The sequence below is a fragment of the Moschus berezovskii genome, chromosome 2 (genome assembly GCF_049115385.1).
Source record: "Moschus berezovskii isolate FMDL1 chromosome 2, NW_MosBer_1.0, whole genome shotgun sequence".
Taxonomy (NCBI): domain Eukaryota; kingdom Metazoa; phylum Chordata; class Mammalia; order Artiodactyla; family Moschidae; genus Moschus; species Moschus berezovskii.
This window is the reverse complement of record NC_142461.1, coordinates 118,449,889-118,521,609: the sequence shown is the minus strand read 5'-3', so window position 1 is coordinate 118,521,609 and position 71,721 is coordinate 118,449,889. Positions and strand designations below refer to the sequence as shown.

The 71,721-nt window shown below is 43.4% G+C and overlaps 2 protein-coding genes and 1 long non-coding RNA gene across 4 annotated transcripts; 1 reads left to right on the top strand and 2 right to left on the bottom strand.

Annotated features, from left to right (window-relative positions):
• Positions 1-47,783: 47,783 nt before the first annotated feature.
• HOXD1 (homeobox D1) lies at positions 47,784-50,166 on the bottom strand. The gene is made up of 2 exons (XM_055396991.2): positions 49,426-50,166; positions 47,784-49,064 (listed from the first exon to the last, which is right to left on the bottom strand). Exons 1-2 carry the CDS (start codon positions 50,057-50,059, stop codon positions 48,730-48,732), a joined length of 969 nt encoding a protein of 322 aa, XP_055252966.1. The 5' UTR covers positions 50,060-50,166; the 3' UTR covers positions 47,784-48,729.
• An 8,848-nt stretch (positions 50,167-59,014) lies between these two features.
• On the top strand, positions 59,015-62,382 carry LOC129537544 (uncharacterized). 2 transcript variants are annotated; one of them, XR_008682046.2, is made up of 3 exons: positions 59,015-59,147; positions 59,793-60,202; positions 60,688-62,382. It is a non-coding gene; the product is annotated as an uncharacterized LOC129537544 (long non-coding RNA). The 2 variants fall into 2 exon arrangements; XR_008682045.2 differs by lacking the exon at positions 59,015-59,147 and adding an exon at positions 59,202-59,442.
• Positions 62,383-63,220: 838 nt separating this feature from the next.
• Positions 63,221-68,611, bottom strand: HOXD3 (homeobox D3). Its single transcript, XM_088830245.1, has 2 exons — positions 68,030-68,611; positions 63,221-65,926 (listed from the first exon to the last, which is right to left on the bottom strand). The coding sequence occupies exons 1-2, from the start codon at positions 68,574-68,576 to the stop codon at positions 65,169-65,171; spliced, it is 1,305 nt and encodes a 434-aa protein (XP_088686371.1). The 5' UTR covers positions 68,577-68,611; the 3' UTR covers positions 63,221-65,168.
• Positions 68,612-71,721: the final 3,110 nt, after the last annotated feature.

Genomic DNA, 71,721 nt, shown 5'->3' with positions numbered 1-71,721 from the left:
ATGCAGAGTACATCATGAGGAATGCTGGGCTGGAAGAAGCACAAGCTGGAATCAAGATTGCCGGGAGAAATATCAATAACCTCAGATATGCAGATGACACCACCCTTAGGGCAGAAAGTGTAAAGGAACTAAAAAGCCTCTTGATGAAAGTGAAAGAGGAGAGTGAAAAGGTTGGCTTGAAGCTCAACATTCAGAAAACAAAGATCATGGCATCTGGTCCCATCACTTCATGGGAAATAGATGGGGAAACAGTGGAAACAGTGTCAGACTTTATTTTTTTGGGCTCCAAAATCACTGAAGATGCTGATTGCAGCCACGAAATTAAAAGACGCTTACTCCTTGGAAGGAAAGTTATGACCAATCTAGATAGTATATTAAAAAGCAAAGACATTACTTTGCCAACCAAGGTCCGTCTAGTCAAGGCTATGGTTTTTCCCGTGGTCATGTATGGATGTGAGAGTTGGACTGTGAAGAAAGCTGATCGCCGAAGAATTGATGCTTTTGAACTGTGGTACTGGAGAAGACTCTTGAGAGTCCCTTGGACTGCAAGGAGATCCAGCCAGTCCACTCTAGAGGAGATCAATCCTGGGTGTTCATTGGAAGGACTGATGCTAAAGCTGAAACTCCAGTACTTTGGCCACCTCATGCAACGAGTTGACTCATTGGAAAAGACTCTGATGCTGGGAGGGATTGGGGGCTGGAGGAGAAGGGGACGACAGAGAATGAGATGGCTGGATGGCATCACCGACTCGATGGACATGAGTTTGAGTGAACTCCGGGAGTTGGTGATGGATAGGGAGGCCTGGCGTGCTGTGATTCATGGGGTCGCAAAGAGTCAGACACGACTGAGCGACTGAACTGAACTGAACTGAGGTATCTCATATAAGTGGAATCATACAGCATTTGTCATTTTTCTTCTATTCTTATAGCTTATCTACAGTTTAGGACTTTATTATTGATTTCTTGGTCTTGGCATTAAATTATTAAGTTACCATGGCCACGTGTATACTATATTTAAGGTGTTAGGATCCAAGCCAGTGTACCTATATGTATATGTATCCCTACTATTCTTCTGATAGGACATTAGAGTACTTAATGATGATGGTTGGAGTAGGAAATGGCAACCCAGTCCAGTTTTTTGCCTGGAGAATCCCACAGACAGAGGAGCCTGGCGGCTCCGCCTAGGTCGCAGAGTCGGACACGACTGAGTGACTAACCCAATGATGATGGTAATGGTGATGACATAACCTCCCAGTTGTCTCCCATATCTTCTCTTTTGTGCCTTCTGGAACAGTAATTCTGCCATTAGCAAATTCCTCTCATCCTCAGTCTCCTCACAAAACCTGACTCATCTCTTGCCTGGGGAGAATCTCAGAACTTGCTGTGCCCCAGCAACCATCTGCAGACTCTGGAGTGGGGGCTGCTCATTTTCCATCCCCACAGTCAATGGGCACAGAGGCTTTGCATTCTCCAAGTATTTCTGTTTTGAAAAGTAATACTCCTTCAGTATCATGTTTGTGACTGGCTTCAATGCCCAAAATGTTTTATCTTAAATTCGTTGTATTTGCATTGCTTACCTGACTCAAAGTAGTCATACTGATCTGTGAGGTTAAGTCACCTTTTAATATGATACTCATAAATAGTTGCAGATGTTTTACTATAAAGAAAACCTAAGGAAAATTGTTTTTTTTAAGTGAATCAGAACAAATCACTCTATTAAAAAGTAATCCATAAGAATAGTTGTAGCAAGATCAGACTGCTAACAAGAGTGTTTGTAACTATTGATTTGCTGGCTAAAAGTGTTCCGGGAAATCATAGTAAGCTCAAAACATATAAGTAGGAGCATTTTTTAAATGTCCAAATAATTATATATATAAGACAGTAATGATCAAACTATGGGTGGCTTTGGGAAAATTACATGAAGCTCAAATGTTAGAACTGAGTTTGGAAAATATATTTGGTTTTCATAAAAAAAAGTATTACTTTTCAATCTTTATGCAAAAACTCTTCACATTTGGATAAATTGAGATAATTAACAAGACTCACTGAGGTATTAGATATAATGTGTGAGAAAAAGAGAAATGCCAATGGTGATGCCAAAGTTTTAGCTTTGGACAAATGGAGCTGCTATTAATTAAAATAGAGAGGACTTAAAAAGCATGTGGTGGCAGAAAGAAATATCTGGAGCCATGTTTTGACATTTTAAGTTGGGATGCTCAGATGCTCACTAGACACCCAATGAGAGATGATAGATAGGTGATCTGGAGTCCAGGGGAGAGGTTCCTGGAACCTAAGATTCATCAACCTATAGATGGTATTTAAAATCATGAAGTTGAATAAGATCAAGCACAAGCTGGAATCAAGATTGCCGGGAGAAATATCAATAACCTCAGATATGCAGATGACACCACCCTTAGGGCAGAAAGTGAAAAGGAACTAAAAAGCCTCTTGATGAAAGTGAAAGAGGAGAGTGAAAAGGTTGGCTTGAAGCTCAACATTCAGAAAACAAAGATCATGGCATCTGGTCCCATCACTTCATGGGAAATAGATGGGGAAACAGTGGAAACAGTGTCAGACTTTATTTTTCTGGGCTCCAAAATCACTGAAGATGCTGATTGCAGCCAAGAAATTAAAAGACGCTTACTCCTTGGAAGGAAAGTTATGACCAATCTAGATAGTATATTAAAAAGCAAAGACATTACTTTGCCAACCAAGGTCCGTCTAGTCAAGTCTATGGTTTTTCCCGTGGTCATGTATGGATGTGAGAGTTGGACTGTGAAGAAAGCTGATCGCCGAAGAATTGATGCTTTTGAACTGTGGTACTGGAGAAGACTCTTGAGAGTCCCTTGGACTGCAAGGAGATCCAGCCAGTCCACTCTAGAGGAGATCAATCCTGGGTGTTCATCGGAAGGACTGATGCTAAAGCTGAAACTCCAGTACTTTGGCCACCTCATGCAACAAGTTGACTCATTGGAAAAGACTCTGATGCTGGGAGGGATTGGGGGCTGGAGGAGAAGGGGACAACAGAGAATGAGATGGCTGGATGGCATCACCGACTCGATGGACATGAGTTTGAGTATACTCCGGGAGTTGGTGATGGACAGGGAGGCCTGGCGTGCTGTGATTCATGGGGTCGCAAAGAGTCAGACACGACTGAGCAACTGAACTGACTGAAATGAACTGAAAGAATAAGTAGAGACAGGATAAAGGAGAAGTCCAAGGACTGGGTATTCAAACACTACCAAAGGAAACTGAAATTGAAAGGCCAGGAAAAACAAGCTAGAATGGTTTCCTGGAAGACTGTAGAAAGTGTTCCAAGGAACAGAATCATCAGCTGTCAAATGATGCTAATTGGTCAAGGAAGGTGAGGACTGAGAAATGACTACTGGTTTGGAAATGTGAATGCCATTGGTGATGTTAAAAAAGGAGCAATTTTCACACAGTGCTGGGGTGAAAATCTGCCTAAAGTGGGTCCAAGAGAGAATTAGGGAAAAAAATTGGAGAGGGTTGATATAAACATCTAATTTAAGGAGTTTTGCAAGAAAGGGACAGAGAGGTAAGTGTGTAGCTGGACAGGAAGGGAGAGGCAAGGGAGGTTTTCTAAATAGCAACAATACTAGTGTGACTGTATGCCGAAGGGAATGATGTGCTGAGAGGGGGAGGCCCGAACATGGTGCAGAAGAGAGGAAGAGAGTTGCCAGAGCAGCATCTCTGAGTTGAGAAAGTATGACTTTAGGTGTGGGTGGGAAGATTGGCCTTTCCTAGCAACATGGCAGTTCATCCTCAGTAACACGAGAAAGCACAGTGCATATGGACACAGATACAGGAAGATAACCAGATGTGATGGTGAGAGTTTGGAAATTCCCTTCTGATTGCTTCAAGTGTCCTGGTGAATAAAAGTCATCAGTTGAGAGTTTAAAAAGGCAAGGAGGTGCAGGCAGTTTGAGGAGAGAAGGTACAAAATAATCTAGACACTTACAGTGAAAGTGAAGTCGCTCAGTCATGTCTGACTCTTTGCGACCCCATGAACTGTAGCCTATCAGGATGCTCCGTCCATGGGATTTTCCAGGCAAGAGTACTGGAGAGGGTTGCCATAGTAGCGCTACTCAAAGTATAGTAAGAGACCAGTGCTTTCTTGCAAACTCTCTGTTACCTGTCCATGAAAGGATATGTACAGAAATTAATAGTGAGCATTTAGAATCTTAGCAATTTGACAGAGTAATTTTTAGATTTAAATTTAATAATAAAAATTTGGGACTTGCATTTTGCATGTTTTTGTTTTAATTTTTCTTGCAACTCATTTTAGTTATACTTTATAAAGTCATGTCCAACTCTTTGTCACCCTGTGGACTGTAGCCTGCCAGGCTCTTCTGTCCATGAAATTCTCCAGGCCAGAATACTGGAGTAGGTATCCATTCCCTTCTCCAGGGAATCATCCCAACACAGGTCTCCCACATTGCAGGTGGGTTCTTTACCATCTAAGCCACCAGGGAAGCCTATATTTTATAAAAGTAACATTCTAAGATAAATTTTAAATGATAAGAAACTGGCCCCTCACCACAATTTGAATAACCCTTGTTTAAAATATGGGAGAGACTAAGTAAACAGTATAACTACTAGGAAGCATGAAGTATCCAGTTGATGTTAGTAATCGTGGATTTAAAATACACACAGTCAAAATAGTTTCTTCTCTCCCGTCTCATTCAACAGTAAGCTTTTATTGGCTGGAGAGTTGGATTTAAGTGGAGTTTTGGTTTCTCCAGCTGAGTATAATAAAGAGAGAGGGAAAAGAGAATTGGGGTATAGCAAGGGATCAATTATAGAGTGACTATTTAGTCTGTCAAAACTCAACAAATGTAAGTTGAGATTTGGGCATTCCCTTATATGTAGATTTCACATCAAAAGAAGAAAACTGCAAACAAATGTTGAACTCAACTTAATGATATGCAAGCAGAAGAACTTAGAAAGCAGGGATGTCTAATTTACTTTGAAATGCACGTTTAAAAGGATAAATTGAGAGATGACTAGAGGGATGACCAAGTGGGTAAATATGGATAAAACTTAAAGGTAGAATTCAAGTGAAAGAGATATGGCTGGTCACTGTAAAATTCTCTCCTTTTCACTATAAGTGTTGGAAAAATATGTCTTGAATTTTTTGTGATCATTTTCTCTTTCTAGCCAGATTATTGGTTCCCAAAGGAGAGAGGAAATTATATAAAGTTTAGTGGGCCCACGCTTTTTTTTCCATAGATGGAGAAACTGAGTCCTAAAGATGCTGAATGACTTCATCAAAATCTGATGGCAAGTTAGAAGTATATCTGACTTCTACTTAGTTTCTTTCCAGTACACTGGAAGTAACTGAAATCCATAACTCATCCCAAGAGGACCCATGAAAGGGCTTCTGGAAAGCCCACGTTCTTGTTGTCGTTCAGTTGCTAAGTCGTGTCCAACTCTTTGTGACCCCAACTCTGTGAACTGCAGCACGCTAGGCTTCTCTGTCCATCACTGTCTCCCTGAGTTTGTTCAAACTCGTGTCCATTGAGTCAGTGATGCCATCCAACCATCTCATCCTCTGTCTCCCCCTTCTCCTCTTGCCCTCAATTTTTCCAGCATCAGGATCTCTTCCATTGAGTCAGCTCTTCACATCAGGTGGCAAAAGTACTGGAGCTTCAGCTTCAGCATCAGTCCTTCCAATGAATATTCAAGGTTGGTTTCCTTTAGGATTGACTGGTTTGATCTCCTTGCAGTCCAAGGGTCTCTCAAGAGTCTTCTCCAGCACCACAGTTTGAAAGCGTCAGTTCTTCATCCCTCAGCTTTCTTTACAGTCTAACTTGCACATCTGTACAAAACTACTGGAAAAACCATAGCTTTGACTAGATGGACCTTTGTTGGCAAAGTGATGTCTCTGCTTTTTAATACGCTGTCTAGGTTTGTTATAGCTATTCTTCCAAGGAGCAAGCATCTTTTAATTTCGTGGCTGCAGTCACTGTCTGCGTTGATTTTGGAGCCCAAGAAAATGAAATCTGACACTGTTTTCACATTTTCCCTATCTATTTGCCATGAAGTGACAGGACTGGATGCCATGATCTTCGTTTTTCAAATGTTGAGTTTTAAGCCAGCTTTTTCACTCTCCTCTTTCATCTTCATCAAGAGGCTCCTTAGTTCCTCTTCACTTTCTAGAAAGCCCATAAAGCCCCCTAAAACAATGTAAAATTTGAAGTGTATATTCAGATGTGCAATTTCCTGAGGAGAAAATGCATAGCTTCCAAATGATCCTTAAGAGAGAGTACTGTCTCTTTAAAAAGTTACAAGGGCAAAATTCATCCGCCTTCCTCAGAAATACTGAACACAGTGTTAAGTCATTCAAGAAATATTTTTAAACCAATAGTGTTTTATTGATGATCAGTGTTAAACTGATACTATTTTAAACTGATTGGTGATAATGATATTCAAGAAGGCTTTTTGTAGTTCCCAGATTGCAAGTATGCTTATAATGTAAGATACTCAAGCTTTTTATTGTTTTAAATTAGTGTTGAGCTTGTCCCTTAGAGACCCACATGAGGCTGGCTAAGCTCTGAAAAAAGAATTGCTTTTCTTTTTCTTTTCTACTTATCTGGCATTCACAGATCACTGTGTTTTGCAAAATCCATCCAAAGATTTCGGTTCTTAATTTTCAGCAAAATACTTGATTATGTAACATCCTTCAAGTTCTGGCTGTAAGTTATCTTGTCTTTGTATATGGGGTGAGTATGGGATTGCCTGTCAACATACAACTGGATTTGTATGCTCTCATCTCTCCCATCTTCCTGAGCTTTAGGATTTTTTTTTATCTTTTGCCTATGAATTAATACTTCCTGAAGTAGGATACAATGTCTTGTCACTATTAAGTGAATTATTACTTGTAAAATAGTTTGAAGAACATGAAACAACAAATAAGATATTACATTTGGTCAAACCACTGGAGGAAAAGATATAAATATAGAGATAGAGATATAGTTTGTATACTTTAAGAGACCCAAGAAATTGTAAATTATTGAAGAAATGAATGATTTGGCAGAGCTGCTTCTATTTTGTGGAGGGGTGATGGGGGGAAATATTCCTCATCTCATATAAGTGACGCTTGTCTAACTGAGCCTGTTTGCCATTCCACTATTTTTCTTATTTGTCAACTCAGTCTATGCCTATCTTGATCTCCTAAAGGCCACACTTGTTAAGTAAATATCACAAAAGCTCATAAATGCTAACTACAACAGATTTCTCCTGAGTCTCCCAAGGATAAACTGAATAGATAGGCCAGCATAGCTAAAACTGTAAATCTGCTTGGGCTGTCAAAAGAAAGAGAAGAATTGTGCAGGAAGTAAAAGAGTCAATGAGACAAATTAAAGGAAATAAAGAATTCTAGTGTGGAGTGAACTGACAAGCTCAGGAATAAAATGATAAAGACCTTTAATCATGCCGGAAAGTCTGTAAAACTATGTAAGTACAAGAACTAGAAAACATTAATAATAAACCTTGTCCTGTTACATAAGAGACAAAATGAAACTGCCAAAACTTGAGAAAGGTCAACTCTATCAGATAGTATATCTGTACTGAATGCTCATATTGAAAACTAATTGGAAGCCTGGTGAAGAATTTGCTAAGAAAGACTGATCTTTTTAGTGAGTCGGATCGTATCAAACACAGGAAGCTCTTGGACCATCCCACTGGAGGCCATCCTATGTCAGACAGCTGATTGACCAACTGGTGTGAGAGCCCTAGATGAGCCCAGAAAAATCAGCCAGCCAAAGCCCAGCTGAGATCAGTAGAATAACCCAGCCAACCCCTGACGCAGTCCCCCTGGAAAATACTCTTTGTGGGATGGGAGCAAGGGCAGAGTGTGGACACCTACTGCAGTGCACTTTGCTGACAGCCCCTCAACTGCCAATCAAGGCTAACCTCACACAGAGACAACCAGGCATTGCACACCTTCTGAGGTGATGCAGCAGTCAATATACAACATTACTTATGAAGTAGTCTTCCCCAACAGTGGGAGCTGCTCTGACCAAGCATCCAGATCTAACTACCAATTTATAAGACATGCAGGGGACAGAAAACATGCTAAACAATAATAGGGGCAGGCAATCAGCAACATTCAGACTTTGAAAAACTCAATGGGACAAAGTACCTGGTTTCTTCCACAAATAACGGGTGAGAAAAAATTAGAGATACAAGTCAACTGGAAAAAAATACACTTATGAGACAAACAGGGAAAATTTAAGAATAACTGGATATTTAACAATTATAAGGAATTCCTGAGAATTTTTTAGATGTGATAATACACTGTGGTTACTTTTTTAAAAAGTCCTTGTAGGACTACATACTGAAATATTGATGGATGAAAAGATAGTATATTTGGCTTTGCTCCAAAATAATTCAGCTGGGAGAGGGGGTTATAAACAAAACAAGATTCTACATAAGTTGATCATTGCTGAAGTTGGGTGATGGATACATGGGGCCTCATTTCTCTCTACCTTTGTATATATCTGAATTTTTCTTTTTAAAAATATGTTTTAATAGTATAAGAGCATATCATTTACATACAACATATGACAAGAAAAGGTTCATGGATACTGCCCGTCCTTAAAAGAAGCCTTTCTATTGTAAAAACTTTCTCTCATTTGCAGATGCTTGTTCTTCTGGGGACCCCAATGACATTATTAATACAAAGATTCCCCCCAGGCTAGAGACTGACTGGAGCCAACCTAAAGGCATGAAGGCATACATGTAGAAACTTATGCATTCCTTGTGTGCCTGTCAACTGTATTTTAGTGTATACACACTGAAAGACTACTTCTGTTAATTAACCAGCTTTTAAATTACTAAAATAAAATCAAGTTTATGACAAAAACTCAAATAGCATAAAAGCTGGGGTAAAGATAAAAAGTAAAACTCTTTCTCTCAATATCCAATCTCACTCCCAGAGGTGTGGAACCACATAATTACATATTCTTGAATGTCCTTCCATAAATATTCAATCCATAGTCATGTGTGTGTGTGTGTGTGTGTGTGTGTGTGTGTGTTTAGAAAAGTTATTTTTAAGGGATATTTGATGAAGCAAAAGAATAATCTGACTTTTGGTTAATTTTATTATAAAAATTATTAGTGAGTATATAATACATCTTTATTTTGCAGCAACACTTTAATATTCATAAAGCTGTATATCATACAACTTAATCATTGCCCTCTTGTCACAAATGATTTCCCATATCAGAAAATATAGTTATTTATATTTTATAGATCATTTGAAAATAAAGCTGAATTCTTCATCCTAATATAAAACGAGATACATTAAAATGAAAACAAATTAATGGCTTATTTATCATTGTTTTTTTAAACCCTTCAAGTTGAAAATGTTAGATGGATTTTCCTTTGGGGCTATTATGGTGCTGACTCTCATCAATAAAGTTACACAAAATTTTAGTGCATGAAAAGAACAAGATTGCTTACTCTTAAATCACCTTGCTGAATTAGAAGTAAAAATGGTTGTTATAGAGATATGCAATGAATTTTTCAAAATATATTAAAATTGTGAGTATCTCGTTAATACTACCACTTTATAATTTAAAACATTAGTTCCTAAAAGTTGGAAGATTGCAGCAATAAACAAAATTGTTTCAGACTTTAAAATTTTTTAATCCACTAATTTTCCACATAACTATGTAACTATTGCCTTATGTTCTCATTTTGTGGTGTACTCATTTTGTTTTGTGCCCTAGTGGATCAGATGGTAAAGGATTTGCCTGCAATACAGGAGACCCGGGCTCGACCCCTGGGTCAGGAAGATCCCCTGGAGAAGAGAATGGCTTCCTCGGCGAGCTACAGTCCAGGGAGTCTCAAAAAGTCAGACACAACTGAGTGACTAACACTTATGATTACTCGTTTTTCAAATTATTGAAAAAGGGGGAGTAACTTTTACTTTGGTTACACGCAGGGCTGGCTTCATGGCATGTACAGCCCATGGCATGTACCTGGGCAGTCACACAAGGCCCCATATTCAGAAGGGCCCCACACTTAGTTTAATGCTCTACTGTCATTATGCTGGAATTCATATTAATTTTAAATTTGAACTTGTGTTTTGCGAGTCAAGTCCAAGGGCACATCGTAGCTCAGCATGAATAGATGTGCACAATATGTGCACATCGTAGTTCCTGGCCAACTTGTCTGCATATAGTACTCCTGGCACTGCAGAGACAGAATTCCAGTGGACCAAGCGTGGAAGTTGAGCAGGACTCAGCAAATGCAAGGTAAGCATGTTACAGAAGCCATTGGCTTCTGTGGAATGTTGATAGAGTGTGCATGTATCGAGAAGTGAAATAAAACACAGTTCAAGTTATTTTTTCCAGCATTTCCAGTATTCTAGTAAGAACAAAATACATATGCATGTAATAGCAACAAAATACATATGCATGTAATAGCTACAAAATACAAATTGTGTAATTTCAGTGATTCCACATGCAAGTTAAATGTTCTCATATTTGTGTTTAAAACTGGAGTTCTACAATAAAAAGATGAATGATAAAAATCATGCCAGTGATTTAAAATGTCTAATTCTTCTTTACTTATAATAAAATTAAGTAACAATGAAAAGCAATATAACAAGTCAAGAGAGGTGGTGGAAGAAAGGAAAAGGTTTTATATTTTAGTACCTTTAATGCCATTTTTTTCCTGACTTTTCGACAAAGTCGCCCCCATATTTTCCTTTTGCACCCGGCCTCACAAACTCTGCAGCCAGTTCTGGTTACATGTTCTTTGTCTACCCCAGGAATCCTCCTGCAGGAAGCATCTGTCTTCCATTCTGAAGTCATTAGTTCACTCTCACAGCTGAGGTTTGGCTGGAAAAAGGACATCTTTATTTTGGCAAATGGGCAGAACTGGCAAACAGAAGTAGCAAAAGGAATAATCACGTGTCCTAAAATCTAGTATGGTAAAATGCTTAAGCTCTTATAGATTAGGTTTTCTTTGCTTCATTGTAGTTTACAGCTGTGGATTTTTCACACTGAAGAGCAGTTGTCAAATATTTTTCCTTCATCACTTCTTTACAAAAGCTCAAGACTTCCCAGGGCTGACTTGCTGTGAATTTTGTTTTATTTTGGAAGTACTAAAAATGACCAAAGACTAATCAAGAGTTGTGTTGTTAAATTTTATTGTGTGCTTTTCTGTCAGTATCTCTGATGAAGCATCTTCAGACTATTTCAACAAATGTTTACAGAGAGCTAGGTTTGTGAGAGCCACTGTGCTAGGCACTTGGTATAGCAAGTGAAAGATTCCCCAGCCCCAAGAGAGTCTGAACTAAAAGTTCTCCAGAGGAAACAAGGAAGGCCAGATGTGATGGTGAGTGATCTGCTGATTCATAGGGAACATTCTTTTGGGTTTCCTACACACACACACAAACTAGTGAACTCAGTTTTTCGGGGTACATTAATCATTCCCTCATAACAGATTAAGTACATAAAGTTAATTTGAAGTACCCGGGATAAAGGGCTTCCCAGGTGGTGCTAGTGGTAAAGAACCCACCTGACAATTCAGGAGACATAAGAGATTCGGGTTCAATCCCTAGGTCAGAAAGATCCCTTGGAGGAGGGCATGGCAACCCACGCCTGTATTCTTGCCTGGAGAATCCCCATGGACAGAAGAGCCTGGTGGGCTATAGTCCATAGAGTCTCAATTCCATTAGGTCTCAGAGACAGACATGACTGAAGCAACTTAACACACCCAAACCCTGGATAAATATATTATTGCTTAGGGAAATAACAAGAAAGGACTGAAATTGACCCATTTCAGAGGAAAAGTGCTCCTTTGGGAAAAAAAAAGAAAACTGGTATCCTTTGGAGTTGAGTTCTGATTTGAAAATCTAAGTACTAAACTGCTGCCTGGGAAAATCTGACCCAAGTAAAACTCTCCAACTCCCAAATCTGTGACTTAGAGGTACTCCTACGACTATGATCAAAATCATTCCTCACATTGTGACAGGCTGCTGTTAAACTGCAGGAGTCTCTTCATCCAATAGTCTCTGAGGTCTTAGTTTTCAACAGTCACTCACTCTTCTTCATTCTCAACACCGACATTAAGAGCTGTAACTTGTGATGTGCTTCTGCAAATGCTCTTGAGAGAGAGCTGTACTGTAGTTCCATATTAAAGTGTTTCTGAAAATGATTTAACGTCTATTTTAAACTATTTGCTTAATATTGATAGCATCACTGACTCAATGGACATGAGTTTGAGCAATCTCCGGGAGATAGACAAGGATAGGGAAGCCTGGTGTGCTGCAGTACATGGGGTCGCAGAGTTGGACATAACCTAGTGACTGAACAACAATGTTGGAAGGCAAATATTCTTTGGGAGATTTTTCATAAAATGCTCATGGATCCTTTTACCCCCAACAGTTCCCAGGTATGTTGTTTCTACCTATTCCCCAGCATCTTTCCTTCTTCCTTGCAATAGTACTGATTTTTAGCTGAGCATGTGGCCATCGATAAAAATTATTTCCCAGCTTCCCTAGCAGCTAAGTATGGCCATATGACTAAGTTATATCTAATGTGATAGAACTAAGATATATGTATGTAATAGCTTTATTTCCTGTTGGCTGAAATGTGACAGCTGGAACTTTAGCAGTCACTTTGGGCCAGAAATAGAGTACTAAAGACAGTAAAGCCAAAATACAGGGGGAGCCTGAATCCCTGATGATTTCAAGGACTGCCTACAGAAGTAGAAATCTAGAAATATTTCTACATGGAGAGAAATAAAGTTCCACGATGGTAAAGCCATTATTATTTTGGGTTTCTGTTACTTGCTACAAGGTCTAATTGTCACAGATATATTTTCTTATCATGTATGCATATGTGCTAAGTCACTTTAGTTGTGTCTGATTCTTTGTAACACCTAGACTGTAGCTCACCAGGATTCTCTGTCTATGGGATTCTCCAGGCAACACTGGAGTGGGTTGCTGGGCCCTACTCATTTTCTGGTTTATTTCATCTTAGGTGAATTCAGTCTTAATACTTAAACTTTTATTTCCACTTTGGAAATCATTGCTCCTTCTATTAGAGACTCCTTAAGGAAAGTTATGTTTTTCACAGATCTAGTTAATTCATCCTAGTTATAAAAAGGACTTAAACAGTGGAATAGCTGCAAATATTAAAGTAATAGCTGAAAATATCATTTATTGGCTTTCTGTCATATTCTAATTCTGCTAAAGCATGCTATATTCTGTGTGTGTGTGTGTTAGTCACTCAGTCATGTCCGACTCTCTGCGACCCCATGGACTGTGGCTCACCAGCCTCCTCTGTCCATAGGATTCTTCAGGCAAGAATACTGGAGTGGGTAGCCATTTCCTTCTCCAGGGGATCTTCCCAACCCAGGGATTGAACCCAGGTCTCCCACACTGTGAACAAATTCTTTACCATCAGAGCCACCAGGGAACCCCCAAATGCTATATTCTAATTCTATCTAAAGCATTTGGCCCTAACTCCAGCTTTAGGTAGGTTTCTGATCCTATCCATCCTATCAGCTTCCACAATACAATGTTTAATTAGCAAAATCTTTTTTTTTTTTAAAGAACAGGGCTTCTGGGTTCAACCTCAAGCCTGGGAGAAGTCTGAAGGAAACATTATTTCCCTTGGGATGTGGGGATTGGGAGAGCATTTTCTGTGGTAACCATTGAAGTTATTGCTGGAATGGGGAAGTTAGGAAATACAGAAGCTGTAAGCCAGAAGACAATGGAACACTTCCAATCCCAAGGACAAGGTGAGAAGTAGATAGATAAATTATCTATAATGGATAAATGAGCTACAGTCACCTGTGGAGAAAGTCTCAGTGGGGTGGAGGAGCATCAGATTGGGTGTGGAAGAGCAGCTGAGGATTTAGCCTAGCAGCAGAGTAAACAGCAGAGGATCCCTTTACCTAGGTAGTGCCTGTAGACAGTGATAGAAGTTCCAATGGCCTCAAAACTTAAAGCCTAATCTAGAAGACCTGAATAGGCATTCTTCCAAAGAAGACAGACAGATGGCTAGCAGGCATATGAAAAAATGCTCAACATCACTGTTCATCAGAGAAATGCAAATCAAAGCTATGAGACATCACCTCACACCAGAATAGAATAGCTATCATCAAACAGACCACAAATGACAAATGCTGGCCAGGATGTGGGGGGAAAGGGAACCCTCTTACACTGTTGATGGGAATGTAAATTGGTGCAGCCACTATGAAAAACAGTATGGAGGTTCCTCAAAAAACTAAAAATAGGACAATTATGTGATACAGCAATTCTATTCCTGGGTATATATCTGAAGAAAATGAAAATACTAATTCAAAAAGATATATGCACTTCAGTGTTCATAGCAGCATTATTTACAATAGCCAAGGTATGGAGGAAACCTAAATGCCTATCAACAAATGAATGGATAAAGAAGATATGGCATGTATGTGTATATATATATATATAAATGTTATTCAGTCATAAAAAAGAATGAAATTTTGCCATTTACAAAAGCACGGATGGATCTTGAAGGCATTTTGCTAAGTGAAACAAGTCAGACGGAGAAAGACAAATACCATGTTATCTCACATGTGAAATCTAAGAAAAGAAAAAGCCAAGCTCATAGAAAAGAGATCAGACTTGTGAGAGGAAATCAAAGGAAACTGGTCAAAAGGTAAAAGCTTCCAGCTATAAGATAAGTACTAGCGGGGTAATCTATGCTATAGCAAACCCTGCTGTGTGATATGAAGGAAAGGTAGAGTAAATCTTAAGAGCTCCATCTCAAGAAGAAAAAAAAATTTTCCTTTCTTCCTTCTCTTCATTTTGTCTATATGAAAAGATGGATGTTAGCTGAACCTATTCACAATATATGAAAATCAAACTATGTTGCTGTATGCCTTAAATTTACACAGTGATAATGTCAATTATTTCTCAATAAAACTGGAAATACATACATATATACATACATAATAAAGCCCAAGGTCACGAACAAATTACTAAATATAAGATACACATGTTTGCAGGTTAAATCACAATCTTAAATAAAAATCACAACTGGTTAAGATGAATGAAAATTAAGGTATGTGAGTAATGACTTCATAAAAATAAAATTTTGAAGAATGTTATGAATGTAATTATTACTATAGCTGATTTAACTCTTTAATTTGAATTTTATTTGTCTTTAATTTGATCTAGATGGAAGGAGTATTATTAATACCAAATGATACTGACCAATATCTATTGTCCATTTTAAACCACTCAGTTTGGAAAGAACCTTGCTTGCAAAGAACTATTTCCATCATACAAATCCTGATGCATTTAACAAATTAATTTTAATTAAAAGTTTTAAAATATCAAGAATGCTGGTCAGAAAAAAAAGAATGTTGGAAATCAAATTAATAATTGAAACAAACCATTCCCAAACAATCTTAGAGTATGTTATTCAGAATAATTAGGCTTTAGTTCCTAAAAGAGCAACAGCAAAATACATCAAACAGTGACAATAAATATCCAGAATTTAGCCAGAAACCAAAGTAAAAGATAGTGGCTGAACTCCAGTGAGCCTCACATAGAGCCTTTCCTTTCCCCTTTCTTACAGTGAAGTCATTTGGAGAACAGCTTCTTATCCCTGAGAGATGAAACTGGTTTAGCTACAGAGCTTGTTATCCTTTCCTTGTTCCTCTTTTCCTTACTGGAAAATAGTTCTTCCCACTGGGATGGGAAGGCTCATCAGTAAGGGGGTCACCTGTGCCTCCAGGAAGAAGGCCTAGAATGGGGGAGTTGGCCGGGTCTAGTCCATGGGGTCGCTAAGAGTCAGACACGACTGAGCGAATTCACTTTCACTTTCACTTTTCACTTTCACACATTGGAGAAGGAAATGGCAACCCACTCCAGTGTTCTTGCCTGGAGAATCCCAGGGATGGGGGAGCCTGGTGGGCTGCCGTCCATGGGGTCGCACAGAGTCGGATATGACTGAAGCAACTTAGCAGCAGCAGCAGACACCCAGAGTGGGCTAATCTCATTTGACACCTTTCCCAGAGTGTTCAGAGGGATGAGGAAGCATCAGTTTCCAGTCTCACTCTGATTTCCTTCTTTGCCTGGAGGCCAGCTCTGATGCCTTTGACAACAAAGCATACAGAATAACAAACTTTGAACTACTAGCAGGAAATGTATTATATAAAGCAAAGTATTTACTGAATATTACTATATACCTGATACTTGATGGATACAAAACAGTAGGTATATAAGTTTAAGCTTATAATAAACTTGCAAAACAAGGAACAAATGTGCTATTATCTATTCATGTATCTGTGCCCTCCACTAGACTATGAATTCTAGGAGAGTAGAGATGATATTCGTTATATTCACAGATGCCTGTGATGGCCCAGTCTCTACCCACCCAATAAATATTGAATAAATAAATGAGCATACATCATCACAGTAACAACAAAAGATAGCCTCTACACAGTTGGGTACCAAAGTGAGGGGTAGCAAATTAAAGTTTGAAGCAGTCACAGAAGGGAAGTTAGCAAAATGTCAGTCAATGGGTTTGGAGATAAGGTTAGAAATGGGCCTTCCCATTTCATGCAGAGTAAAAGAAGCTCTCCTAGCTAAAGCCTAGCAGCTTTGGGGACTGTGTCCTACTGAAAGTGAAAGTGAAAGTTGCTCAGTCATGCCTGACTCTTTTCAACCCCATGGAATTCTCCAGGCCAGAATACTGGAGTGGGTAACATTTCTCGAGGGGATTCTCCCAACCCAGGGATCAAACCCAGGTCTCCTGCATTGCAGGCCGATTCTTTACCAACTGAGCTATGAGGGAAACCCATTGAGACATTCCCAAAAGAAGGCATAAGGGAGCAACTCCAATGTAAAACTGCCATCCCCATATGGGACAACAGTGGTGTTATGGTAGGAGTTCCCAGGACGGTCTCTTCTCTTGGGTCTAGAGACCACCAAACAAATGACTGTCTTTGGTAACTAGACTGTTCCTTAAAGTATCCAAAGCCTGAAAGTCTTAGATATAAAGCTTGGTTATGATATTTTAATTTAGGTGTCAGTAATAGGTCTAAAAATGTAAAGATTCGGTTGCCTCTTAGCTTCATGACTTTTAAGAACAAGCCCCTGATTGCCAGGCCACTCTAGACAAGGCTGTCCCCAGAGGTGGGACCTCATGGCCATCTCTCCATGACAGCCCAGAGCAACAGGACACCTCCTGATCCAGGTCTCTCTTCTTGATCTGGTGAGACTCCACTGATGGAAATGTCATCTCACCTTTGACTAGAAGAGCAAGGACCCATAGCTATTGGAAGAACTCTCCTCCCCTCCCTTTCCCCTCTGCATGTACCAATCCCAGTCTGGAGTGGTAAGAAACTAGATCCCTCTTAGGCTAGGTCACCTCCTCTTTCTTCCCCAAAAGTTCTGGTTCGTAACAATAAAACTCATGTATCAGTTGGAATCTCAGCTGAAAACTGATCATATGGGAATAGTTGGAGGAAATTTTGGTAAAAGGACTATTTAAAAGGGTATGATCAGAGTATAAGGAATCAATAGGGAATAGTACGGTGGTTCCCCGGGGCTGTTTTCACCCTGCAAAAACAAGGTATAGAGAAGTTATTGAAACCTGAAGATTGGGAGGTTGTGCCCAGTGGAATGCCGAACAGGAGCCAGGATACAGCCAACCTGATGAAAGTCCTCAGGGAAGAAACTGGAAGGATAATACTCTCATCCCTCCAGTCTCTTTGGTCAAAGCCAACAGGAAGTTGGAGACCAAAAGAGAGAGCCATTTAATGCAACCTCTGCCACCACTTCTGATGCAGGGAGCAAGATGGAGAAGGATAGGCAGGGATCTCAGGGGACAAATGGCAGCTCTCTGGCTCAGCTGTACTCTCTGTGAGTCTCCATTCTCCATGAGTCTGTGCCTGTGTAAAGATTCGCTTATTTCAAGTAAAAAAGACCTCTTATTAAAATCAATCCTTAGTCAGTGAGCCAGAGGCAAATGGAATCATGGGATTGTGGGCCTAAATTCGAATCGGCCAATAAATGGCTGTGTGATATTGGAAAAAGTAAGCTTTTCTGTATTTGGCTTAATCACCCTTCACTGTCTCATGAGTGTACTGTGAAGATATTTGTAGGACTCAGTCGTGTCCAACCCTTTGCAACCCCATGGACTACAGCCCGCCAGGCTCCTCTGTCCATGGGATTTTCCAGGCAAGAATATTGGATTGAGTTGCCATTTCTTTCTCCAGGGGATCTTCCCAATCCAGGGATCAAACCCAGGTCTCCCACACTGCAGGGGGATTCTTTACCAACTAAGCCACCAGGAAAATGTGATTATATTCTGATCCCCTCTTTTTCTACAATTGCTTTCCCTAATGACTTAATAACCAAGAACTTCCCTGGTTCTCTTTCTACTTAGCTCTTCGAAATCAATCTGTTTCTCTCTCTAGCTTTCTCTGTCTCTGTCTCCATCTTTGTCTCTATCTCATTCTTGGACAATCTTTTCCACTGCACTTCATCTGATATTGAAATTTGCCTTGTGATATGGGCTTCCCTTGTGGCTCAGCTGGTAAAGAATCTGCCTGCAATGCGGGAGACCTGGGTTTGACCCCTGGGTTGGGAAGATCCCCTGGAGAAGGGAAAGGCTACCCACTCCAATATTCCGGCCTGGAGAATTCCCTGGACTGTATAGTCCGTGAGGTCGCAAAGAGTCGGACATGACTGAGCAACTTTCACTTTATGCTGTGAATACCGTTGTGGTTTAAGATGATCCTTCAAGTTTAACGAGAATCACCCTACTGGCACCTTATGGCATCCTGATACTATCACAATGCAAACATTGTTTAAAATCTTCTTACAATACGGTATATGACAGAAGCAGTAAAATTCCAGAAGCCACAGTATTCAAAGAACAATTGATTCCATATGATTATGAATATGATAATTTTAATGATAAATAACAGGCTTACATACTGAATGTTTACATATTATTAAATAAATAATGGATGTTTACTGTGTGTCAGGCACCATACTATTTTATACCGATTATTATTAGTTATTATTAGGTGCCATTATTATTCCCACTTTGGAGAAGAGGAACAAGAGATTTAGTGAAATTAGATAACTTCCCCGATGTTGCAAAATATTACTCAGATACAAGATTCAAATCTATGCACTTGACACTACACTATTATTGAATTTCAAAACAGACATGTGATTCAAACCCTCTAACCCAGAGGTCCCCAGCCTTTTTGGCACCAGGGACTGGTTTTGTGGAAGATAATTTTCCCATGGGTTGGGAGTGGAAGTGATGGTTTCAAGATGATTGAAACACATTACATTTATTGTGCACTTTATTTCTAATCTGATGCCACCACTGATCTGACAGGAGATACCAGTCCATGACACAGTGATTGGGGACCCCTGCTCTAACCCCATAATCACATCTACAGTAAATTCCTAATCCAGAAGAAAGAGAATACCAATCTGGAGATAGATGGTAGTGATTGTTAAATAGCAATTTAAATGTACTTAGTGGAGAAGGAAATGGCAACCCACTCCAGTGTTCTTGCCTGGAGAATCCCAGGGACGGGGGAGCCTGGTGGGCTTCCATCTATGGGGTCACACAGAGTCGGACACGACTGAAGTGACTTAGCAGCAGCAGTAGCAGCAGTGCCGCTGAACTGTACACTTAAAAATTGTTAAAATAGTAATTTTGTGTTGTGTCTATTCGATCACACACAAAAAATCAAAGAATTCAATAAGAACAATGAAAGCAGTATTTCAAACCAAAGAAAAAAGTGATTTTTGTAATATGCTGCTTTAAATGCTTATGTTACAAAATTAATGATAAAATTAAATATTATAAACACTCATTACCTATTTTGTTTTCATGTGTAAAATTGTATATTCAATTTAGGTGAAAATTTTTTAAACTATCTTCTTAATGCAGAGATGAAATTTTTCTTGTTTGATATTGCCCTTTATTTGTACATGGCAATTTTCAACCAAAAATCAATAGCCATCTAAATTAATATTTAATGAAGAGAAAAACAAAGATAGCTTTAGACATGAAGTGACAGAGAAATTTTGTCATCACCAACCACTGAGGATTATCAAAGGATTTACTACAGCAAATTGAGAACTGTACTAAGGAAGGCAATGGCATGGGAAAAATTTAAGTGGTGAAAAAAGAGAGACAGTACCACATATACAAGATAATTGCTATGTTATTTTCAACTGCAAATAAAATAGGAAGTAATCAACATGCCCACCAAAATGAGGAAATCAGCTAAGTTATTGTACTTCCACTTAAGAGAATATCATGCAGCCATTAAAAATTGTAAGTACCAAGATTTTTTACAGCTATATAGAAATACTTATGTTTTTATGTTTAATAAAAATAAAGTGCAGAATTTTATTCAAATTATGCTTATCAGGGCTTCCCTGGTAGCTCAGACAGTAAAGTGTCTGCCTGCAGTAAGGGATACCCGGGTTCGATCCCTAGGTCAGGAATATCCCCTGGAGAAGGAAATGGCAACCCACTCCAGTACTCTTGCCTGGAAAATTCCATGGATGGAGGAGCCTATTAGGCTACAGTCCATGGGATCGCAAAGAGTCAGACACAACTGAGCAACTTCACTGGTTCACTGGATGCTTATCAACATTATAAATATATGTGTACATATGTATGCAGATTTAAATAAAACATGCAAAAATTAAAGGGATGGTTGTGATTGAGTGGTAGAATTATGGGTGATTTTTTCCTCCTTTATTTTCCAAACTATAATGCCATGTCATTATTGTACTAATTATCAACTGTTTTAGAACAAGATACCCTAATATTTAGATTCTTAAGACATCAAGCACTTATTTTCCCAAAGTTTTTGTGGGTCAAGGATTCAGGTTTGCCAGATGCTTCAGCCTCAAGGACAACAGTTGACTCAAAGCTTGACCAAGAAAAGAGCCACTTCCAAGAGCATTCAGGTGGTTGCCATGAGATTCAGTTCCTCTCTAAGTGAAACTGTGACATTTGAGGTAGGCTGGGACCTGGGAACCCCTACTGGAGTACTTGCACTTGTACCTGGACAAATGTCTCCTCAAACAACTGGCACACATGCACGGCTGGGGCAAATTACGAACAAGAGCTACAAAATGGCTACAAATCAACTGCCATTTCTGAGGAGAAAGGAGCAAAAGCAGGATACTGAGCACACATCACCAGCAAGGGGGTGGGCCGCCCCTCAAACCCAACCCACCAACCTGCCCCTACCTTCACCCACTGAAGGAGCCATCCTGCTCTCCTCGGAGCTGGAGCTGGGTGCCTGACATTTGTTCTCTTTCTGTCCTTCGTGCTGCAGCATGAGTCCCAATAAAGCCTTGCCTGAATCCCTCAGCTGGCCTCATCAACTTCTGTTGATTAAAGAGCCCAAGGACCCAGGTCACTGTCACACCAGTGTTCTAATTCCATGGCTGCCACCCGTTCCCTACCTCAGTTCCTCATCACAAAAACATGGCAGCTGATTTTCTTCAGAGCAAACATACGACGAGGATCAGTGTGACGGGAGCCAGAGTCATTTTGTAGCCCAATCTCAGAGCCAAAATGTCATCACTTGTGCCATATTCTGTGGGTTGGAAGAAAGTCCCTGTGTTCAGCCCAGACTCGAGGAATGGGAGATCATTGAGGCCATCTTAAAGGCCACCTACCACAGTGGTTGTTAAAAATCGAAGACCTATGAAACAAGTGCTCTTTCCTTTTTATCATCCAGCAGTCTAAAATCAGCCCGTGACCCATAAATTCTTAGGAAATAGGAATCAGCAACTTCTTCTAGCAAAGTATCAGTAGGAGTAAATCAGAAAGCTTCTAAGCACACTGAAAAGTTTACGCTTCCAGGAATGTAGGGGCCCATTGGGGCCATTTCAGAAAGGCACAGGGGTGGCATCAAAGTGAGGACTCAGGGGTGAAGGGGGACAGAAACAGTATATATTGATACCTAAGAACTTTTCCTTTTACCACCCACCACCCAAATCCTAAAGAATTTTATTATGTTTCATCCTTGACCCACTTGTCTTTCAATCTTCTGACTTCAGCACATTTTTAAAGTCAGAGGAAGAATGCAACAGAGGAAAACCCAGCCAAATCTGGTGGTTTGTCTCAGTTACATAGGATGATAGTGTAAAAGCGTCACACTTTTCACAGAAAGGTGACTTCTACCCTTCCATTTGGGAGGCACTGGGTAACCCTCGCAGATCAAAGACACAAGCTGTAAGAAATGAGGGTTGGGAGGAAGAAGAAGAAATAAAGACGACTCCACACCCCCAAATTATCAGAAAGAAACAGAAAAAAATCCATCGATTAGGGAATGATAGTTGTGTCTAATCATGCCCCAGCTGCCATTAAAATCACTCCCTGCAAAACTGCCCACCCTGGATTACCAGCACCACAGTCAGCGTCTTCACACCTAAATCTTTTTTTATTTTTATTGCAGTATATAGTTGCTTTGCAATGTTGTGTTAGTCTATTGCTTTGCAGCAAAGTGAATCAGTTATACACACACATATCTCCACTCTTTTGGATTTCCTTCCCGTTTAGGTCACCACAGAGCACTGAGTAGAGTTCCCTATGCTGTTCAGCAGGTCCTCATTAGTTGCCTATTTTATGCATTGGTACTGTCAGTTCCAATCTCCCAATTCATCCCACCCCCATATCCCCCGTTGGTAATCATAAATTTTAGAACAGGAACTTGTAAGCTTTCAGGAAAGGAGAGACTTGCCCAGCTCTCCCAAACCAGTTCAGATTAGAATAATGCATATTTAAACGTTTGCCTCCAGACACCTCTAAGAAAGTAATTGTTTACTCCAGTTTACCGTTTGAAATCGGAGGTGAACCCCCAGAAGACTCAGAACTTTATTTTAGCTGTGTCTGTGACTAGTCTGGGAACTCCTCCAGCTCGACAAGACTCAATTGGAGTTTATGATTCAAAAATAGTTGCTCCCAAGGCTCCAACCAAATGACAAATGTCTTCATCTGAGAAGAGATTTTATTCTACTCTTCTGAAAAGGGGAAACATATTGCCTTTTTGGTTGTTGCCTGTTTTTATTTGTTTGGGGAGGAGGTTTTACACAGCCTGTGGTAGGGAAAGTTATCTGTGTCCTAATCCCCAGAAACTGTGAATATGTTATGTTTCAGAGCAAGGAATGATACAGGTTACAAACTGAGTTAAGGTTGCTAGTCAATGGACCTTAAGACAAGGAGACTATCCTGGGTTATCCAGTATTCACAAGGGTCCTTAAAAATGGAACAGGAAGCAGAAGAATCAGCGTCAGAGGGATGCGATGTGACTCACCCAACTACTACTGGCCTTGAACCAAGGATCCAGTGCCTCTGGAGACTGGACAGGCCAGGAAATAGTTTCTCCCCTAAGGCGTCTATGAAGGAATATAGCCCTGCCAGCACCTTGAGTTTAGGCCAGTGAAACCCACATCAGAATTCTCCAGAACTGTAAGATAATCAATTTAGATTGTTTTAAACTACTAAGCCTGTGCTACTCAGCTAAGGCAGTTACAGAAAACTAATACAAGCCGCAAGTCAAACAACAAATTGCCAAAGGATAGCTTTTTCAGTCTCATTTAGATTGAATGGTTATTTTACCAGGAAGAATTGCACAGAGATATAAGGAATCTTTGGGGTCTGGCTTATAGGACTTCTGTGCAGGCAGTCTAAGGCTGCCATGGTAATCGTTGTAAGTGGTGGCAGAAACAGCAGTCTTAAATTTCTCATTGACTTTTCACACTGAGTTGTGATAGTAACTTTCATCTACCACAGAAATTGATTCCAGTTGGTGAAGAAATTGGAAAATATAGGCTTGTTTATTTCAAGGGAAATGAATGGAAAAATAAAGACATTTAACTTCTCTTGATACTCTGTGAGCGTAAAGCCTGTTTTCAGCTTTAAGAATTCAGAGACATTTGGACCAAAGTTAAAAAATAAGTGCTTTATTGTCCACCTAAATCAGAGGGGCTTGGCATTTTAAACCTTGTCCTTCATGGAAGTAAGTGAGATGAAACCCAGTATTCTATTCTGGAAAGATAAAGAACCAAGTCCATCCTTCAGAGATGGGAATGCGTGACTCCAAACAGTTCAGCCACTCTAAAGCTAAGGCTGTGTTGTGGTGAACTGGAAGGGCAAACAGATGGACTCCTCTTACGTGAAAATCCCATGGGATTTTCTTTCTTTTTTTCACCCCTCTTCAGGAGTCTGTGAATGGAGCTTGAGAGATGAATATGGACATTAAGAGGTAGATTCTTCAGGAGATGCACTTGCTGAGCTCCCCATTAACACTTCAGGGAATTATGTGCAGCTATCAGTGAGAGAATATTTCCCTAATACTCCATGTTTAATTTTTTTTCAATTAGCAATTATGTTCAGTCAATCCCCAGCAGGATTTGTTGGTGAGACTGCTGGTTTCTTAATGCAAGTTTCTTTTCAGTTAGCTGAGCTAATGTTGATGACCTGTTTTCACTTCGTGATGCACTGGTAGATACATCCATTGCCTACCTAAATGTATTTGAGAATTAAATCTTGTCTGGGGAGGTTTGCTCATTCAGCCTAGGGATTAGAAATTATATTGACCCAAGGAGCAAGATGTGCTATATTTAGTTTGGGACAAGTGCCAAACATGCACTGCCAGACCAAGAAACTAGGGGGCTCTGACATTATTTTTACTCCAGCATCTTACAAAACACCAAGGTTAGCAGTTAAGCTACATCATTTGAAAGTTATAATTCCCAGGTTTCAAATTATTTTAAATTTTTTGTTTGGAGCCTCATTTTCCGATCAAATATATTGAGTGCTTGAAGGGAAAGGTAGGGACTAGAAGGGGGAATAATCGGCTTTTACTAAGGATCAACTGATATTTCTATTACCATTCTGAAATGAGGAAAGCAATCTATGAAGAGGCTGCTGCTGCTGCTGCTAAGTCGCTTCAGTCGTGTCCGACTCTGTGTGACCCCATAGACGGCAGCCCACCAGGCTTCCCCATCCCTGGGATTCTCCAGGCAAGAACACTGGAGTGGGTTGCCATTTAAAGTCAATTACAGAAAGGTACAATCACACTGGCAGCAGAATTAGTATTCCAGCCCATCCCTTCCTGACTCTAGACCCCCATGCTTTATTCTTGTTACTATCCATCCTATCTTTGTATGAGAGAAAAGAAACGTGTATGCTTCATCTCAGTTGGAGAAGTGAGAACATTCTAATAATGGAATGAGTTCAGAATCTCCCAAGAAGAGCTGAATGATAGCTTCTGACTCAAGCTTCCATTCCTTTTTTAGACGGTCATTTTCCTCCTCTTTTGCCTTTCCTTCCTAAAAAAAGCACAAAAGAAATTAAACATTAAAACTCCAGGAGGAAAAAAACTCTCCAGGAGGGCACAGATTGTCATTTATCTTTGTATCTCTAGTGTCTTGTGCATTACCTGGCCCAGATTAGGTGCTTGTCACTGATTTGTCATAGGAAAGAAAGAATTAATAAACCAATGAAGATCATTCTATTTATAATGCCTACTGGAACTGCTGTTACACTTTCAAATGTCGAAAAGCATTTTGTTATTATTTTAAGCCAGCTGTTTTGAATATGTTAAATATTCCAAGTTTCTGAAGTGTGTTACTGAAGACTGATTCTGGATGTGAAACTATTTTTCCTCTCTCACTATACAGAGACACACATGGACATGCATATTTAGCATGATATTTTTACTGTGCTTTCCAAAAAATGATTTGAAATAGTTTACATTCAAAAGTGTAAGCACTCTGAGTTCCCAAGTAACATTCTCTGAAAGGACCTTTTTAAATTTCATTAATTAAAAATGAGCTCTCTAAAAATGAGAGCATTCATAAGTCTCTCTAAAATGTAGGTATCTGTTGGACAGGATTTATGTATCATCCAATGTAATGCAAAATGGTTTCCAAAACCTGGGTAGATGTGGGTGATGCACCATTAACAAGGAATTAAGAAAAATCAATAGTTTAAAATATTGAAAATCTGGCTGTATTGGAAGCAGTGGTAATAGCTGTATCTACACAAACCCAGACAGCAGTCATACTTTCCAAAAATAATACAGAATGATTCTCTGAGAATTCTTCTCAAAATGTACACCTGATATTTCTCACATTATAATTTTCTTTAGAAGAAAATAGGGCATCTTAAGTGTCTTTCCAGCAAAATGCAAATACACTTTGGAATTTTTCTTACATAGCATTCCATGAAATGCCTATTTCCAAGTGAAAAAAATACTGTTTGTAATTAATTAAATATGTTTACTTCAATAAAAAAAAATTCCAGAACCTGAAATAAAGTGATATCGTTTCTCTGAAAGACTTCAGTTCATTCCTTAAGAAGAGAGTTTTTTTCATATTACCACCTTTGCAGGATGTATTGGTATAATGAAATTGTCAATACACATAGGTCATATATGAGGCATGTTTGGATTGATTATGTGTTCTAATAGCCTGAAATCTAAATGAAGAGGTTTTGTAATAAGAAGGTAATAGGACTATAGAGATCCTTGCATGGCATAAAAATACATGGAGAGGTGTATTGAAAATGTGAATGAGACTAATTGATCATCTTATTGGAGAAACACTTATTTCAAGATGAAAAATGGCCATATTGTTGTTTGACATTTGGATTGTCGATGGCTTGACCGGAAGAAACCTTACCCAGACACTCCAGAGACATGAGCAGTTCAAGAGAGCAGTTGCCTGCCAAAGGTCACTGATGGAATAATAGGGCTTTTTCTTCACAGTCTTAAGAAAGTTATCTGATGCTGCTTATATCCCAGTGAGAGAGGAATAATGTGATGGCCAAAAGTCATGCTTTTGTTAAAAATAATACATGTAACAACCAGTATGGCAACTCCAAAATTTTGCTAAAATAGAATCCCTAAATAGCATACTTAGGAATAATACTCTATTCTTTGCTCATCTGAAATACATCAAAAACAAAATATTAAACCTTTTTTCAAAAAACATAACCTAATAAAATATCCAAGTTGCTTCATTAGTTATCAAGCTTGGAAATCATCCTGGTGAATAGAATACTCAAGGTATGTTTAGACTTCATATTTGTTCATAAATTTCCAAAATAAAAAGAGACTTTAGGTAGGCTTAAAAGTACTTTTAAAAAGAAACAAAGATCCAGTGGGCCTCTCTTCTCTACTCTGGAGTTAAGGTTTTCAGGTAGAGGGGTTTGCGGATCTTCTTCACCATTCCACGCACCTCTGCCTATTTTAACATTTGCTGTCCCCTGAAGCTGCTCACATCAAAAGCTTTAATTTTTTAATTGTTTGGGATTTTAAAATCCACAATAGCAAATAGCACACAACTGAGTTAAGGCTCGGAGAAGGCAATGGCAAGCCACTCCAGTACTCTTGCCTGGAAAATGCCATGGACGGAGGGGCCCGGTAGGCTGCAGTCCATGGGGTCGCTACGAGTCAGACATGACTGAGCGACTTCGCTTTCACTTTTCACTTTCACACATTGGAGAAGGAAATGGCAACCCACTCCAGTGTTCTTGCCTGGAGAATCCCAGGGACCGGGGAGCCTGGTGGGCTGCCGTCTATGGGGTCACACAGAGTCGGACACGACTGAAGTGATTTAGCAGCAGCAGAGTTAAGGCTACTGGTGGACACGGGCACTTTCAAACCTTGGACTCCTCACTCTTCAACAAGGAACAGATTTCATAAAACTGCAAATTGTAACCAATGTAGTGCCACCCTGAGGGAGATACAAAAGCTGGCACCATGTTTGGGGAAGTTAAGATTTCCTCACTACCTCTGTACCCTAGAATTTTTGCACAATAGATTTCAAGTTAAAATACATAGTATGGGTAGATTTGAAAGCAAACAAAATGTGAAAGCAATGCAATATGAATAATAATATGTATAAATGCGATATGAATAATATGAAGCCTGAATTGTGTGTAGGGCAAGGGGGACAGGCAGTTCCATTCCCTTTCACCTTGGTAATAGTTGGCTGTACCTAAACTTCAGCCTTCCTACCTCAACCCTCCTCCCACACAGCACATAGACACTCCATCTTTGCCTGTCTTGGACATTCTGGCAACAAAGAGCTCTCCAAGCAGTATTGCCCCAATTCATGCTACCCCCATGGGCTGTTCTGAGAATTATCTTCAGGTGTTTGTGAGTAAATAAATGACCACTGAACCATGAGAAATGGTTTCTGCCCATGCCTTGAGAAATAAATTTTGATTTTTCTTAGGTATAAACAGTCTCATCTTTTTAACAAATGGCAAAAGTTATCTGTAGGCTCTGACAAGTACAATACAGTGGGTAGAATCAAACTTGACCTAATAATCAAATCACTGTAAGGTTAAAATTCTCACTAGCACTTCATCCATGGTGCCTAGGCCACCCCCATAGAGCTTGAAGAGCCTGGAAGAAACCCCAAAACGGCATTTTACCTGTTCTCTTCAACTAGGAATCCACACTTATAAGTCCCAGAGGAAAGTATATGAATCTCTGAAATACCCTTTCCCAGGTGGCTACCAGTTCTATGAACTCAGTAAAATTAGCTTTTTGCCAACACTAATTTTGCAAGATTCTCTGCAGATCAGGGTATCACTTGCAGCCAAAGATTGCCCATACCTCTCAGCTTCTTATGATCTATACATAGGAGATAGCTCCAGGGTACTCTGTGCTCCAGAAACAGCCCTGAGTCTGGAGCTCCAACTACCTTTGGAAAGCTGACAGATTAGTTGAAACCAAAGTGCTGCGAAGGGGATTCCTTGGTGGTTCAGTGGTAAAGAATCTGCCTGTCAATTAATAGGAGACACGGGTTCGATCCCTGATCCGAGAAGATCCCACGTGCTGTGGAGCAACAAAGCCGGTGCACCACAGCTACTGAGCCTGTGCTCAAGAGACTGTGAGCTGCAACTACTGAGCCTGTGCACCCTAGAGCCTGTGCTCCACACCAAGAGAAGCCACTCCAGTGAGAAGTCTATGTACCACAACTAGAGAGCAGCCCCCGCTTGCCACGACTAGAGAAAAACCCATGCAACAATGAAGACCCAGAAAAGCCAAAAATAAATAAATAAACAAGGGGTCATGAAGGACCAAGCTGAATGGCTGCCTATAGAAGACGGTAGCATCCAATCTGCTATCTGATTTTGAGGATGGGTTGTATCCTAATCAAGCCATTCAAGTGCTTGAACAGTTTTATCACTGTCACTTCTGGATCATAAATCCTAAGCTAAAAATGGAGAACTGAGACTCCCAGAAGGCACCCTGTCCACCAGCATAACCTTTGTCATTAACCTCTGTGATGCTGTCCACTGCTCTTTAGGAAGAAGTCCATGGAAGTAATTCCAAAACTCTTTTGCTCTTACCCTCTACTTATAAAGGTGCATAATTGTCACATTATTTAATATTCAAGTCCTCAAATGATGAACATTTGTTTTCAGATGATCATGCTGCAGTCAGGTGAAAATTCTGAACCTACTGTTTCTTAGCCAAGTGATCCTGGGAAAATACTCTCTCCTGACTTGTTCTTTTTTTTTTCATCAGTAAAATGGAGCTAGTAACCCCTGTCTCACTGGGTATGTTGTAAGGATTAAATGATTATAAAGTAACTAGAATGTCACACATGAATTCTAGATGTTAGATTCTTAAGAAAAATTTAAACTTATACAGAAACTTGTAAATGGATGTGTTTTTCTTTTGTCAGTAATGTCTTTAGTGTTAAATTATCTAGAAAGATGGAATAACCAGGCTTTTTAAAAAATTGCACATTAAGGACTGACTTTAAATGTGTGTATGCATATATGTTCTCTTTCTATTGTTTATATTTTAAATAGTTTCATATATTTCCAGTCTTTATAATATTCATCTTGTGCATGCAACATTTCCATAGAGTGGTATAAGACAATTATTTAGTTATATTATTGGATATACAATTTATTTCCAGTTCTTCAATATTATCCTCAATAATGTTGTATGGGAGAGGAAACTTTGTGCACAAGAGGTTTCTCTCATATGTTGATGGTTCATTTCTTAGGACGCAGTTCTAGAAATGGTATTACTGGGTCAAAGAGTATGAACACATTTTTATGGTTTTGATCTATTTTGTTCATTTTAAGTGCAGGAAAAGAAAAAAGTACTTCGAGGTAAGTTTATCAGAAGTCTGAATATGAGGAATTGGAAAATGGGAAAAGGAGTATTTTAGGAAGAAAAAAAACAAGCAGAAGTAAATAAAATCTTAACATGAATAAAAGAAAAAGGCAGTTAGTGTGACTGAAGTGAAGAGTTTTTTGGCAGTAGTAGAAAATCGGGCCGCAAAAGTTAAGCAAATTCTTATTAGAGGTATCCTTTGAGAGTGGGGTAAACTAGTTAAGCTTGCTGCGGTTTGCCTAGAGCTCAGGTCAGCAGGCACGACGGGGAGAGAGAAGAAGAGGCGGGGGAGGAGAAAGAGGGAGGGAGGGAGAAAGAAAGGGAGAAGGAGGGAAGGAAAGCGATGGTTCGTGAAAAACCACTGGCAGAAGGATTGAGGCTCAGCTGGATGGCAAGAACATGGGGGTCATGGAAAAGGGCTAGGTCAAAGCTTCCCATGAGATGTTAAAGAAGAACATGGAATGTGACTCCAAACACTTGAAGAGAAAAATGAAAAAAGGGACTTAGACATTAGTTTAAGACAGTGAAGGCAAGTGTAGTTCCCAAGAGTTCTCACCTGACTGGAAGTGAAGAGAGGTAGGTGTCCCCACATGGACAGCAGTCAGCTGACTGGGAAGGGGAATCTTTCAGCTCTGAGAAGTACATTGGGTGGGGGTATTGATTTTGAGTTGGGAGTAGGATATTGAGGTGGAAAAGTCAAGCATAGACAGCCCTTACATTCTTTGGGCCTTCAGCGGCTTAAGTTGTGCATACAAAACTAGGAGCTCATAGTGCAGCACACGAAATCCTACCAGGCAATGGAGGAGGGACTGTGGAACTTCTGAGGTGGTCTCATGAGTCAAGGCCTTAGACCAAAGCAGTAGTAACCCTGACTTACCAGCTTTTGCCTCCCAGGACCACTACATGAGCATCAGAATTTCATCAGAAACCCTGTCCCATTGTCTAGTTTCAAGCCCAAATACATGGTAAAACACAATTGTGGTGAAACATCAGGAAAAATAATAAAATAAAATGTATAATTATTTCACTTAAGTTAGGTGCCAATGCTATTATAGGCTCAATGCATTTCATTTGGGGGCCAGTGACACTGTTCATGAACTATTAATTTTTACTTTAGAGAGTACCTGTGTCAAAAGGCTCTTCTAAAATATATGGTAGAGACCTCCAAATGCAGAAATCTCTGAAGAGCCATAGGAATAGCTTTCAAGAAACTACACAATGGTGAAAATGGGGCAGATCTCACACCTGACAAAACCTACAGATGGGCTCCAATGTTCACTCCAGTCAGAATTCCAGATTCCTCTTTTAACTGCAGAAAATTCCACACAAAGAATCTAATAATCCCCTGGGTCATCCAGAACCACTGAACACGTACCCCACGTTCTAAATATAACCCTTTGCATTTTTCCTTGGAGGAATACTAATCACATGTGTGAGCCATATGTTGTGGTCTAATATCTCCCCAATCAGCAAGGAATTTCCTTGGATTTCTCACAGGATCCCTGAGGAACCAGAAATAGACAGCAGGCGAATCCAGTTTGAAATAATCATGGCACCAGGATCTGAAAGATGGGGCTGAATTACATATACCCGAATGTGTGTGTTCTATCTATTTTTAATTATCAGTTTTAAAAGTATGGGGAAAATGTTTCTTTCAACTATTTTATAATTCAAGAATCATAAATCAGATTGTTGGTGCAAGGTCATGGTTAGTTGCCTCAAAAAATGCTCTGACTATCTTTGAGGTGAGTAGGGAATGCAGCAGAACAACTCACAGACAGTGGGACAGCTGGAGGCACAAGGGTCCCCCGGACAATCATCTGCTGAGCATTTCAGTCTGCAGAAGAGGAAGGCTCTGGAAAATTGCTGGTGGGGAGTCACCCTAAAGCCCTGTATCAGAATCAAACCAGGAGTGTGTTAGACACATCCATCTCCCAAGAGTTCTGAGCCACAGATCTCGGGCCTTCGGAGTGTACAAGAATGCTCTGGCCCAAGGTCCCCTGATTTCTCAAGGTCAGTGGAGCTAAAGCACAGGGAGCTCAGCTCAGTGCTCTGTGATGATCTAGAGGAGAGGGATCGGGGTGCAGAGGTGGCAGGGGGGCTCAAGAGGGCGGGGTATATGTATAGCCGATTCACTTTGCTGTACAGCAGAAACTAATACAACATTGTAAAGCAATTATACTCCAATAATAAAATAAATAATAAAGTGAATGAGGAGAGAAGGGAGCGAGAGGGAGAGTAAGAACACAAGGAAGCATTCTCTTACCCTCACCTGGGGTTGTTTTAATTCCTTTAAATTGACAGAAGTTCACAAAATTATATATTTTTCCTTTTCTGTAACTCCAGTAAATATGTTCATTTCAATTAAGTAAGATTTTGCAGTCCATTACCCTGTAATGGATGCAGCCTTTGGGTATTTTTGAAAACTAAAATTAAAAGAAAAATGAGCAAGTAAATGTGTTGATTAATGCATCTATGAGAATCTTTGCACTATCTTTTAAACAGATGAATGAACTTTTTAAAGCAAAATGATAACATGAAAATAAATCTATTATGTATTGGTAATGATAAACCTGTCCTTCAAAACAACCATCAGTGAATTAATATTGTCAAACCCATTCTAGGGATGAGACGGTAAGACATGAAGAGACACACTCTGGTCACACACAGTAGGCTAGCAGGAGCAACAGCAGCTATCTCAAACTGCTGTCCAGCCAGGTGACAGAGAGCACGAGGAATATTTGTCAAAAGCTTCAAAGTGGGACTTACTTTGCTTCAAAGAGAAATCGTTTTATCAGGTGCTAGTATACTTCTGAGGTCTGTCTCTTCCTTCAGGGGCCAGTTCAATTCAGTTCAGTTCAGTCACCCAGTCGTGTCCGACTCTTTGCGACCCCATGCACTGCAGCACCGCCAGGCCTCCCTGTCCATCACCAACTCCTGGAGTCCACCCAAACTCATGTCCATTGAGTCAATGATGCCATCCAACCATCTCATCCTCTGTCGTCCCCTTCTCCTCCTGCCCTCAATCTTTCCCAGCATCAGGTCTTTTCAAATGAGTCAGCTCTTTGCATCAGGTGGCTGAAGTATTGGAGTTTCAACTTCAATATCAGACCTTCCAATGAACACCCAGGACTGATCTCCGTTAGGATGGACTGGTTGGATCTCCTTGCAGTCCAAGGGACTCTCAAGAGTCTTCTCCAACACCACAGTTCAAAAGCATCAATTCTTCAACATTCAGTTTTCTTTATAGTCCAACTCTCACATTCATACATGACTACTGGAAAAACCATAGCCTTGACTAGACGGACGTTTGTTGGCAAAGTAACGTTTCTGCTTTTTAATATGCTGTCTAGGTTGGTCATAACTTTCCTTCCAAGGGGTAAGTATCTTCCAATTTCGTGGCTGCAGTCACCATCTGCAGTGATTTTGGAGCCCAAAAAAATAAAGTCTGACACTGTTTCCACTGCTTCCCAATCTATTTGCCATGAAATGATGGGACTGGATGCCATGATCTTAGTTTTCTGAATGTTGAGCTTCAAGCCAACTTTTTCACTCTCCTCTTTCACTTTCATCAAGAGACTCTTTAGTTCTTCTTCACTTTCTGCCATAAGGGTGGTGTCATCTGCATATCTGAGCTTATTGATATTTCTCCTGGCAATCTTGATTCCAACTGTGCTTCCTCCAGCCCAGCGTTTCTCATGATGTACTCTGAATATAAGTTAAATAAGCAGGATGACAATATACAACCTTGACGTGCTCCTTTTCCTATTTGGAACCAGTCTGTTGTTCCATGTCCATTTCTAACTGTTGCTTCCTGATCTGCATACAGGTTTTCCAGGAGGGACATCAGGTGGTCTGGTATTACCATCTCTTTCAGAATTTTCCACAGTTTATTGTGATCCACACAGTCAAAGGCTTTGGCATAGTCAATAAAGCAGAAGTAGATGTTTTTCTGGAACTCTCTTGCTTTTTCCATGATCCAGCAGATATTGGCAATTTGATCTCTGGTTCCTCTGCCTTTTCTAAAACCAACTTGAACATCTTGGAAGTTCATGGTTCACGTATTGCTAAAGCCTGGCTTGGAGAATTTTGAGCATTCCTTTGCTAGCATATGAGATGAGTGCAACTGAGCATTCTTTGGCATTGCCTTTCTTTGGGATTGGAATGAAAACTGACCTTTTCAGTCCCATGGCCACTGCTGAGTTTTCCAAATTTGGTGACATATTGAGTGCAGCACTTTCACAGCATCATCTTTTAGGATTTGAAATAGCTCAACTGGAATTCTATCACCTCCACTAGCTTTGTTTGCAGTGATGCTTCCTAAGGCCCACTTGACTTCACATTCCAGAATGTCTGGCTCTGGGTGAGTGATAACACAATTGTGATTATCTGGGTCATGAAGATCTTTTTTGTACAGTTCTTCTGTGTATTCTTGCCACCTCTCCTTAATATCTTCTGCTTCTGTGAGGTCCATACCATTTCTGTCCTTTATCGAACCCATCTTTGCATGAAATGTTCCCTTGGTATCTCTAATTTTCTTGAAGAGATCTCTAATCTTTCCCATTCTGTTGTTTTCCTCTATTTCTTTGCACTGATCACTGAGGAAGCCTTTCTTATCTCTCCTTGCTATTCTTTGGAACTCTGCATTCAGATGTTTATAACTTTCCTTTTCTCATTTGCTTTTCAGTTCTCTTCTTTTCACAGCTATTGTAAGGCTTCCTCAGACAGCCATTTTGCTTTTTTGCATTTCTTTTTCTTGGGGGTGGTCTTGCTCTCTGTCTCCGGTACAATGTCACTAACCTTTGTCCACAGTTCATCAGGCACTCTATCTATCAGATCTAGTCCCTTAAATCTATTTCTTACTTCCACCGTATAATCATAAGGGATTTGATTTAGGTCATACCTGAATGGTCTAGTGGTTTTCCCCACTTTCTTCAATTTAAGTCTGAATTTGGTAATAAGCAGTTCATAATCTGAGCCACAGTCAGTTCCCAATCTTGTTTTTGCTGACTGTATAGAGCTTCTCCATCTTTGGCTGCAAAGAATATAATCAATCTGATTTCGGTGTTGACCATCTGGTGATGTCCATGTGTAGAGCCTTCTCTTGTGTTGTTGGAAGAGGGTGTTTGCTATGACCAGTGCGTTCTCTTGGCAAAACTCTATTAGCCTTTGCCCTGCTTCATTCTCTACTCCAAGGGCAAATTTGCCTGTTATTCCAGGTGTTTCTTGACTTCCTACTTTTGCATTCCAGTCCCCTATAATGAAAAGGACATCTTTTTTGGGTGTTGGTTCTAAAAAGTCTTGTAGGTCTTCATAGAAGTGTTCAACTTCAGCTTCTTCAGCATTACTGGTTGGGGCATAGACTTGGATTACCATGATATTGAATGGTTTGCCTTAGAAATGAACAGAGATCATTCTGTCGTTTTTGAGATTGCATCCAAGTACTGCATTTCAGACTCTTTTGTTGACCATGATGGCTATTCCATTTCTTTTAAGGGATTCCTGCCCACACTAGTAGATATAATGGTCATCTGAGTTAAATTCACCCATTGCAGTCCATTTTAGTTCACTGATTCCTAGAATGTCGATGTTCACTCTTGCCATCTCCTGTTTGACCACTTCCAATTTGCCTTGATTCATGGACCTAACATTCCAGGTTCCTATGCAATATTGCTCTTTACAGCATCAGACCTTGCTTCTATCACCATTCCCATCCACAACTGGGTGTTGTTTTTGCTTTGGCTCTCTCCCTTCATTCTTTCTGGATCTCCAGTAGCATATTGGGCACCTACCGACCTGGGGAGTTCATCTTTCAGTGTCATATCTTTTTGCCTTTTCATACTGTTCATGGGGTTATCATGGCAAGTATACTGAAGTGGTTTGCCATTCCCTTCTTCAGTGGACCACATCCTGTCAGACCTCTCCACCATGACCCGTCTGTCTTGGGTGGCCCTACACAGCATGGCTTAGTTTCATTGAGTTAGACAAGGCTGTGGTCCATGTGATCAGATTGGCTAGTTTTCTGTGATTGTGGTTTCAGTCTGTCTGCCCTCTGATGCCCTCTCTCAGTGCCTACTATCTTACTGGGATTTCTCTTACCTTGGACGTGGGTTATCTCTTTATGGCTGCTCCAGCAAAGCACCTTCGGGGGCCACACCTTCCCAATTCAAGCTGACTTTTGTCCTCTGTTGAGGTGGAGAAAAGTGGATGAAGCTTGCTTTCCTGTCTTCTGTCTCCCCACTCAGCGCCAATTTAAGGCCTCGCTCCAGACCACCCCACCCCCATGTTTCTCCAGTTCCTGGTTAATTCATGACTGGCATTGGAGCTGAAGATGGGCATGGTAGCCAGTCTCTGAGAGACTCACCTCCTGGTCTTCATAGGTGACTGACAGAACATTCCTCAATGATGGCGTGTCAGTTCAGAGGCTAGATCAGAAAGCCCTTGGCTTCTAGGTTGCTTGTTTTGGAGGGAGGCAATAGCCATGCCAGAAGGCTGTTCCAGCAGCCTCACAGAGTGGCCATGTGAGAGGACAGAGCTACCAGCCACGTGAGGGAACCTCGCTGGGAGTGAATCCTCCAGCTCACTCAGGTCGTCAGACTGAGGCAATGCAGCAGACATCCGGCTGAAACCTGACTGGAGATCCTGAGCCAGAACCACCTAGTCATACCACTCCAGAATTCCTTACCCCAGGAACTGAGAGGTTTAATGAATGATTATTGTTGCTTTAAGCCACTAAGTCTGGGGTGATTTGTTATATCACAGTAGCTAACCAATATAAGAGGTTAATATATAACCTGTCTTGAGGGGCATTTATACTTTAACCAGAATCTTTCACTTAAAAATAAAGAGGCGAAATGACAGGTAGGGGTGTTTATGAGTGAATGTGTGTGTGTGTGAGTGTGTGTGTAAAACAGGCTCATTGGCAGTCAGGCCCTACATTACCAGGCAGCCCCTTCCCCACTCTGGCTTCTTTCTATTGTGGGAAAATAAAATGTAGTGCTTTGAGCATTAGGCTACATCTTCTCCCTCAGACTTCAATAGAAAGATTCTTGATTATGACCTGGTACTCCTCCTCCTCCTGGCTTTAAGAGACCCAGGGATGGGATGTCCCTGGTGGTCCAAGATAAGACTCTGTGCTTCCAGTGCAGGGAGCATGGATTCAGTCTCTGGATGGGAAACTAAGACCCCACATGCCACATGGCATGGCCAAAAAAAAAGAAACCCAGAGATGTAAAAACACTGAGTCACTATATTGTACAACTGAAACTAATATGACACTATAAATGAACTATATTTCAATTGAAAAAAAAGAAACCTGGCCCATTACTGCAGCTCCAACTCTAGCTCTACACTGAGCCGCTAGGGCAATATCTCTGGGCTTCAGAGTAAAGTGAAGGACAGCTAACATAGATTTAGTGCTTACTATATAATAAAGATACAAACTATACCAAAAACTGTCCTTAAACACTTTATTTAAGTGTCTTTATTTAATCCTGCTGACAATCTTATGAGGTAGATACCATTTTGTTCATTTCCCCTCAAGGCAGCTGAAGCTGAAGAACAGGTCAAGTGACATGCCCCAGGTCAAACAGTAAGGAGCAGAGACGGAATTCAAACCCAGGCCCTCTGATTACCAGGCCTGTGTCCTGAGACTGGACCAGGCAGTCACTAAGCCTCTTTCCAGCGCAAACAGTCAGGATTCTGTGCTGTAAGGGGCTCTTCCTCTACCCTGCCTCATGGCACCTAAAGCGCCTCCACCTTCAGCCAGGTGTGCTGGGGCCATGCCGCCATCCCGAGTGCTCATCTACAGGGGAGGTTCGGGAGAGCTGCAAACCTGCCCTGGCCACACAAGCCTCACCTTCTCCATCAGCTTGCCACTCTCCTGAAATTTCCATTCCCACACTGTCTCCAGGATTCATTAGGGTCTACTAGGAAAAAAAAACAACTCCTGGTTAAAATGTAAATATTTAACCTGGGAAATGGACACCAATCTATTGTCACCCTTCTTGATATTTTAGTAGAGAACAGAGCCCAAAGGGAATAGGAGACTGGCCAGATACATTTGAATCTGGGGAGAATCCAAGAAAGATCTGAAAATGTAGATTTTCTCGGTGTTGGAAGGCCTCCTGTGTAGTGAAGGAGCACCTCGGAGGGGAGCAGAGGGTACCCCTGCATACACGCAGCACTCACACCCCAGACACACATGGAAAAGTTCGGCTTCGTTTATCTGGCAATTTGCAATCAAAAAACCCAGAAATAGGCTTTTTAAATTTAAGCATATACATAATTGATGTCATTTTGAAAAATACAACCTTATCTTTAGCAGTGTGTGATGGAGGCAAGGCACAACAAAATGATTTGTTTTGAAAACATTATGCTAATTTAAATAAATCAGACACAAGTGGACAAATATTACATGATTCCACTTATATGAGATGCCTGCTGCTGCTGCTGCTGAGTCACTTCAGTCGTGTCCGACTCTGTGCGACCCCATAGACGGCAGCCAACCAGGCTCCCCTGTCCCTGGGATTCTCCAGGCAAGAACACTGGAGTGGGTTGCCATTTCCTTTTCCAATGTGTGAAAGTGAAAAATGAAAGTGAAGTCTCAGTCGTGTCCGACTCTTCACGACCCCATGGACTGCAGCCTGCCAGGCTCCTCCCTCCATGGGATTTTCCAGGCAAGAACACTGGAGTGGGGTGCCATTGCCTTCTCCGATATGAGATGCCTAGAATAGGCAAATTCACAGAGATAGAAAGCAGAGTAGAGATTACCAGGGAATGAGGGGAGGGGTGATGGGGAGTTAGTTTTTAATGGGTACAGAGCTTCAGTCTGGGATGATGAAAAGCTTCTGGTGATGAATAGCAGTAATGATTGCACAACAATATGAATGTACTTCATGTCACTGAGTTGTATTTGTAAATGAGCAAAAGGATAAATTTTAAATTATGTATATTAACATGACAGAAAATTATCTTAGTCATTTCTGTTTCTAGAGCTCTAAGGTCTGTATCTGGTCTTACTGCTCCCCTTTTACATCAGCCACTAACACTTTCCCATTTTTCCTCCAAAATGTCTGTTTTATGTTTTTGTCTTCTTCGCCTCAAGCCTTCGACATCTCTCATCAAGGCTATTGAAATGAACCCTGAAATGGCCTGGCTGACTTCTGCCTCTTCCCATCCAATTCATCTTACAAGGCTGCTTTTCATGTCATCTCAGTGTTCCATACACTGAGTCTCATTCTTGCCTCTAGAAGAAGCTTAAAATGTATTAAAACAGCCTTCACTCTCATACAGAGGGAAACCCAGTAACATGGAGTGGTAGACACATGCTTTCAGTGTGCACTATTTCACTTCATTTGATTGCAGAAGGGCACAGTGAACTGTGGGGTACAGTTTAAGAGACAATAATGAGACCACTCATGTAAGCAAGTTAAGACAGAACATAGTGCTTTAGAATTTAGTGCTTTAAATTTTAGAATTTAGTGCTTTAGAGCTGACTTAATCCACAACTGACTGGAAGGTATACCCACAGGGGAGTAATGGCAGAATGTACCTCGGACAAAGAAGATACAGAAACAAACTTGTCTTACTTTATCATTCTAACTTGAGCATGGGAGGCAGCAACTTGTAAAAGGACCAAAGTAGAGCACATGGACAATTCCTAAAAACAAATAAAAGTCTTCAGTACTTATGATAAATAAAATCAGCATAACTCTAAACACTGCAAAACTGAGGGTGGTAGAGAATCCAGAGTTAGGAAGATGAACAGATTACAGCTCCTGCCCTGGAGTAGAGAGACATGAACACAAATCATTGTGATAACCTGCAATTAAAGACATGTATGAAGTTCATTGTGGAGCACAAAAGAGTAGGGAAACAGAAGGAATTACAGGTAATCAAACTATGAACCCAAGCAAGAAGCAACTGATAGTGAGATGTTTAATATCATTGTCAAAATTCCTGCCTTGGGGGACTTCTGTGGCAGTCAGTGGTTAAGACTCTGTGCTCCCAATGCAGGGGGCATGGGTTCGATTCCTGGTCGAGGAACTAAGATCCCACATGCCATGTGGCAAAAAAAAAAAAAAAAAATCCCACTTTGATCTGAAAAAGTTCTTGGGAACCAAAAGAGAGGAAAAAAACACCCTCTGTTCTTCTCCATTACCAGAGTCTGTGAAGCAGCTCCCAGCAAGCTCCCAGTGGAAGCTGTAGGATCCCCTTCTCCAGAGATATGATCCACTCTGCAGTTTTATGTATTCAGTGAGATGCCAAAATTATTAAAGCTACTGGATGCACGCCCGACTGCCACTTCATTTTGTGCTGTGTAGACACCGTCCTCGGCATGTGAAACTCCCCTAAAGCACTTAACATTATTTTTGGACTCGTCTCATCTTCCTTACTTCTGAGTGTATAAGTTCCTTGAGGGCCGTGCATCACACAGGGTTTTGAGAGACAAATATCACACCCATTCAAGTCCATTTAAACAAAAAAGAAAAAAAGATTAACTTTAGTTATCTCCAGGAGGGCTGTAGAACTAGGCTTGGAGGTGGCTCCACAGGCCACTGAGAACAATACCCTGAAAGGTCCCCGGGGTGGCATCACCACCGTGGGCATGAGAATCAGTCGTTCCTTTCCCCACAGGAAAGCTGAAGAGTTGTTCGAGGAAGGAAGAGTGGGTACTGGGAAACCAGAACAACCAAATGATGGAGCCCACTGTAGAGCTGATGCTCTAGAATTTTCACAATTTCAGACAAATGGAGATACACAATATAGTTAGAGAAAATAAGCATCTATTTTAAGTTTTATCACACATACTTAGAGGTATCAAGTTACTAATGAAATAAGACAACTTTGAAATAAAACAATGAAAGAACCAGCATTTTCTCATCACGCTTATCTAACTCCTAACTATAGTCCTCGAGGCTTAACTCTCTGTGTCGTGTCCAGCTCTTTGTGATGCCAAGCACTGTAGCCCACCAGGTTCTTCTGTCAGTGGAATTTTCCAGGCAAGAATACTGGAGTGAGTTGCCATTTCCCCCTCCAGGGGATCTTCCCCACCCAGGGATTGAACCTCCCCACCCTCTCTTGTGTTTCCTACATTGGCAGGTGGATTCTTTACGGCTGAGCCACCTGGGAAGCCCCCAGAGGCTTAACCAGACCTGTTCTTTTGTATGTTTATCTCACAGACCACTGTGAAATTTTGTCTTCCTGCAACAGAAAATGCAAGAAAGAAAGAATATTTTGGTGTTGCTCTCCATGAAAATGCAAAGTTCATTAAGAATGTGGATTCTTATAAAAAGCTTGTTTGTATCTTTATAAACTTGTTTTTAACATAAAAAGCAGTATTCCTTTGGTTTTGCTTTAAGGTACGAAAAAATGATAATCAGAAGTGCAGTTTTCCGTATTTCTTGCTTCTCCATTTTACTTAAGCTAAAGGTATCCTTATTCTTTTGCTAGTCATGAATTCTGCTTTCATCAGCACAATTCAGAGCTGGTTTCCAACTGGTAGGATGAAAATTGAACATATGTGACATTCAAGTACTGAATTCCCTGTTGAAGAAATGAATGATAGACCTTATCTATCATTTATTTGACTCATGTGTATACCCATGTATATTACAGACATTTTTATTTAATTATTCAGGAATTGGCACATGAGATGCATTATCTAATTCCCCTGGGGTCTTCCACTGGCAAAAATAAATGCAAAGACTGTGGCTACCAATTGCATTTTCCCCTTTTTTATATATTTTAAACCAAAAACTTTTATTATCTCTACATTTAATGACTGATTATTTGAAAAGTTTAAGCAATATAGAAATGTACTATAGAGAAAAGCGACAAAATTCCACTATGTAGAAATAATCATCAGTAATATTAACATCTCTCTATATATAGATGTGAGGAATGACAGATGAACACATGAAGAGATAGTTTGGTGCCCAGATAAAATTTATAAACTGGCTAATACCTTGCATATTATTTTTAAAATAAAACTATTAAATTGACAAAAGAGAGAAACAGATAAAACTAACAAATAACTTCCTTCTTCACTAAAAGAGCAGTCTCTAATAAAGCCTTCTGACATTAAGGGAAGAAAATACTAAAAAGTTTGGATTTTCTAGCAACCCAAAAGTGTTTTAGAATTTTATTAAAGTGTCCCTAACACTGCATTTAGTCCCAAGTTCAAATGATAATTATGTTTTATAACTAAAATTGAAAGTGGACAGAATTGGAAAATATGAAACTACTACTTACAGATAACCTGGGGTGGTCCTTGTGATGCACACTGAGTTAGTGACAGGTATAAAGCAATGCCTTTATTATCTTTGATCATTCAGAATGAAGATAATTCAATGGACTGGTGTTATAAAATATATAACTTACAATAGCCTGTGTTTATACGGGATGAGTTAAGAAACCTGAAACATTTTCTTACAAAATACATACATTTTCAAAGTCAAGGGCCAAGGCAAAAGTCACAACCTTTTAATAACAGTGGACTTAATTCTTGGATAATGTCATCATGTGACAAATTCCAGTGCATCTTCAGAGATACAAACACAGCTGTTTTTGAAGTTTGCATAGTAATCATATGCTGTTAGAAAAATAGATTATTCTGATTGCATGTGGGGTTTTACTTGCAGTCAAAACAGAAGAATAAATTGGGCTTTTTGGCAGGTTAACCCAACAAAGTTTAAATTGCTTTTAAAGTCACTTGAAACTTTTAGGGACAAATAGTATGGTACCTTCATCTGAATGAGAAATATTATAGTTTTAGTTTGTCCTTTGGAGTTCATTTTATTTATTTTACATTGTATCTGTCTTTTCTACAGTTCTTTCATAAGTTAAGAATTTCTTTTCTTGTCCTCTATAGTGAAACCAATACTTTATGAATTTGAAATTTCAAATAGAAGAGGAGATATAAACATTTACATATGGTAGAGCAATAACTCATAGAAGCAGTTGAGTACTAACACTATTTTGACAATTAGGTCATAGGCATTTAGGAAAAATAAAATGCTTTCTATTTATATAGGACTTCATATAGGACCTGAAAGTTTTCTTTTTGCAGCAAGTGTTTTGGTTCTGTTTTGTTGTTGTTGTTTTACTTTAAGAGCAGGCTTTCTTAAACCCACAATGGAAATAGTAACAGGTTGGGAAAATTCACAATTCCCCACTGACAGTAGTAGAGAGAGAAAGACTTTCTTCTCTCTGTAGTAACGAAGTAAAAACTGTGGTTAATCCTATTTTAACTTTGATGTCAACAAAACACAGCGACAAGAGTCTCTACTTTTAAGGATGATCCATTCCACACAGGGAAATGTCCCAATGTAGGAAAGTCGTGTAAGTCAGTGCTGTGTTCTAATTTATGACACCCCACCCTCAAAATACCATGCATGTCAATTCACAGATCCTTTTGATAGGGAAAAATCAATTTAAGTTTTCTGTGCTGCCTGGAATGATACAGTAAATTGAAAGCAGTGTTTAATGGTCTAATGCCTTTCTTTTTCTTTTTTTTTAATTTCCCTTATAGGAAATAAAAGGCTCAGCTGATAAAGAATCTGCCTGCAATGCAGGAGACATAACAGACACGAGTTCAATCCTTAGGTTGGGAAGATCCTCTGGAGGAGGAAATGGCAACCCACTCCAGAATTCTTGCTTGGGAAATTTCATGGACAGAGGAGCCTGGCAGGCTACAGTCCACGGGGTTGCAAAGAGCCGGACACGACTAAGTGAGTGACACACACAAAGGCTTCTTCCAAGGTCCTGGGCTCTTAATTCAGTGAGAACTCAGCCATTGCTCTAATCAAGTATCCGTTAACTGTCTATTATCATGTACCACCAAATTTTGCCCTTCTCCATGGGATCTTCATTTGGGTCTCCTGCATTGCAGGAGGATTCTTTATCATCTGAGCCACTAGGGAAGCCATTATTTAGCACTGCTGCTGCTAAGTCACTTCAGTCGTGTCCGACTCTGTGCGACCCCATAGATGGTAGCCCACCAGGCTCCGCCGTCTCTGGGATTCTCCAGGCAAGAACACTGGAGTGGGCTGCCATTTCCTTCTCCAATGCATGAAAGTGAAAAGTGAAAGTGAAGTCGCTCAGTCGTGTCTGACTCTTCGCGACCCCATGGACTACAGCCTACCAAGCTCCTCCACCCATGGGATTTTCCAGGCAAGAGTACTGGAGTGGGTTGCCATTGCCTTCTCCCTTATTTAGCACAGTTAGTGCTAAAAGCAGTTATTGGTATCATCTTACAAGTGATGGCTGGGTAGCGGGAATAGAGAAATCTTTCAGGAAGAAACAGAGATGAACCCAAAGAAATTTAAACTTCACTAACTTGGACCCTATAAGTTCTAGGGAAGTGCCTCAACAATTTTGCACTTATGATTTTGAGGGCTATTTTTTTCCTCAAAGAGATTCCCTCAAACTGTAGTTTAGGCTGTACAAAACCCCTAAGAATGGGATGTACTAAATAGTTTAGAGCCCTCTAGAAATTCCTTGACGATCTCAGTGATCTGCTTTATTAGTTATTACAAGTCCAAGTGACCACCCTTCGGCCATCTTTTATATTTGTTGCTGCTGCTGCTGCTGCTGCTGCTAAGTCACTTCAGTCGTGTCCGACTCTGTGTGACCCCATAGACGGAAGCCCACTAGGCTCCCCCATCCCTGGGATTCTCCGGGCAAGAACACTGGAGTAGGTTGCCATTTCCTTCTCCAATGTGTAAAAGTGAAGTCGCTCAGTCGTGTCCGACCCTTAGCGACCCCACGGACTGCAGCCTACCCATCCATGGGATTTCCTAGGCAATAGTACTGGAGTGGCTTGCCATTGCCTTCTCCGTTTATCTTTGTTAGATATATCAATAAGACTATTAGAAAATATAATGTTTAAATCTTTACAATCTAAGCAAAAGAACTTCTTTTCATACTGATGTTTAGGATTTCTTTCCATTTGGCTTGAATTTAAACACTTCTTTTGAAATTATATTTCTTCACAACATATAACTTCAGAAGCAGCTATAAGTGAGATCTTAAAACTTTTTTGTATATTTGTTGCATGTTCATGCCCCAGAAATATGCTATAGAATTTAAAGCCATGAAAATCCTGATTCCTATCAACATGGAGATTTATCATTATTTGTGAGATAGGTCCAGCTTAGTTTTACTTTAAAACCACAAATAAAGTTTTAACAATGGACATTTTTCTCGGTGAGAGGTCTGTGATCAAACTAAACATCACTCTGAAACTGATTAGGCCCTGAGGTTTTCAAATTCAACGTTTGGCAAATATACAGCATTTGTTTGGCCATAACAAATAATTAAGAACTTCAGAGTTTATGCAATTCTCCTGAGCCTGCTCCTCTTTTCTCCTCATAACCTCGCCTGGTCTTGGGCCTTGCTTTATATAAGATTGAGGCAGAATAAATCACATACAATTACTCTTTTGAGGATCTAGGTAACATTGCTTTACATTTTTACATCGGCAAGCCCTTTGTTTGCTAGTAGTCCATCACAGTAATGGAAAGTTTTGTTATTAAATGCTTTATTTCTTCTTCCTCACTCCCAGCTATCCTGAATCCGGAAAAATAGACACATAGTCATTCTGTGAAGACAAAGGAATATTGAATAGTTAATTATATAACAGATAGAGCTGTCCACTGTGTATTCATTCTCGTAACGAGTTTCTAGAAGATAAATTTGCATATTTAGTTCAAAATCTTATAAAATAGAAATGGGATGGATTGTTTTAGCAGTTTCATAGTTTGTGTAGTAACCATCACACTTCATGCAAGATCTGACTCAAAATACCACAAGGCTCAGAATAAATGGAAGAGGAATGCCCTACAAACATCCACACAGGCACGACATAGTGGTACCTCCACTGACAAGATATGTTTAATAATGTTTAAAATTCACTTTTCCTGTATAAACAGTTATCACTGTAAACCTAGGGACTACATTTGCTTTCTCAGAACTGAACTCTCTTTCTTCCAGTGATAGGCCTAAATTAAAATCAGCAGAAGTCATTGAGTTGTTTCTGTAGCATTTTCATTGCTGGAAGGGACCTCCAGAGGTCACCTAGTTCGTTCCGATCTCCAGCCAGGACTCTCCCTAATACTGAATACAGCTGTATAGTGATCTGCATTAAGAAAGCTTTTAAAGATCCCTGGGGTTGGTCAAAAAATAGCTAATATTGGCCTGATTCATAGAACAGCATTATACTTATGTCAAAATAGCCACCTTCATCAGGAAAAGCATCCATCAGGGCTAAGTGCTACTACTAGCTTCAAAAGGAAAAGCATTCTCAGAGAAAAGGGTGGTAGATTAAGGAAATGACCAAGTGTGTTGCTATTTTTTTTTGTTTAGGTGTGCATTTGAATGCTTATCAAAAAAGAAACATTGACCACTGCAGGGGAAGCCCGGAAGTTGCTGTGGGCAAGCAGATCACAACTCTTTAACAAGTACTTTCAAATTGCTACAGAGCTCAGAGGGGGGCTGTTATCCCAAACCAGATCCGATTAGCATCAGGTTAGTGATGGGCAGATGGTGAAACATAAGAATAATATTGACAGACCTGCTTTATAAATGGTATCTTTCCCCATAATCCGCTGAGTTTGTTAGAGTTGATCATTTTATTTTTTCAACTCCATCAAACTTTGGGTCCAATGGACAGGAATTTAAGTGTAATTTCAATTTTCTAAGACAATGACACTATTGTTTTATAGAGAAAGTATTTCTCCACAATTACTGGACTTCTGAATTATTGGTTTGAAGTACTACCCTAGAATCTAGAAATTCAGCTAAAAGGAGAGATGATGCTCTTAGCTGGATTATTGAGGGCGTTTAAGCCTTTCAGTCAAGCTAGATAGAGAATTTAGAGATGTCTATAACTTATGAAGTGAGGAAAATGAACTGTCCCTCCTCCCCACACAACTGTCCCAAGTATCCGCTTGTTTTTGTGTATTAACACCAGAGTTTTTCAAGTAATGTTGTGTCTGGTTACATAAAAGCCTGCTCAACCATGGATACTTTCAGGTGGGAACTGGGGGCTGGATGGAAATAAGATTAGAGGCTTTTTTTTAAATCATATACCTTCTTGCCAACTTTCAATTGTTCTGTGCCTGGGGTGCTCCTTCAAAAAAATTCATTTGAAAATATATCATTAAAAAAAAAAAAAAAACAGAAAGGTACCTCTGTGTTCTTATAAGTTTAAACACAAAGTCTGGGTTACCGGAAGTGGAAAGCTTGACTACTGTACTGGCCTCTCCCAGCCTCCTCTGTAATTCTTGACTTTGAAAATGGGAATTCAGCCACTGAGACTTTTCCATGTGCAGCTGCCTTTCTCAGAGAACACTGACCAACTAACAAAGTCTTCAAGTTGTCTTTCTTCTTCCTTTTGTGAGAGCAGAAGACAACAGGACAAGGAGATGTCTCTTCAGTGTCTCCTTAGCTAGACATCATCCTCACAGTGGACATATTAACTTAATGTGCAGTCCACATATTCACCATAAAACTTGGACACTTAAGGTAAGGAAATACTTCTATAGTTACTTGGCATATTGAGCAGAGTTAGTTTTTTTCCCCCCTTAAACTACTCAGATAATTGTCCCTAACTAGTTTGCATAAACAGCCTTTATGAAGTGTTGTTCTTTAAAGTTACCAGCCTAACAAATTTCCATAGTAGAATTCCAAATAGAAGAAACTGAATCAGCTTTAAAGAAAGATCATCAAAATAAAGGAGTATAAAGAAAAGCAGAAAGTGGCACATTCTGTAATTTTTATTACCAAAAAAGTTCAAACCATTTACATGCTGACATTAAATGCCATATGTAAGTTCACTACAAGCAAACTTCTTTAAAAATATACATACTGTATATATTTACATTCAAGTTTGAGTAACGTGTCAAGGTATAGTTCAGGATCTTTACCCACCCTGTGCATTTGTTCAGCTACTAACTAAACAGAGATTGTATCTTCACTTAGGCACCTGGAGAGGTAGAAACTGCTTTTTAAGGGGGCGGGGGGGGAGGGGGGGGACTGTAGTGCAAATGTGAGAATCATGGTTGAAGCAGCTTATACACCAAGGAGGCCTTAAGTATAACTAGCTTTGGTAATCAGAAGCTGAATACATATAGGCTTGTTTTTTAAATTAAAACCAGATAAAACTTTGGGTAGATGCTCTTCTGAGCACATCAGGGGGTTGGCAGTTAGCAAGGAATGCTCTGCCACTCTTCACGGAAAACTGCATATGACTAAGTTAGGCAACGTAGCAGTAGGGCTGGGCTGGCGGCTGGGCACCTTTTCCCTGATGAGACACAATACACAGATGAGTGGCTTTAGAGACTTCAAATTAACATCTGTACACCCACAGCCCGGAACTCAGAAGCCACCAAGGTATTTCCTCTCCCAAGTGAAACCGCTCTTATTTCCACCATGCCCACCTCCATTCCAAACTGAGCTAATAAGTCCAGAGAGGGGTGGCGCGGCCTATGAGTTCTGCAGCCCACAGTTCGTCAGCGACGTGACTAAACCTCAGGATGGTTCCTGGGCCTGAGAGGGGCTCCCCGGGTTCTTGCCAGACTTGGCAGGGCTCGTTCCTGAGAGAGGAAGCTGAAAGGAAGCCACGGGGGTGGCCGAGGGCAGAAGCCCTTCCCGTTCCCTTTTCTTCTGTTTCATCCTGCGGTTCTGGAACCAGATTTTGACTTGGGTGTCATTCAGTTGCAATGAGTTGGCTATCTCGATGCGTCGGGCCCGAGTTAAGTACTTATTGAAATGAAACTCCTTCTCCAGTTCTGTCAGTTGCTTGGTGCTGAAATTCGTGCGGATCGCGCTGGAGGGGGTGGCGGCTCCATACTCCGCGAATTTGCCTGCAACGTAAAGACAGGGCGTCGTCAGCGTGGCGAGATGACACGGAGACGCGACCTGGGAGAGCTTTGGGGCCACAGTAGAATCAGAGTCACTGAGCGGCCCTTCTGGGTCTCCGAACACAGCTGTGCCAAGAGAAAAGCTTCACGGAGCGCTCCTTCCCGCAGTTTTCTCAACCCCTGGCATTCGGGGCACGCTGAATGCAATTCGCCTGGTTTAATAATGCCTGGGGCCGCGTGTCCCCCATAACACCCAAACCGCCGTCCACAGGGACCGCTGCAGCGCGCCCTCGGTTCAGTTCCGCTGGGCAGGCTCGATCCCCAACCCCAGTCGAGTCCGTCCGTCCAAGGCCCAAGTACTTACTTTTCTTCGGGGCGTTCCTCTTCACTTTCATCCACTCGAACGTGCTGAAGGCGGCAGGGAGGCCGGAGGCTGGGGACGCACACTTGGGGTAGACGCCGGGAGCGGGGGACGCGGTCTGGAAGGCCCCAGAGTGGCCGTCGGTCGGCTCTTTGAGACACGCCGAGAATGGACCCGGCTCGCCGAAGGCCGCGTAATCCACCTGGCTACTGAGGAGGAAGGAGCCGCCTCCAGAGAAGACGGCCGAGGTGGCGTAGTGGACGTGCGCCCCGCTGTCGTCCGCCGGCCGCCCCAGCGCGCACGGTAAGTCATACGCGGGCGCGGACCCCGGGAGGCCGTAGTCCGCGCCCCCGGCCTGGGCAGGTGCGGCGCCTGGCTCGTAGGCCCCCTCTAGGGGGCACGGCGCGTACGCGGGCGCGGCAGGCCCGGGAGGCTGCCCCGGGGCGGCCGGGGGCGAGGGCACCGCTCGGGCCGCGGCCAGGGGCAGGCAGCTAACGAACGCGCCGTCGCCGCTGCCCAGGGGGAAGGCGGGCTGCAGGACCACGGGCCGGGCGTCGGCGCGACAGAACTTGGGCGCGAAGCTCAGCAAGTCGCCGCCGTCCCGGCCGCACGACACGTAGTCGAGGTAGGAGCTCATGGCTCCGGCCCACCCCCCGGAGCGCGCCGGCCGGGCCTGGGCGTGGGGTCCGCTGGACCGCCGCGCGCTGCGCCGCTCCTCCGCCCCTGTCTAGCCGACGTGCCCTCGCCGAGCCATGGCGAGCCGGCCGGGGGTAAATAGTGGCCTCTTATAGAGGCGGGGTGGCCACGTGGCGCCGGCCGGCCAATGGGCGCCGTCCCCGCACGGCCTGGGTCCCGACTGACGCGCGGCTCCACGCGCCTGCCCGGCCGCCAACTTTGCCAAACAGGCGGGAGGCCGCCGCCCCGCGCCGCAACCCGGCCCAGGGGACAGCCTTCTGGCCCTGGGGCTGCTTGGCTGAGGGCGGGGCGTGAGCGCTAAACGCCCGCTTCCCGGCAGGTACTGGACGGGTTAGGGGCAGAAAAGCAGGAAGGGCCCCTCGGGAGAGGAGGAGAGAATGGAGAGGGAGGGAGCCTATTCTACACCACGGGTGGCTAGCCCCTCGGGTGTGGATGGTGGGCGCCGTGGTGTGGGAAGGGTTAAAAGGCCCTACGGAACCCCTTCCTAGCCTCCAGGGAAGGTAAAAGTTATTTCTCTTCCCTTTTTGTCTGAACCCTATGTGCTTGCAGTATTCTTGGCCCTGGTGATACCTCTGGTGCTCAGACGGTAAAGAATCCGCCTCCACTGCGGGTTCGATCCCTGGGTTGGGCAGATCCCCTGGCGGAGGGCATGACAACCCACTCCAGTATTCTTGGAGAATCCCCATGGGCAGAGGAACCTGCCGAGTTACAGTCCATGGGGTCGCAGAGTCGGACACGACTGAGCGACTAAGCACACAAACCTGGAGTAGACGTTTACTTTTCCTTTTCCCCTCACCCTTAATTTTTGGGACATAAATTGTATGCTGTAGGTGCTGTGTAGCTGGGGCGGCACAAAATCTTCACTTCTAGGCTAGATTTCCACGTTACTTCGCAGCTTCTTCCGCTGCTCCCATTTGTGGTGCATGAGAAGCGAGTGTTAAGAGTGCGGATTTTGGACAGAAGATAAAGTTTCTGCCTGTGGGACGTTTAGCAGATTATCCTCGTGGACTAGTTTGTAAAAGACAGACTGCCGTTGGGATGAGTCGCTCCCTGTGCTCCTCTCTGGCAGGTTGGCTCTCGCACCCGCGCTGCGCCCGCTTTTTTAGAGGTACTTTGGCTCCAGGGCGCAAAGGCTTCCCAGGGACCCGTCAGATCTCAGAGGTTTGGACGGGCTTGTGCCTCTAAGCAATTAAAGCTTCTGTTCCATCAGATAAGTGCTGCGTCGTCTCTTGCGAGTGAAATCTGAGGGCTCACAATGTTAATGGGCTCACGTCTTTCCCTTGATAATATGGTTTTGTTTACTGAGTGTAGAGAGACGGGAAATAAAAGTGCAATTGGCACAGGAAATGAGGGGGTAGAAGAGTTACAAAGCTTTGCACTGACAAACTTTCCAGCTTCCTTGAACTTTTTTTTTTAATGCTTCCTTCTTTGGGGCTCTAGGAAAAGTAACAAGTTAAATAAATAAATAGATGTTATTTACACACAGCAGTAATGAAAGAGGGTGGTTTCCTAAAACTCTGTGTGAATAAAGAGCCTACTCTTGGCTTTTTCAAGTGCTCTTAAGAACTTGATCTGTTATAGCCTCTGAGTTACGGTGACCGAGGTTTTATTATTGTTTTACTGATCCACTTGTCATAAAGAGCGATTGAGCCCTTGCCTAAAATTCCACTCTGAGGAAGTCTGGAAAATAGGGGTGGTTACAGTCCAGGGAGCCAGTTCCTTACAGGGATGTGAACTTGTGAATAAACAGAGAGGCACGGAAAGTGTTAACCACAGTGGTGAGGCTGAAGTTGAGCCAGGATGGGGGAGGGCTAAGCCAGGAGGGGAGGGGATAGGTAGACACCAAGGAATGAGCACAAAGCTGAAGTGGTCTAGGATTCCTGCACTGCTGAAGTTCTTGGATTTAGCTGGGAAATAAAATTCTGGGCTGGAAAATAGCCCTTCAAGCTTAATATTGCTACTTCAGTTATCTCCTGTAGCCAGTCACACAGCAAAGGTCCTAAATAGTTTTTATTTTCTAAATAGTTTTTAAAAAGAAAACATTAAGACTCTTCCCTAGCACCTTGGCTGGGAAATAATAGACCTCTTTGGAGCTAACTCAGGCTTCAAATATATAGGCATTTCTTTACTCTCCTCCTTCTGTACCCTTAATGCAAAAGTATCAATAGGTCACAATGTCCTTTAACCCCTCACTGGCTAGACTTCAATTTTTACCAGTTTTTACCAGCATAATGTCTCAGCTCTCACACTCCTGTCTCAAAACTAGAAGACCCAGTCTCAGATGGACAGCTCCTAGGTCCAGAGGCCCCAGAGGGTCAAGAAGGAAGGGCGGCCTTGTCAGCTTCTCTGGAGAAAGACCTCCAGCCCCCTGCAACCCAGGTGGAGGACAGAAAACCATTGTCTGGCAAATATGGCCAAAACCTATCAAATTAAGTGCCTTTTCTCTAAGATTTCAGGAAAAACAGCCAGCCTAGATGCCTTGGCAACCGTCATTTCAACAAAGACCAGGTTTTTGCTGCTAAGCATTTGGAACAAAAGTTGGGTCCTGCATGTCGCAGTTAAGCACTGACTTTGTTGCAGCCATGAGCTGCACACGCTATTTCCCTGAAGCGAAGTCTGGGAGGTTGAGCTTTGCTGGGGGAAGGAAACGTCCTGCAAGGGACAGCTAAAATTAATAATCTAAAAATTAGATTTAAAAAAAAAAATGTTGTTTTAACAACTGTGGATGAGAGTGAGAAGGTGGGGTTTTCTGTATTTGTTTGGACCCAGTAACAGGTCCCTGATAACTGCATGCAAAGAGCTGTATGCTGTTCATCCTTCTCTCTTCTCCCTTTGCTCTCCCAGCCTTTGGCATACACCACACCTTGGGGCTCAGAGTCGCCATCTCCACTCCTGGGCTGTTCTGACTTGCTCAGGATGAAAGTCAAGAGCTTGGTTATCTCAGACTCAGATTCAGTAAACATTTGCCAAAGACCTACTGTGTAAGAACTTTTTATTAGGGGAGGGTTAGGCTAAGAAAAAAGATATTCTTAAAGCAGAGGAACAAGGGATTCATTTTTGACACATGTTAGCAATGCTATATATCTACTCTAGGAAAATCTGAATCTATAATTTTCTAAGATGTTGGAAGGTATTATTGGGGCAATTGTGTATATAAAGATATGAATATAGGATCTTTCGAGTACCTTTAAAGTTTGTCTCCTAGAAGTTCACAGGGTATAGAAGAAACATCTTAAGGATTTTATTGCTTGTTCCCAAGGGTCACTGGCCCTGCTGGGTCCTGGTGCTGTGAGTTCTCAGCAGGAGGTGGCAGCCTAGGGGCCTGACTGCCAGGTTGTGTTTGATGTAGGAATGCTTTGAAATCTCTCCCATCCTACTCACCACAGCAGTCACCCCCAACCACCCCCTGGGACTACCTTTCTACCATTCAAACAACAAGCTTCTTTTCTGCAGACGGAGCAGTGGAGGCTGGCAGTCTAGTCTTCTGTGTGTTTACAGACTTTTCAGTTGTTCCTGAAAAGTCTCTTACGATCCTTCTCCACAAGTCCCATTGTGTTATCCCTTTAAGAGGCTTGTGTGTGCGTGCTAAGTCATTTCAGTCCTGTGCGACTCTTTGCAACCCTATGGACCATAACCCCCCAGGCTCCTTTGAGCATGGGATTCTCCAGGCAAAAATACTGGAGTGGGTTACCATGCCCTCCTTAAAAGTATCTTCCCAACCCAGGGATCAAGCTCCTGCATTGACAGGTGGGTTCTTTACCACTAGTGCCACCTGTGAAGTCCAGTGATGCTTGAGCACAGGCAAACTCTTGGCTCCACAGTCCCAAAGGACAGAAAGGCTCTTGCTTGTTGGGATAAAAAGTGGGGTTGTCTTTTCTCTTAAGCAAGATTTGTAGTTCTCTGCAGCATCTTTCTATCCCAAGATAGGGGTAGAGATGAACAGGATCCTAAAGACAAGAATTCACAACTTGTCAGAAGTCTGATACCATGACCCTCCCTGAGGAAAACAGTAGTGTGCTGTGACTTTTCCTAGAGCTTTGTGAAAGGCTTGTGAGTCAAGCCTGTCCCTGGCATATGGGAGGCATTCAAGAAATGTTTGTTGGGCAGAAATTAAAATGGACAGAATGGTGTATCCTCACCATGACCAATGTTGACTAAAGGATATCCTTAGATTACTGGCTCCAAGCACCACTTGAGGTGGGTAGGAATCACCAGAGAAGCTGGTTTAAATGTGCCGTTTCCTTAGCTTTCCCCCACCCCCACTGAGCTTCTAATCCAATAGGTCTGACACAGGAGTCTTTCTTTTTAATAAATCTGTTGAATGATTCTAAAGCAGTATTCTTCAGAACCACACTTTGAAAATGTCTGCTTTAGGACCTGGGCTAGGGGGCAGTGTGGGGAGATGGGGTAAGTCTTGACCAGCACGATGAGAGCTCATGGCTAAGTGGAACAGGATTATACCTGAAAATTATCCAGAAACCCATTGGGAGGTAGAGGAGGAGAGATCAATGTCAAGATCAAACTTAAGTCTAGCTAGACTGAAGTTCCAGAAAATGTCCTTAAAATGTAGTCCGTAGGAGTGTCCCAAGTTTTGCTGACAAAATAGTGCTTTGAAGAGATCCAGCTCACTTCTTGCCACTTCCCTAACTTGACTGAGAATGCAGTGGAGTAGGAAGTGAAAGAAAGGGATTTGTCACTCCCAGTCCCTTCAGAGGGAGCTGAGTGGTTCTGAGGCAATGGGAAATAGGAAGGAGTAGGAATGGGGGTCTTAAGAGAGAGAAGCCAGCTCTCATTTCCTTCCATCTCTCCCATATGGTCTGGAACGAGCATTTAAGCTCTCAGGATGCAAAGGGGGCCACTGTCCCTTGGCCTAAGGTGTAACGCTTACTGTGGCTAAAGATTGACCTTTCACAGCATAGGATGTCAATGCTTAGAGAGAGAAGTGACATCAAACCCCTCATTTTAGTGGGGAAGCTACTTTATTTACTCAGAAGTTAAAAGGCAAAGCCATCCTGCAAAAGATGAGGGTGGCCACTGGGGTCTCCTGCATCTCCAGTCTGCCAAGAGCAGAGTCAGGCAGCCCCTCCACTACACAGTGGTGACCTCCATGCTGAGCAACTGAGCAGCGTTCAAGGAGGCCACACAGCCAGCGGCCGACTGGGAGGCCTGCAGCCCTCCCTTTGCCATTTGTTTGCTAAACCTGTGCCCCAGACTTCTGAGGCCCCACCTTGAGCTGCTCCAGCTAGAAAGGGCAGAACTGAGCCTAGGTCCCTACACCCTCCATGAAGTTAAAGGTTCCCCTCATTTCCTGTTCAACTGATAGGCATCAGGGTCCTGAAGATAAAACAAGAGGTATCCTTAGATTAATGTAGTTGGATAGGCAAATACAAATAAAGATATGTGTGAACATGCAAAAGTACACCCATGTTAGTTATACTGATCTTTGGGACTTTCCTGGCAGCCCAGTGGTGAAGACGCATGCTTTCACTGCAGGGGTCTTGGGTTTGATCCCTGGCCAGGGGGAGCAGGGAGCGGGGGAAGGTCCCCACATGCCAGGTGGTCCAGCCAAAAAGAAAAAATTACGCTGATGTTTTTTTTGCTCCTTTATCTTTATTGTAGCTATTAAGTTTAAATTTATATGATTCAAGATTCAAAGGGTACAAAAGGGTACTCTTTCTTTCTCCCACCTCTGTCCCCAGCCACCTAGTTCTCCTTCACATGAACACCAATTTTGAGTTTCTTCACCAATTTTCTGAGTATATCTTTCCAGAAATACTTTCTACTTCACAATGATAGATAGATAAATATCTAGTTAGAGATAGATCTCCCCACATTTTTACATAAATGATAACATATTACAAGACTCTTCTGCACCATGCTTCCCCCCATTATATCTTGAAGATCCTTTCTTTCTACTTTTTTACACCTTTATGCTGTTCTACTGTATACATCTACCACAATTTATTTAGCTAGTCCCTTATTAGTGGGCATTTATTTATTTTCATTTTGGTATTACAAACACATGTTCAACTTTTTGCCTATTAGAAAAAATTCCTAGACATGAAATTACTTAATCTAATATATGTGCACTGGCAGTGTTTATATATATTGCTAAATTGCTCTCTTTAGAAGTCAATCAATTTATACTTCTACAGCAACATATGAGAATTCCCGTTTCCTCATACCTTTGACAAGTCAGTGGGATATTAAAGACTTTTTTTTATTTTTGCCAATCTGATAAGTGAAAGATAATACCCTTATATCACCTCCAAAAATGTCATTCTTTATCTTACTTGATCCTATTATAATTCTATTTTACAAATGCTAATACTGACACAGAAAAAAGAAACAACTTACTGAAGTCACATTCAATGTCAATGGCTAGAGTCAGATGTTCAGCACTTTCCTATGCAACTCTGTAACACAAGGAAGCCTAAGATTTAAAGAGAATGGGTGGCTTCAAGCATTCCCTGAAAGACACATGATATAAAAAAGCACAGAAGCTTTCAGACATCTCTTAGAGGCCCCCTCTTTAGTGGTCTGATACCAAGACCACATTTCTGCATGTTCCCCTGGAGAGTACCCTCTGGAAGCTGAGGGACTCTGATTAGCAATCTGATCTGACCCAGTTCTAAGCATTAGCTTGAATTCAGTGTCTGGGAAGCAGTAGGGTATTGTTTCTAATTTCCCTTATTTCAGTGACTTATTTCTCACTGGCCACCCAGGATCTAAGTATTGATCAGCATGGGGGTGGGTAAGAGGATGTTTTCCCTAGATTTTAGCTTTTTGTAGACCTGATAAAGATAATTCCTAAGCTTGGGAGTGCACACATGCACACTGCTTTACTAATGATAAACCTGTAGATATCTTTATTGACTGTTCCGCTGATAATGAAAGTGAAGGCCAGAAAGATTAGGTGAATATCTTAGGATCACACAGTGCATCAGTTAGCAAAACAGAAACCAGTGCACGGAGGCCTAAACCTGAACTCATTCATTTCCCCTGCAGTCTTCTCTTCCCACTCCACTGTTCATTTTGGTGGATAACCAACTACCTGCTTAGGCTGTCAAAAACAAAAAACCTAGGGGTTAGCATCCACGACTCCTCTTTCACTAATCCAATCGGTCACCAAGTCCTCTGAATTCTTCCTCTTAAATAATGCCTCTCCTCTCCATCCTTATTAAGTTACTCCCTCTCTAGGCTGGATTATGGCAGCAGCCTCCTTCTTTGTTCTTCACACTTCCTATCTCTCCTTTCTCCCATCAAACAGCTTTCCAAATATAGATAACGAATAACCACATGTCCCAGCTTAAGACCTTTAGTGGCTCTCCCCTGCCTACATGTTAAGTCCAGATGCCCTTCTGTGGCCCTTACACAGCCTCTCTGTCCAGCCAGATACCTCACTCCGAGCTCCTCTCCTTGTTTTAGGTCCACACCTTGCTCCTTCTTCCCTCCCTGCTTTAGTATGTGCTGTTCTCTCCACCTAGTAGATCCCTCCTTCTTGGGCCTAAAAAATTCCTATACTTCAGGAACCCAAATTCACCTCTTCTGAGAAGCCTTTCTTGACACTACGATACTGTTAGTGACTCCTTTATTAACCAGGAACATTTTGGCCACACCTCTGTTATAGCATCTGTCATACTAATCTTAGGATTAATTCTTTTTCTACCCCAGTAGACTGACGGGTATACGCCATTAGTGACTCAATTTGTATATCCCAGAGCCCAGCGCAGTGCACGTAGGAACTGTTCATTAGGCACTGCTGAAGACAGAAGACTCTGAACCAAGAACAAGAGGTTCAGGACACTGTGGAGGCCTTAAGGCTTCAGCTTATATCCAACTGAGGAAAATGATAGAACATTTCTCCAGAACAAGCTATTTCCACCCAAGAGGATGGTGAGAGAGAAGAGGACTGAGGGGAGAGGGAGAAAGCTGGGACTTTCTGTCCTCCAGGGGCTCTTTACTGTGGGCTGAGACAACACATTAACTTGAGAAACTTCTCATATCACTGAGAACAAAAGTTAAAAAGAGAGGGTAGCCCAGAACTCTCTTAGAGTTTATGACAAGGAGGACCGGGTGCCACTCAAGAGGGGGTGTAAGAGTGCTTCCCCACCCACTCACCCAGGCCTTCCTGCTGTGAACAGCTCTGACTGAAGCCTGCCCCTCACCCCCAGCTGTAGTCTGCTCCTTTATGGTCTTTCTAAAATGAACCCCCAGGAGCTAAAGTAAAACTACTCCAAGCCTTCCCTCGTATCATAAGAGAGAGAAGAGGCATATCATTGTGGGTAGTGTTTTAAGTGTATTTTAATGGTTATTTTAAATGGCATTCAAGTTTAGTTACAAGTTCAACAGGGGTTCCTAACCTGCTTCCTCCCATACAAATAGGATATAGTCCTGAAGGTCAATGAGAGAACTCGTTCAGCGTCTCCCCTGAATTCTGATCCCTCGGGACATCCTTTACAAAACTCTTAAATAAAAGTGTTTGCAAGAACCTTCCCACTTATTGAGGTTTTTTTCTCGCCCTGCCCTCAGAGCCGGGTTTGTCCGTTTCTGGGGGGACAGCAGCGTTGAAGGGTGTCACTGGGGCAAGCGGGAAGTGCGCGGAGTGGGGGCCGGGACGCTCGGGCGACCCGGCGCGCTGCCTGGCCCGCGGGCGGGCTGCGGCCTGGCGCGCGGAGGACGGGCGGCGCTACCCCGGGGCCTGGCGCGGCAGAGCGCGGGGCGGCAGGTCGCGCCCTCCGTTACCGCTCAGCCTGCGCACCCGCGTCTCCTCCCCTTGCGGTTTCTGGTCGGCTCCCAGCTGGCCCGGACTTGCTCCGAAGTAGGAGGAACCGCTGTCGAGCGAAAAGTGCACACCAGTGATTGATGGACTCTTAATAGAACTAACCCCTCCCGCCCCCAGCCTAGACACACACGCGGAGCAGGCCTTCACCCCCGCCCCTCCCCTGGCCTCCCCGCGGGCCAGGGGGACGCGGCCGCCAGCCGGTTGGGTGATTAACTCACCGTTTGTCTTTCGGAAAGTGTTCCAGGTGGGTCGGAACAGCCTCCCATCCGCCGCGCCGCCGGGAGAGCGGGTCGAGCGCGCGTCACATGGCGCTGGCCGAGCCGGCCTTTGTGCGGCGCCCCCGCCCCACCGCCCCGGGGAGGCGGCAGCTATTGTTCCCCGTGGGGGTGGGAGGCTCTCCGGCTCGGGGTCCCCGCCGGCCCTCTCCCCAGTGTGCCCCCAGGTTCGAGCCTGGGTGGGGGCCTCCTTTGTGTGTTTTTGCCGGCGACGGAGATGGCATCGTTGCTGCCCCAAGGGGTTAGCAGACGCGGGTGAAAGAGGTCAGTTCTGGCTCTGCCACTGCCTGGAGTTCAACCCAACCGACCCACTTTCCCGGTCATTTGGCCCTCAGGCCCTTGTGGAGATGGGGAGGGGTGTGGTATTTTAGGGCAGCTTTCCTAACAATAGAGCTATCAAAAGGCCTTCTCCCTGTCTCCTCATAAGTCAGGGACTCTCATCGCCTCCTTCAAAAAGGCCTTGGTCCAGCAGGCACTCTTAGACGGATTTTAGCCCGGCTTCCCCACCTAAAACACTGCCTCTGTACCAGGGTTCTCTATGCATCCTGATTTCAATTAAGATCTCCTCTTTGGGCTCTTACTAATGTTAAAATCCTATTCTCATGATCTTCCAGATATTATTCTTCCATATAAAATGACCCTAACTATATACAGGAACCACTCAAGAGACTTACCCCTGGAGGAGGAAATGGCAACCCACTTCAATATTCTTGCCTGGGAAATCCCATGGACAGAGGAGTCTGCAAGGCTACAGTCCATAGAGTAGCAAAGAGTACACGACTGAGCAATTATCAAGAAGAAGAGATTTTACCACAAGATCTGGGACAAGAAGACTTCTGTAGTATCTCCCACCATGCTGATGTTTTGGGAACCCTTCACCTGTTTCTGCTACTGCAAATGACCGGACATCCATTAACCTTGGTTCTTCATGTGTGGAAACTTTTTGTTCACTGTGCTTCAGAAGGCTGGGCCTGACCTGAAAATGGATCTTTGAATTGTCTTTGTACTTTCCCAACTTGCCAAGGTGAGTATAAGACCTGAGTGAAATGTTTAGGCATGGGCTTCTGGCCAGGCATATAAATCCATTTGGCCAACTCTGGGCACCCAAAATAAAGGGCTTTGTAACTGGAGTTGAAGACAAGGGAGCAGTGATAACTAAGATTTCATCCTCTGTGATAATCTTCTCTACCACCAGCATCACCAGTGCAGTAAGTACAGAGGATTCATCTACCCTATCTTCTCTCTCTCCATCCAGACCTTCTACAAGAGAGATCTAAGAGAGCCAGTCCTCAGAGGTGGTGTGGGTGCAGCCAGCGACTCAGTCTCACTTCCCTGTGCCCAAAGTGCCAAGGGATAGGCCTGCTCATCCAAGCCATAGCTACACCCCCTCTCTGGGAAGTTGCAGTGCCCTGAAGTAATCAGGCTATAGGCCTGTGGGAACTGGAGCCTTCTGTCTCTCTTTTTATTTACTTAATATGAACTTCTGTTCATCCTGTTCTTTTCCTACAGTTTCTGAAAGAAGGATCAGAGTAATGCCAAGAGTTGCTAGATGAAGAGGACCTTCCTGGATTCTGTAACTGGGATTAACCCATTCTTGACTTCAGGAGACAGTTTCAACTAATTCTCAGGATAAAGTCAAAACAGGCCTGGGATATCCCTTGAATATCCATGGTGTAAACAGGCTTCTGGCTCCCCCAGGTCAATCAGAGAAACACTTTTTTAGAATGTTGGGTTTCTCCTTTGTTATTCAAACATACACCCACACACACATCCTCTTCACCCTCCCTAGTGAAAAACCTCAACAGATGGGGAGCCTAGGTGCTCAAGCCTACTGGCTGAGAAGATCACTTCACTCAAGGGTCAGTTGGCTGGTACAGAATGGGGGGGGGAGAGGGATGAGTAACTAGTATGGTTAATTTCCCTGTTTAAAATACTCCTTACAGATACAAATTTTAAAAATGCTTTTCAGCAAGGTTAGCAGCCTCTGGGGCCTGGGAAACCAATTTGGCTGATGCCTCTCTGATAGGGACTAGGCTTGCGGTTGCACCAAGGGACAAGCACTTGCTCTGTATTCTCTCCCTCTCTTATTTGAAAGCCTGTACAAAGAAATGGTACAAATGGATAGTCAACATAATGATTCCATCTGAGAAGGATTTTTTTCTGTGAGGTCCTTAGATAAGGCTGAGGTCTGAAAGCCAGGAGGTAGAATGGGTTACTGCCCTTTCTTGCCACCTTTCCTCTGCAACTTCCCCATCCCCTTGGCTGACTCAATAGGGTTTTCTCACTCCACTGCAGGCTGGGTCCTGAGTTTCTCCTTGGTAGCCAAGGCAGGCTCTCCCTGTGCCTAAATCTTTTCCCACCCCCAGCTCTCATTCTGCAGCTAGTCATTCCAGCTACTTCATCTCAACCCTGCTTTAATTCACGTTTGATTGGCAAGACGGACCAGGGGGCTCCCAAATGACTTCCACCCCCATCCATAGGCCTGGGCTTGGGGCCCTGACCCCTTTCTTCAGGTCCCAGGAGAATCGCCCACAACCTCCCTGATAAGACCTCCCTCCAGTGGGTCTAAGGGGGGCGGGGGGAGGCCAGAGCCAAAGAGCCATTTCCTACCCTTGGGTAAAGGGGGTTAACCTCCCCGAGCCCAAGGCCCGCAACGAGGCCGACCCCTCCCCACCTGCGGGTGTCGGGCGCCTTGCCGCCTTTGTGCGGCCTCCCCGCCGCGGGGCCCGTGGGAAGCCGCGCTTACAATGGCGCCGCTGCTCCCGGAAGGCCCGCTGCTGCGGGCGCCCTCGACCCAGCAGCGCGCGGCGGCGAGGGGCCAGCAGGCAGCCTCCTCGAGGCCGCGGTGAGCTCCCCACGGAGCCCGCGCGCCGCTCCCGGGCAGAAGCCTCGGGCTGGAGTGGCGGTGTCCTTCCGCTGCAGACGTGCCCCTTCCCGCTGCAGGTCCTCCGCGGGAGAAGGAGCAGCCTGGGCCTGGGGCGCCATTGCCTGCCCGCGCTCCCCTCCCCCACCGTCCTTTCTCTGCCTTCCCGAGACCCGAGAGGGGGAGGCGGGCGCCTCCGCCGAGAGCAGCTATTGTGACCTTCCCTCGCGGAGCGGGAACCCAGCAGGCTGCGTACCGCCGGCGGTGGCGGAGGAGGAGGAGACTGTGCGCAAACCTCGGGCTGCGGAGGGGGCGGCAGTGGGAAATAAAGCTTTGCAACCTCGGGCAGTTGGGCCCTTCAGAGGATGTTTGGTTGTGTTTAGACTCCGGTGCTTCCTAACACTAATTGCAGGCTCAAAAAGAGCAGAATTTATGGCGAAGGCCAAGGCGGCTTGTTTATAATTCATGCAGTTTTAAATGGCTGTGCGCCGGCTCCGCTCTCGCCCTGGCTGGCGGCCGCGCGGGAAGGGCCTTCACGAGACTGGCAGCCGCCCCCACTCGCGCAGGGAGCGACCGAGTGTGGTCATCACATGACGCTCACGCCACGGGCAGGAACGCATCCATCCGAGTCGCTCCCGGAAGCCTCGGGGAACCTTTCTCCAGAGGTGCGAGAGGACTCCCACCCTGCTAGCGAGGGGGTGCCTTGGGGCGGCTGCAGCTGCTTGGAGAGGGCGCTCCCAACCCCGCGCTTCTTTGGAGCCTGAGTGTGAGAGGAGGCTGATGTCAACCCGGCCAGACACCGTTTAAAATCTAATCCATGAAACCCTAAGCCGCAGATGACACTTGGGGCCTTGCAGACACCCGCAGACTCAGCAGATACTCCTGCGGTGACACACCGCGCTGGAAAACGCCTGGAGCCGTGATGCATTATGTATTTTTATTATTATTTATAGTAGGAAGAGGAGATGAGGGGAAAACCGGGCTGAATCTAAACAGCCTGACAATTCATCTATTTAATATTTAGCCAGTTAAGAAAGGTTGTTGTAATCCCTGCAAGGCAGCAAGCTCTCCTTTGATTTCCCTAATAGCTTTAAAAAATAATTTCTTACAAGACAATTAGAAATTCTGCCTATGGATGCAAATTTCATAGAAAAACAATTTTAAGCCTTGAACGTGGGTAAAATATCCCTTCGGTTGAAGTCATTTATTCTTTTGATACACTTCTACAACATGTATACTTTAAACCTGCTCAGATAAAGGGAAATTTAGCAAAAAGGATAATTCCCTCCCGCCCCTAATCTAACATGCCATTTTAAAAACAGCACAAAGGAACAAGGAAACTAAATATTATTTTGAGCCATCATTATTTAGCGAAACACAAACATCCAAATAGAAACGATTGTTGTTCCACCAGAAGACTAGAAGTTAAATGATTTCCACACAATAGAAATTTCACCTCGTGTCACCGGGGATGTAGTAGGAGTTGCATTATTTGTCAAACCAAATAGAGATGCGTGGGCCGACTTTGCTGAAATACAAAAGAATCGAACCTTATCTGAAGGCGTTTTCCGAGTGCCTCCTCCTAGGGAAGCCGGTGTAAGCAGTCCGCCCCAGTTAAAACCACGCTAATATTTACAAAACGGTTATAAATCCTCGAAGACATTTTGCCCATTTTGTACAAAGAAACAGGAGTAAACAAAGTGTTTATACTTATTATGTTCCATTAATGAAACTTTTATTACTTTACATCGTGGGGAACGTTTGTTTTCTTTAAAAATGAACCACTGATTTCTATAAGGAAAAAATCATGAGGGCATTTCCGACAGAAAAAGCTTAGGTGCATGGCTTCAAATGATCGTTTCTTTTTCTGCATCTTAGCTTTTTCATTGTTCAATTCTTCTTATGACTTCTCTTGTATCTTTTCTTTGATTGTCAGGTTTCTTTCAAAGTTTTTTTTAACTACTTAATGCAGAAAAGTGAGCTCTGGCCTCCCCAATGTAAGAGTAACCTAAAAAGGTGGATCTGTGTCTAGAAAGAGGGCGGTAGAAACAGTAAAACAGGCAGCAGATAAACACCCTACCCAGATCATCCCACCCAGAACATTTCTAGGTTTGCATCTTCAGATATCGCACCCTCTGAAGTCAATAGCTAGAAAGTAATCAAGTATTCCCCAGAACCAATTTGTGTACTGGATTCCAAGTAAGTGGAAACAATGTTTCACAGGGTTAGCCTATGGGGGGCGGGGGTTCCTCTGGGATTGTGCACAAGATAAAGGCAGGGTGATCTACTTGCAAGTGTGCGTGATTAACACAGATACACTTCCGACTGAGAATTTTTTTATTCTAAATATTTGTTCAAATAGTACCAGACAATTTGAAATCAATAAACTGTGGCGAGGGCTGTGGCTGTTGGGAAAAGAATAACGGGTGTAGTGCCACGCCATGGGGCCGCCTGACTCTACCCGTGAAGGACAATTTGCGGTCTTAATCGTTTACAACTACAAACACCAGCCACGGTTACAACTGTTCGAAACTACTCTCTCAACTAGTTCAGACCAAGGGGACTAAAGAGGTGATATGTGGCCCCCCCCGTGTTCCTAAACTCGGCTGGAGAACTCTACGAATATACACATAAATACATTAAGACGAGGATAAATAATCAGGAGAACGAAATGACTCGCTTCAAATAATAAATACAGATCGTTGAGTCCGATGCAATTCTTATGGGACGGGAAGAAGCATATAAATTAAGGTCTCCGCAACTAAACTAGACGCGGGCTAGGCCCGGACCCTCTGCGAGGCGCGCCGCCGATGGATCTCAGACTTACCTTCGGGACACCATTACCAGATTAGAGTCCCTCGGTCCGCAGTATGTGGCACTGTCAGGTTTAACAGCGGAGAATCCTTGCGGCTGATTTACGGCGAGTCACCCAAAGCAGGGTGCGCCTGGAAAGGAGGCCCAGGCGCCTGCGCCTCGGCCGCTGTTGGCCCAGAGACCGGGAGGCAGCGGGCCGGGCCAGAGCGAGGGAGAGGGGGGGTCACCGAGCTGCCCCGTGGGCCCCGCCCGCCACCCCCGCCACCAAAGCCAAAGAGGTAATCGCGCCGCGAGTTCGGGCCGGCGGCGGCCGCTACAGATGCGTCAGTTTGGGGGCCTCGGGCAGGCGTCCCTGAGACGAGTGGTGGGCCGAGAGATCTGTGTAGGTGGGATGAGGGTCACACGGTCCGTGGTGGTGGTTGCCGGGAATCTGCGCGGCGCAGCTGTAGTCCACGCTGGCCGAAGAGGGGTGCGAGAGGTGGCCCAGGTTGAAGACCGGGCCGGACGCGGGCGCCATGGAGTCGACGAAGTTGCCGCCCACGTACACCGGGCTGCCCTGCAGGTTGGCGCTGGCGAAGCCGCCGCCGTTGCTCGCCATGGGGTGGGGCTCGAACTCGGGCGCCGCGTAGCGCTTCTGCTGAGGCAAGCAGCTGCTGAGCGGCGCCGTGTAGGCGGCCAAGCCGTACATGTTGGGCTGAGATTTGGCGAAGGCGGGCGGCGAGGGCGCGTCGTAGGCCAGGCCGGGCACGGGTGGCAGCTGGCCTGAGTAGGCCACGTGGCCCGCGGCGCCGCCGAGCGGCGGGCTGCGCTCCGGAGACTGACCCGCCGGCGAGTGCAGGATGCCCTTGGCCTTCTGGTCCTTCTTGTACTTCATGCGCCGGTTCTGGAACCAGATCTTGATCTGCCGCTCGGTGAGGTTCAGCAAGTTGGCCATCTCCACGCGGCGTGGCCGGCACAAGTATCGGTTGAAGTGGAATTCCTTTTCCAGCTCCACCAGCTGTGCACTTGTGTACGCCGTGCGCACCCTCTTGGACGCTGGGCCCGGCGGGCTCTTGTCCTCGCAGCTCTCTCCTGGGCCGGGAGGGAGAGAGAGGGCGCTGAGCGGGAGATGTGGAGACACCCCGGGCGTAGAAGGGTGCTTCCCTGACTCCTTCCTCTTCCTCCCCCCGCCCCACTTTAATCCTGGCTGGAGCAAGGGAGGGGCGTTAGAGCAGTGAGATTCCAAGAGATTCCCAGAACCCAAAGGCTCCAGGCCTACCTATCAGTGGCACCTGAAACTCCCATCTGCCTTCTGAAGTCCAGCTCACTCAGCCCACCCCTTCCCCTTCAGCCTAGTCCATCATCCCGTTCCCAAGGCTGAGGAGGAGTTTAATGAGAGACTAGTAGCAGCTGGTAAGGCCTCCCGCCCTGTCAAAGAAGGGCCAGACTTCACTCTGAACACTCCTTCCAGCCGCTGCTGCTGGGAAGGTAGGTGGTGGGAATGTTGGAGGCCGCCTCAAACTGCCTTGCTCAGAGGCTGGCTCCTGGGCAAAGCACCCTAAGCATGGAATGCGGGTGGCGATCTTGGCAGCTCACTCCAGCTCAACTGCACCCATGGGCCCAGCACTCAAATGCAGGGAGGTGACATACCATGAAAATATAGCCCCAGAGTTTTAGGGCATCCAAGGCCAGGCTGGGCATATTTTGAGTATTGCAGTGCTGGGAGCAGCAGCTTCAGCAGTGGTTTCCACCACCCCTGCCACCTCTCAGCAGCTTGTCCACTCCCTCCCTAGGAAGATAAATGGATTTCTCCTGGGAGGGAGGGCCTAGGCCTGCAGCTGGGAAGGAGGGGCAGAAGGAGAAGGAGCTTACAAGACTTTAAGACACTTTCTCCCTAGGAGCAGCAGCCCCAAAGAGCAGCAGGCAAACCAGAGATCTGACAACAAGCTAACTACATCCCAAGCTAACTACACCTCAAGCTAGCCCTGGACCTGGGAGAAAGTTCATCTACCTGAAGATAAAAAGTGCATCAGAGAACACAAGGCCAGAAAAGTTCAGGAATCAAGCAAGCTGAGCACAGAGTGGCAGAAGGTCTCAGAGCTGCTGGTCCTGCCCTTCTTCTTCCACACAGACTAAATGGACCTAGGGAAAATTTTCTCAACACCAGAGTCTCCTTTTCCAGGGAGAAAAACCCAAGGATGCTCCTGTTTCAGAGTACAGCCTCTTCCCCTAGGATATGTGCCTCCACATTAGGGATTTCCTGGGATGGAGAGAATTGAGTGGGAGTGGCCTGAGATTTGCGATTTGAGGTTTTGTTTTTTTAACATATTATTTTGTTTGTTTTGTTGGGGCAGGAGAGGGTTGTGCCTTTCAGCTTGCAGAATCTTAGTTCCTCAACCAGGGATTGAACCTGTGGCCTTCAGCAGTGAAAGTGCACAGTCCTAATCACTGAACCACCGGGGAATTCCCAGGTGTGCCATTTGGTAGTTTAGTTATCTTGGGCAAGTGACTTTATCATCTCTAACATTTTCCTTATCTGTTAAAATGGATGTTTTATTATATACCTACCTCAAAGGGTTCTTTGGAAAATTAGACAGTGCTTGTAAAGCACTTAACATGATTCTTAACATAGTGTTCAATAGCCTTTTAGTTCTTATTAATTTAAGGAAGTGGGATTCATGTGATATGGGCTACATCACCCTCTGGGCTTGGGAATCATAGTACCTATCTTCAAGTTTTGAAGATCTGTTGGCTGGAAGGAGTTGAGTTATGACCAGCAGTCCAGATATTAGGGCAGTATAAGGAAGAACTGTCTGTGAATAACTATGACACATGTCCAGCAGCGGTGCCAGCAGCCTGGAGTGGACATCAGCACCCTGTCACTGTAAGGATATGACCACAACCAGAGACACTAAAAAGAAAGAACAGGTAGCTCCCTGGTGGTCCAGTGGTTAGGATTAAGCACTTTCACTGCCATGGCCTGGGTTCAATCCCTGCAGCCCCCAGTCAGGGTACTGAGATCCCTCAAAGCCATGCAGTATGGCCAGAAAACCCCCACAACTTCTGCATTGTGAGTTTACACATATGGCCTCCAAAGTTGTACTTCCAGCCCTGAGCCTCTTAATTCCTAGGTGAGCTAGCTTCTTGGGGTCAGTCTGGGAGAAAGCCCAGAGATGAGGCCCCTCAGAGGGCTACCTGCAGTGGCACAGCTGTTCTTCTGCTTGGAGTTCTGGCGGGACTCTTTCATCCAGGGAAAGATCTGCTTGCTGATGGTGGCTGAGGAGCCAGAAGCATTGGGCCCACCCTTGGCCTTCTTGGCAGGTACCCCACCTCCAGGGTTGGTAGGAGAGGATGGGGGCAGGGCTGGTGGTGGTGGCGGTGGAGGGGGCTGCGGTGGCTGCTGCTCTGCGTTCAGACCTGGAGGCTGGCTGCCACCACCCCCACCTTGGCTGTTCCCAGTGCCAGGCCTCATGCAGCTTCCATTGAGTTCAGCCGCCTTGTGGGCTGGGGCTCGGAGAGGCGCAGAGCTCTGGATGGAGCAGGCAGAACCTGGGTAATCAGTGTCCATGGAGTTGGCAGCAGCAGGGGGTGGATAAGGCTGATGGGGGGCACTATAGCCATAAGTGTCAGCAGCTTTGCTGTAGCCATAGCCTCCAAAGAGTCCCGGGTTCTCATAGTAAGCAGCCTTCTGCATCCTGTACTCAGGAAACTCCGGGGCCTGCTGACCCTGCTCAAATAACATTGACCACCACTGTCTCCTTCACCACCACCTCCAATGTCTGCCAAATCCTGAGAGAGCTGGGGCAGCCCCAGGCTCCAGATAACCTGCAAAGAACAAAAGTGAGAGGTCCCAGAGGGACTGTCATTGGCAAGACCAGTCAATACAGAAGGACTAGCCCAGGCTCTCTGCTTCCCACCCACTTCATAGCAGGAGGATCTGGGATTTTTATGAAGTTCAACTTATTTGAACCCTTGGAAATGTCAGAAGGAATTTCTCATAAACCACAAGAAAAGATTCCCCTTCATCCAAGGGAAGGGGCTAATTTTCTTTCTCCAAGATTGTCAATTTAGCCTTTGAAACTGCATAGAAAAGCACTTATGGCCTATACATTTTAATGACTGATTCTCTCTCTAGACTTTGAGCTTTCTGCAAGTAGGGACTGTGTCTTATTCACCTACATATTCCTCACATCCAGCCCAATGCACCACATGCAGTTAAGTGCAGTAAATGCATGTTGAGTGAGTGAATGAGTGAATGGGTCAATCAGTTAATCATAGGTCATCCCAGGGATGTGATGGGCAAAAGAAAACCTTACTAACACTCAGAGCAGCCAGCACTCTCAAATAAAAGTATCTCCCCCACCTGGTTTCAAAATCACAGCATCTTTCACGGAGACCCAGATAGTCCACTCTCCGCTGAATGGGTCAGAGTCGGCCAGTTAGCACATGGGTCAGCACTGTGAAATCTACTAGGAAATAAAACCCAAGAAGAAGACTTAAAGACTCCCAGAGTTAATTTGAGGCTGAAGAAGTTTCTTCTCGTCTACATTTTTCTAGATGCTTTACTTTGTCGTCCACTACTTTTAAATGGATATCATTGGAAATAAGAGATTTAGAATTTGAAATGCATGGAGCATGGGTGAATAAAAAATGCTTTATGTTCGAACTTTATAATTTTAATCCTGCATCCATTGTATGAATAGATACTACCATTGATCTCTGTTCTTGATCAGCCATTCCACTCCACCTCCAACCTACAGCCAATGAGAGACCTCTTATGGCATAATGAATGGACAGAGAATTAGAAGAATTTAAAAAAAAAAAACTAAGAAAAATTCTACCCTTCTTGTGTCCTTTGACTCTTGATGGGGGGTTTACCTTCTCACCAACCCCCTCTCCTTCTGAAAGCCCCTAATGAGTTAAAGTGTAACCAGTACTATTCAACGACTTTCATCTGCTTGATAAAGAAAACTCATTGGTCAGCTCCTAGATCTGAATTCTTGATCTCACCTTTCAGGCAACTCTCCTTCCCCAAAACTCCCTGGTTTCCATCATGGTCATCATGACAGACCACATTATCTAGACAACTTACGTGGCCTAACGGATTTGACCATTAGTACTGCAACTCCATTCACTCATTTCCCTTCCATATTCACCAAACAACTTAACTCAATTTTTTAAATTCTTCACATTAGCCTTTATTTGGTAGAATAGCTGCTCATTTTGTTTTAAAATATAAGTGAGCATGCCATCAATCTTGATAAGAGAAGTGCTTCTTAATAACAGAATAGTCAGATACAATGTTTTAGGAGTAGTTTCTATTATTGTTCTTAAACATATGCAGTTAGGATATCTACCAAACAAAGCTGGTCTTAATCTTTCTTTCATTCATTTTCTGTATCATTATCTGACTATTAAAGCTACTGAATATTAAATGGAAAGCTACATCCTCATTCTGTGACTAATATTTATATGTGTTTGCCCCCAGGCCAAAAGACTACTCTGAGTTTGGTTAGATCTCAGGATTTTTCTAGGATCCTGCTTCCAGTCTTCAATCTTGGGCTCTTTGGATGTCACAATGATCACTTTTGACACTCAGACCACCAGAACTTGATGCTGCTTCTGTCATTCCATTTACAGCAGTGGAAGCAAAACATCCCCCCTCTTGCCTCCCAGGGTGACCAAGTTTATCTTGATAGGTAGACTAGTCACAGTAAAATAGCCTCTTTAGTAACTGACCAAGTCTTTGAAACAGATGGCTTTACATATATATTTGTTCCTATTGCATATTCCCAGACAAGGGTCTGTGTACAGACCTCAGAAGTGCTAATACTGGGCAGCTCCATGAGTAAGCTTAGAGTCTGTTCTCCCTCTTCTGTTTTCATTGTCTTAAGGAATTTCAAGGGTCACTCCATGATGATCCCGCACCCAAATGTCCATTTCCCCAGAAGCAAGGGCAATAGCTCTGTCCTCACTGAGAAGGACTTTGTAGCCTCTTCCCTCACCCCAAAATGTAGAGCTCCAAAGAAGTCACCTTTCCTAAAACAGAACCTGAGAATATTGTTACAAAACTGATTTAAAAAGAAGCCGCAGCTTATTTCTTTCCAGAAATCGCTACTCCTTGTGAACTCTGCTTGAACCTAAGAAGCAGGAACGGGTCATAAATCACTTGGACAATGGTCAACTGTTCAGTGGCTCATCTTTTCGAGCTCCCCCCCCCTTTAGGGCTTTCTTTTCTCGCCCTTTGGTACCTCTGCTCATTTGGGCCCCGGGACCCAAATGCCTTGGGGTGAAGACTAAGCCGCGTAGGGGGAGGGGTGGTCTTCCAAGTCCTCAGCCGCCCTTTCCTCTCCTCCTCTCCTCTACCCCCAAATCCTGCCCCCACCCCTGGCCCGGAACACCGGCCAAGGCAGACACCCCAGAACCCCGCCGGCGCCATCCTCGGCTCCTCCTAGGGCAGGCACGCCAAATGGAATCTAGCTGGCTCTTTTCTCGTGGTCCCGGGAAGTTGCCCAGCTCAGCTCGGAGGCCCAACCGCCGGCCGGGAATGCAGGGCCAAACGGTCCTCAGCCGAAAGGGAGACGGCCTCCTTGGAGCCACCACCGCCGGATCCCCGCCGCACCCTCTGCGCCTCCGAATCAGCCGAACCCTTATACTTGCCCACTGCACTTAATTCTGCCTGGGATCAATACCTAAATATGATACCGAATAAATAAAAGGCGCTCAAAGCGGCTGGGGGACGGAGTTATTAAGCAGCTGGAGCTCTCACGGTGCATATCAATGCACCTGTCATTGTGGTTTGTAGCAAAATTTATGACTGCGAGCACGGCTGCAGTAAACGCTTCAGTAAGGAATGAAAAGAAAAACACTTCCCAAGGCCCGGCACT

Coding starts and splice junctions, on each gene's coding strand:
- HOXD3 (XM_088830245.1), bottom strand. CDS start 68,576: ATGTTATTTGAGCAGGGTCAGCAGGCCCCGGAGTTTCCTGAGTACAGG. Junction 65,927..68,029: donor GAACAGCTGTGCCACTGCAG/GTAGCCCTCTGA, acceptor CTCCCGGCCCAG/GAGAGAGCTGCGAGGACAAG.
- HOXD1 (XM_055396991.2), bottom strand. CDS start 50,059: ATGAGCTCCTACCTCGACTACGTGTCGTGCGGCCGGGACGGCGGCGAC. Junction 49,065..49,425: donor GAGGAACGCCCCGAAGAAAA/GTAAGTACTTGG, acceptor TTTACGTTGCAG/GCAAATTCGCGGAGTATGGA.